Source organism: Bidens hawaiensis, unplaced genomic scaffold, assembly GCF_021521415.1.
Source record: "Bidens hawaiensis isolate Kalapana, Puna unplaced genomic scaffold, B.hawaiensis_p1.1 tig00011793_1, whole genome shotgun sequence".
NCBI lineage: Eukaryota > Viridiplantae > Streptophyta > Magnoliopsida > Asterales > Asteraceae > Bidens > Bidens hawaiensis.
In genome coordinates, this window is record NW_027491937.1 from 240,105 (window position 1) to 311,508 (window position 71,404).

At 35.9% G+C, this 71,404-nt stretch overlaps 7 protein-coding genes and 1 pseudogene across 8 annotated transcripts; 4 read left to right on the forward strand and 4 right to left on the reverse strand.

Moving 5' to 3' along the window:
* Window positions 1-2,489: 2,489 nt before the first annotated feature.
* LOC143539082 (uncharacterized protein At5g01610-like) lies at window positions 2,490-2,984 on the reverse strand. The gene has a single exon (XM_077032501.1). The coding sequence runs from the start codon at window positions 2,982-2,984 to the stop codon at window positions 2,490-2,492; it is 495 nt and encodes a 164-aa protein (XP_076888616.1).
* Window positions 2,985-6,913: 3,929 nt separating this feature from the next.
* Window positions 6,914-9,486, reverse strand: LOC143539057 (exocyst complex component SEC15B pseudogene; annotated as a pseudogene).
* Window positions 9,487-14,202: 4,716 nt separating this feature from the next.
* LOC143539043 (large ribosomal subunit protein eL18x) lies at window positions 14,203-17,318 on the forward strand. The gene is made up of 4 exons (XM_077032463.1): window positions 14,203-14,335; window positions 14,417-14,545; window positions 15,420-15,602; window positions 17,053-17,318. Exons 1-4 carry the CDS (start codon window positions 14,243-14,245, stop codon window positions 17,209-17,211), a joined length of 564 nt encoding a protein of 187 aa, XP_076888578.1. The 5' UTR covers window positions 14,203-14,242; the 3' UTR covers window positions 17,212-17,318.
* An 8,171-nt stretch (window positions 17,319-25,489) lies between these two features.
* LOC143539058 (pectinesterase-like) lies at window positions 25,490-30,781 on the forward strand. The gene is made up of 4 exons (XM_077032474.1): window positions 25,490-26,178; window positions 26,762-27,200; window positions 29,596-29,892; window positions 30,195-30,781. The coding sequence occupies exons 1-4, from the start codon at window positions 25,585-25,587 to the stop codon at window positions 30,611-30,613; spliced, it is 1,749 nt and encodes a 582-aa protein (XP_076888589.1). The 5' UTR covers window positions 25,490-25,584; the 3' UTR covers window positions 30,614-30,781.
* Window positions 30,782-31,006: 225 nt separating this feature from the next.
* On the reverse strand, window positions 31,007-37,394 carry LOC143539059 (sucrose synthase 2-like). The gene is made up of 15 exons (XM_077032475.1): window positions 37,179-37,394; window positions 36,955-37,087; window positions 34,617-34,765; window positions 34,336-34,528; window positions 34,140-34,258; window positions 33,837-34,053; window positions 33,665-33,760; window positions 33,358-33,531; window positions 33,168-33,284; window positions 32,924-33,090; window positions 32,619-32,843; window positions 32,199-32,520; window positions 31,869-32,113; window positions 31,655-31,793; window positions 31,007-31,262 (listed from the first exon to the last, which is right to left on the reverse strand). Exons 1-15 carry the CDS (start codon window positions 37,274-37,276, stop codon window positions 31,224-31,226), a joined length of 2,433 nt encoding a protein of 810 aa, XP_076888590.1. The 5' UTR covers window positions 37,277-37,394; the 3' UTR covers window positions 31,007-31,223.
* A 16,733-nt stretch (window positions 37,395-54,127) lies between these two features.
* LOC143539044 (ethylene-responsive transcription factor ERF071-like) lies at window positions 54,128-55,789 on the forward strand. The gene is made up of 2 exons (XM_077032464.1): window positions 54,128-54,522; window positions 55,197-55,789. Exons 1-2 carry the CDS (start codon window positions 54,351-54,353, stop codon window positions 55,724-55,726), a joined length of 702 nt encoding a protein of 233 aa, XP_076888579.1. The 5' UTR covers window positions 54,128-54,350; the 3' UTR covers window positions 55,727-55,789.
* A 5,027-nt stretch (window positions 55,790-60,816) lies between these two features.
* Window positions 60,817-62,827, forward strand: LOC143539045 (large ribosomal subunit protein eL19y-like). Of its 2 annotated transcripts, XM_077032466.1 has the most exons (6): window positions 60,817-60,972; window positions 61,868-61,990; window positions 62,071-62,384; window positions 62,467-62,525; window positions 62,628-62,654; window positions 62,699-62,827. In XM_077032466.1, the coding sequence occupies exons 1-5, from the start codon at window positions 60,861-60,863 to the stop codon at window positions 62,650-62,652; spliced, it is 633 nt and encodes a 210-aa protein (XP_076888581.1). In that variant the 5' UTR covers window positions 60,817-60,860; the 3' UTR covers window positions 62,653-62,654; window positions 62,699-62,827. The 2 variants fall into 2 exon arrangements, with proteins under 2 accessions (XP_076888581.1, XP_076888580.1); XM_077032465.1 differs by having other exon boundaries at window positions 62,628-62,827.
* A 2,156-nt stretch (window positions 62,828-64,983) lies between these two features.
* Window positions 64,984-67,711, reverse strand: LOC143539047 (fumarate hydratase 1, mitochondrial). The gene is made up of 13 exons (XM_077032467.1): window positions 67,403-67,711; window positions 66,976-67,125; window positions 66,783-66,893; window positions 66,605-66,688; window positions 66,410-66,508; window positions 66,252-66,302; window positions 66,113-66,162; window positions 65,952-66,033; window positions 65,768-65,862; window positions 65,622-65,688; window positions 65,468-65,518; window positions 65,187-65,282; window positions 64,984-65,082 (listed from the first exon to the last, which is right to left on the reverse strand). Exons 1-13 carry the CDS (start codon window positions 67,454-67,456, stop codon window positions 65,020-65,022), a joined length of 1,053 nt encoding a protein of 350 aa, XP_076888582.1. The 5' UTR covers window positions 67,457-67,711; the 3' UTR covers window positions 64,984-65,019.
* Between the last annotated feature and the right edge of the window lie 3,693 nt (window positions 67,712-71,404).

A 71,404-nucleotide genomic window follows, 5' to 3' on the forward strand; every position in this document is an offset into this window, starting at 1 on the left:
AGCCGCCTCGCGCGCAAGCTTCATTATTCTTATAGCTCGTAAGCCGCCTCACGCGCAAGCTTCATTATTCTTATAGCTCGTAAGCCGCAACTCGCGCAAGCTTCATTATTCTTATAGCTCGTAAGTCGCCTCGCGCGCAGGCTTTATTATTCTTATAACTCGTAAGTCGCCTCGCGCGCAATTTTTATTATTCTTATAGATCCGTAAGTCGCCTCGCGCACAGGCTTTATTATTCTCATAGATCCGTAAGTCGCCTCGCGCGCAGGCTTTATTATTCTCATAACTCGTAAGCTGCCTCGCGTGCAAGTTATGTTACATTATTATCGAGATGCGCGCTCTACCTTTTATCAGGCCTCGCGCCACTATTGTTATGATGCGTGCTATATCTTATTCATGCCAGGGCACCATCATTATCATAAAGACCACAACATGTCACCATCATGAAGAAAACCTCCCAAAACTCAAAGACAATAAAGACAAGGCCGAAGAAAAGGAAAAAAAACCGCCTCATGGCCTAACACACCTCATAAAGTCCAGCGCTCCACCTAGACGCTTGCGCGCCTAGGAGCAACGCTGGACTTGGGGGGCTTGTAGGGGTATGGTACTAAACCCGGTTTTACGACCCTAAATTTATTATGTTCGGCTTATTTTATTATATGGACTAATACAATGTTATTGGGCTGAGGGGGTTTTGTGGAGGTAACCCTAACTGGGCTAGGCCCATTAGGGTACCATGATGGTGGCCATGAGGCTCTCTATATAAGGAGGTCTCCACCTCCTTATTAGAGGGGTCATGCTCAATAAGAGCCACAACCACTTTTTTGTGTCTGTAAACAAGAGATCTTTGAGATTTCTTAGCAGTCACCTCCACACCCCCGAAAAACCATTGCAGGTCTCAAGCAACCGGAGAAGAAGATCAAGACGTGGTTCGTTCATCTCGAAAATCCGTGGAAACATCGTCATGGATCAGATCAGATTCATTTCATGCTTCGACACTTATATCATGTGTAAACTGTCATCCAAAATATCCATGAAAAAAATATAGGATTTATGTTATGAAATAATATGAAGACAAGCATTTAGGCCCATAGTCAGAGCCTGAACTAATATAAATGGGCTTTAGTTTACATGTATTCTAGAGTATAAACTTTTACAACGTCACTTAATTAAGTTAATAAAGAATTCAACTAGAAATAGGTTGTTATTAGAAACGACTTATATAGTTTTTCTGTGTAATGTTTCTATCTTTTAAAATTGTTACATCCACCGCTAAACAAAACGAGTGAATACACAATGGTAATTATCTTTATATAGTTGAGATTGTCTCGGTAAAATCTTGAAATAAGTAGAACTTAAACGAGCACAAACCAGAGTTGGAATCTAAGTTGTAGCTAATTTAATAAACAAGCTCCAACTCGAACTTTATGTATCGAAATTGACTAGAGTTGATGCTAAACATACCTATTATTTATATATGCACAATGATTTTTTTTATTTAAAAAATAAGTAATAACATAATAAACAATATCTATGTATACAAATAAAATAATCAAATTTTATGAAAGTAACCGAATCAATCCTGAACCGAGCTCGAGCTTTAAACAACATAAAGCTCAAAATGAGCCAGGCTTGAAAGTATCGTAAATCGAAAGAGTCGAGCTTATGCTCAACCGATCTCGGGCTCAGCTCGTTTACACTTGTATCCGGCAGTGTTGTAAAATTCGCTAGTCGGTAGTCGGGCAGTGGGGTGGGGACTAGCGATTAATTGGGATTAATCGGATAGGACTTTACTGTATATTTTTTAAGTTTATATATACACGCACACATTTTTATATGTAATTTTCAGTTTGATACATTCACAAACATATTTTGGCCGGAAATTGGCTAGAACCTCGCTGGAAACCGCTAGTTTTTTGCTGGAATATCGCCGAAAACTGCCGATTTTGGTCGTAATCACCGCTGATTTTGGTCAGAATCTCGACAGAAACAACCAATTTTAGCTGGATTTGACCGTTGACTGATTAATTAGCCGACTAGCCCAAATTTAATCAGTGAAGTGGGGACTAAAAATTAATCGGTGTCTAGTCGGGATTTTTACAACACTGCTTGTAGGAGTCACAAGGTATGAGACTCCGATGACCAAAACATGTTCATATTTGTCCCATAGTAATCAATCTGGTAAAGGTCATGTTGTCATTCCCTCTTTACCTAAGGTGAGTGTCCAACTTTCGACTTGACTCATTACTCTTCATATTAATTGAACACCATCTTTAACCATATCTTGTAGACTATACTACAAAAGGTGAAATGATGATGTTATATTTATGCCAACCAACTTAACCAGACCCAAGAAATAAACAAGACAAGAGCTTCAATAACTAATCATATATTTCTAAACCAAATTACAAAACCATCTTTATGAATCCAAAAATCAAATATACGAAACTTTATTCATGAATCATGATGTAAAAATAAGCTCAAACACAAAATCAATAAGCAGACATCAAAAACTCATCTGAAAATAATTCGTTACAATCAAATCCACAGCCACACTGCGGCGACTCAACAAAATTACTTATCCCGAATCCAGCCGACATGATCCCAACCGAGAAATCAATCTGATCGCCATGTCGACTCACCTCCACAATATTCAACCACACCACCAATATCTTAACATTAATCCCCTTCAAGTTCCTCAACCTTCCTTTCTCTATAACGCCACTAATCGTCGACTTATATCTAATATCATATCCTTGAATTTTGAACAAACATGTTTCTTTTAAATACGCCTTGAACTCGCCAGTGTTTTTGTTTAGCTCGTAGCCTGTGACACCCTTTGGAAGAAGGCCTACGGGAAAATCGTATTCCAGAAGCTCGTCGTAGGCTGTTGGAGTGTCGGATGCGGTCGAGGTGAATAGGTGAATAAGGAGGAAGAGTAACGGAAGAAGAGTTACGTGTGTTTGCCGGACATGATCGGATCTCATCTTGATTTAGTCAACTGGTTATGTCTCTTAACTCTTTATTTATTGGAGTCGCCAATAACATATGAGATCCTCCTGCTCCTGTTTTTTTATTTTATTTTATTTGATAAAAACTAAATCAAGTAGTTTTATCCAGGACTTATTTTAATTAATATTGTCTTGTGTGATAACATAACGTTTAATTTAATTATAACATGTGATTTTGGAATGTCACTTGATCAATGTTTTGAGCATTTTTACATGAACGTTTATTTTTAAACAAGTTTAAAATATTAATACAAGAAATATATGTTGACTTTTTTTTCATAAAAAAATAAAACTTTTTTGAACGGTTAAATAGGATAGTTGAAATTAAATAATATTGTATAATATATTTCTAAATATACACCATATTTCTATATAACTCACCATCTATATAAACATATCTCAATTATTGGTTGGCGGAAGGCATATTCCCTTGAGGCATCTTATTGTAGATGCCAAAATATTCTGATAAGCAATTTGTCCGATTTAAGGCACATAGATATATTTCTATTTCCAATAATAAGGGTGTTAACCAAAACTTCACTTTTATACACATTTGTTCATCCATATAGGGTGTTGTTATGGTTATCAGGGTGAAAAGTAGGTGAAATTAGGGGGCATAAACAAGCTAAACCGAGTCACACTGAGCTACTCGAGATCGGCTCATAAAAACTCGATTTCAGTAAGGCTAAATAATTGAAATATATAAATAAAATTATTAATAAATAATAGCAAACTAAGTTGGAGCTTTGAAAATAGAGCTAGCTCGGCTCATTTATGGCCCTAGGCGAAAGGCATGTGTCCTAGGAAGACCACTAATATTACCAAGCTAGATTTTAAGTCATTCCATTTGTTAGCAGTTATTAACAGGATCCCATAAGTTTCAGTTTCCCATGTCACATATAAAATCCTGAAGCAAATTAGAGACATCTTGTGTGCAAGTACCAAAAAGTTTGAGAATTTGTATAAGTTTCGATTTTGTCTAGTCGTAACAGAAAACTCATATTACTTGTTTGCTAATGGAGAGACATTTCATGCATACAAAAATAAAGAATTTGACACAAATGTACTTTTTTTTAACTTTATTTACAATCTCATACCAAAATTAATTACCAAGAATTGAACAAACACAACCACTATAAGAACTTGTTAATTGCTCCTGCATAGACTTCAAGTTGAACCACACACCACTTTGAGATCTACAATATCTTCAGCTCTTACCTGAGTTCATAAGCATCTAACAGTCAAAACCTGCAGTTCTGTTAGGTAAGCGAAACTCCTGACCAATGGTTGGTTGCAAGAGTTGCAACTATTCAAAAGCAAAAACAAAAACATGGAATGGTTGTTAAATGGACAAAAAAAACACATGTGGCCAACCCAAACAGATATGGACTATTTTAACTTGTACCAAGACGATCTGTTTTAAGTTTTAACCCATTACCCAACCCTGCAATCTTGTATGTGAAATGAAAAATTGTTTAAAGAAAAGCCCTTGGAAGAAATAAATTCATCTCCATTAAGGCCAGAGCAAAGTTATATAGTGCAGGTTATTACCTTAAAAATGTTTGGTTAAGTAATTCACCAGTCATAACGTATTCCGTATTACTATTCATCATTGGGATCTTGCTGACATGTTTCTAGCCTATATAGAAGTAGGTTTTGCTAACATGCATTTTTTATGTAATTGTATAATAGGTAGTTAGGGTAGGTAAGAGTAACATGCACCATTTTGTAATTGTATGTTAGTGGGTTAGGTAATTTAGAATACAATGTTTAATGTAGCTCAAATGTTAAGGTCTTTATCATGCATGTTGAAGGTCCAGGTTCGATTCCACGAAGGTCACTTGTGATGATGGTCTATATTATATTATATGGCTTATAGATAATTAACGAAATTTCTGGTAGCTTAAAGCCGGATAAGTCCAGGTTTGACTCCTGTTTCGGTTTTCTGCTACATATTTATTTGTATACATTCTAATCAACTAACTATTTTTTGGTCATGAAACTTGATACAGATTTGTGAAATATATTTTTTAAGAGTGAAAATAAAAAACGAAGTAGCATATGATGAGATATCAAACACCTCTGCCTTTATGTAAGTTTGCAACAAATGGTTTCACCATTTCTTCTCTAACTAGCAACTCCGTAATTCGTATAAATAAAAAGGGCAGGATACACAGGATCTTTCATGATATCTAATAATGTCAAGTCTCATGTCTATTATATTTTTTAACAGGCTTACTCTTTGTACTGATGTGAGTTTTCTGTTTTTACCTATATATTTACTTAAGTTGAGCCTGATGAATATGCTAATATGAGTCCTATCGCCTACTAGCACGCTACACGATTCTCTACTTATTATTTGAAGTATTGTTAATTTATTACTACATAATTATCATTCAAGAATTCAAGTTATTTAGGATTTTGAAAGTTTTATCTAAAAGGCAAAGAGACCCACTTAAAAGTATAGTTGTATCGTTTTAGACGGTCGGAAAAGGAAAAGCACCTTAACCAGAAATCAAACCAGTTACCTAGAAGTCTAGAACGGTTCCACCCGAACCTGTAAAACCTGAATTATGTGACCAAGCTTTTATTGGGTTCGTCAAGCTTTCGGTTGAACTAATTTATGCACACCCCTACACCCAATTGAGTGAACAAAGAGATGTGTACTCAACCTATTTTTCTGGGTAAATAAAATTAGAAGAAAAATCCGACATATATGAGAATTTCATACTGATGCTAAAATATGTATGTTCTTAGCATTCGAAGACAAACAAGCTCGTATGATACATGATGAAAATGAAGCTCCCATTGTGGATGTTGAGGCAGGGTTTTAGCGTGGATAGAGACTGACATTAGGCAGATGTTGTTATGAGGATACTGAGTGGAGACACCTGTCATAGGGGAAATTTGGGATATCAAAGAAGATAGAGGTGGCAATCTCGGCCCATTTATCAACAAGTGGTTAATGTGGTTGGGTTTTATCTCTAACAGGCTAAGTGATTTAAAGCCAGAAAATTTAAGTACAAAGGGAATGGCTCAGAAGTCATCAGAAAATGTTAATTTGCGTATTTTAATGAAGTTAAGTCAGGTTAAATTAACTTCATTAAAATACGCAAATTAACATTTTAATAATCTGGTTTTTGTAATCATATTAAACGCATTAATTATGTACAAGGACAGGTGATTTTTAAGTCTCAGTTTCATTGCTTTCACAAAAAGCAACCACCCAAGGAGCAAAATCAATGAAGTGAATGAACCAACTTTCACAGCTCTGTGATAACTTTATTCACCATCAGCTTATAATTTCCAACTCCGTTCTGTCCATTGTTTTACTAATTTGTTTTTTCAAAGGTTCCAACTGTAATAAACTCCCATCCAGAACAATAGTCCACTTCTAATACTAAAAGGTCAAAACTCCAAAGAGTATGTCCATTTATGACCTAACATTCACTTTTGTTATTTCAGTTGTTTCTATTCAAATACTAATTTAAGAGTTTGATGTAGTGACTATAAATCTTTCGCTTCATATAACTCCACTAAATCACCACAATGAAAGTATATATACGACTATAAATATATAGTTATCAATCTTGGGACTTATTTTCTGTGTTAAATGTTAACAAAGAGTTAGGATAAAAACCTTCATCACAAGACTTTTGTGATGATCATCAGCGTCATTATTAAATTACCTCCTAATGTGATTTGTATATTACTCTTGTCTGACCCATACATCACAAGCATATAATCCTTTCTAAGCATGCAGAATGAGACTAATACATCTAAGGGCATGTTAGCTAGTCAAAAGATTCAAGCAATTAAATATACAGTTACAGATCCAACAAACCGGAGACACATAATGGCAAATATGATCATATCTATTTCAAATAAGGTCAAGAAAAAAATACCTGAAAATTTCAGTTGACATCCTTGAGCCTCTTGATTAAAGAGTCTAGGGACTTCTTCTTTGAATTTTGCTTGTAACCTCTTGATCCAAAAGTTCCAAATAGTCGCTCGGAAGGATCCTTAAGTTTCTCTGAAATGATTGCTACCTTTCTGTAATCCAAAGCATTGTAGCTTCTCTCCCTGATCACAGGATTCAAAAAGTTTTCTGGGTTATTGCTGAGAAGCAAATTAACCAACTGCCTTGCCTCAACAAGTGCTTTCTTCAACTGTTGAGCCTCTTCTTCAGATACAAGAGAAGCTTGGTTTTCAGCAAATGATTCCAACACTTTGATATCAACATCAATACCCATCACAGCATTAAAACTAAACCTTTTCACAGATTCACCAGCTAAAAAGTTGACAATTGTTTCCGATATGTGAGAAAGAACATCTTGCAATACTCGTTTAAGAACTTGACCAGGCAATATCTGTTGTGCAGTAGAAAGAAGAGTTTCCAAAAATATAATAACCTCATTCACGTATTCATTCTCATTCTGAGGCTGTTCATCAATCATCCAATTAACATTCTCAATCAACGTCATAAAACCATCAACCTTCTTTTTAAGCAAGCTAGAAAGCATTTCTTCAGCTGCATCACGTGCTTTGGTCAGAGGAAACTGTCTCCTGCTTCTTTCCACCATCCTTAGCGGAAGCCCAGAAAGCTTTGCAGCATGGCGAAAGAAGAAATCACAGGCTCGTTCAAACACGGCCATATTAGCAGCAACAACCATTGCTTGATTAACACCACTAATTGAAGTGCTAATAAGCTTTAGCAGGGCATCATCCAAAACTTCAGTCAAAAGCCGGTCTAAGTACTTCTTCACAACATCATAGAAATCAAGCTGCCCACCATGAGACATGAAACTAACCGAATCCTCAACAAAAGACCTCACAATTCTACAACAATCAGGCACCGTGGATGAAAAGGGGGCAACATAAGGAAATGCAGGTACAATATCAGAAGTTTGTATCTGAAACGAAAGCACATTCATCGAATACTCATACTCCTTATTCATCCACATCTGCTCAAACTTATCAGCAGCAAGCGCTTCAGCAATCTGTATCCTACAATCCGATAACAACAACTCATGGTACTTATCCCTGTGCTTGTTCAACACATCAAGCAACGCATCAACCGAGTACCCATACCTCCGCAGCGTAACACCAAGCAAACTCACATAATCCTTAATCAACAACAAATGATTCGCTGTTCGCATCCTCAAGAACTGATCTTCCAACACCGAACACATCTTATTAACCGCAGTATCCCACAAACTTTCCACTTCCATCTTCGTTATCAACCCACCACCCGTCCTCAACACACGATCCTCAACTATGAAAAACCCCGCGATCTGCGCGAAAAACGTCTGATGCGACTCCAAAAACGGCGTCATCGACGACACCTGAAAATCCGAAGTCAACTGAAGCTTCCGATTCTCGAAATAATACTTCTTGAAACTGTCCTCAAGCCCTAACGTCTGGTGAATATGATACGATCTATACAACGGAGTCAAATCAAAACCTAGTGCCGCATTCGCACTCGCATTCCCACCACCGTTATCATACACATCACCACCATCACTTCCCGCAACATAACCGTCATCATCTTCTTCGTCCAACGCATAAACCGTATCTCTCACACTCAACCGACTCTGCTCCTCCGCTTGCCGTTGCCGAATCCTCAACTCCTCCTCTCGCTGCCTCCCAGCCGACGCCTGTCCAATCGCAACCTGCCCTAAATTCCGACTCACAGTCCGGATCTCAACGAGCCAATCTCCAAACTCCTTACTAATCCTCCTCTCAATTTGCGCACGGATCGCCGGTATATTCTTCTCCAACATCCGTCTAACAGTAGACGACGGCGTCTTATTAATAAAATCTCGTTCAACTGAGTCAACACATTTCAACGCCATGTAGAAATTATTATTAACTAAATGATAATTAGCACGTGAGCAAAGCTCCATTAACCGGATACAGATCCGAAGAGAGTCAATCGCTAAGGCTATATTCTGGCACTTATTTCTCGCTTCAATAAACGAATCGAGTGAGGTTAATAACGGACCTGCAACGGACTGTAACTGACGGTTGGAGTCTGAGATGGACGATTTAAGCGATTCGACGCCGGAGAGAAGTGAACGGAGGTCATCGACGGCCATGATGAAGTCCTGGTAATGGACTTTGCAGACGTCTTCGATCTCGGACTCTTTGGATCTGCAGAAGTGACGGAGGTGGTGGATTAGGGTTTCTGGTTTGCCGGAGGCGAAGGTTTTGCGGATGAATGGGGATAAGTCTTCGCCGTTGGAGATGGCGGAGGAGAGGAGGAGTTGGTCGAGTTTGTCGCCGGAGTCGCCGTTTTCGGCGGTGGTGGTGGCGGTGGGTTTACGGCGGGGTTTGGGTGGATTCATTGGTGGTGGTTGGATTGGATTGGGCTAACTAACGGAGTTAATGATTATTAACTGGAAACGTTAGACGGAAGAAGTGTGGGATATTTGGTAGACGGTGTGCTGTAGGTGACCAGCTCCAGATTAGGAAACTGAAAATAAGACTTTTCACTCATTACACGAATATAGTGTAGAATAATATTATCAATTTTTACAAAGACTTGATTTTCTACGATACCCAAATTCAATTACTACTTGTGTCATTATGGTGTCATTTTGATGATATGGCAATGGACGATTTAAACTAGGCTTTAAGAGGTTGTTAAATTGAATCTGGAACCCAGCTGAGTCTTTGTCTCATCGTGCTTTATGACAGAAAGTTATGCTCTTGTGGCGGCACAACGTCTGCCAAGTGGTAGCCGGCGATGTGGTTTCTCGGGAAAACGCCCAAGACAAACTTTGAAGCCAGCGTGAGCCGGGTCAGGACAATATAGTCTGGCCAAATTGGATAACGGGCTCTCCAATTTTAGGAGTGCAGTAGTCTAAACACAAAAAGTCATCGTTCTATTAAAAAAAACCTGCAAATTTTGGCACGTCTGGAAATTTTTCATATTTTAGTTTGACATAATTTGCCTGTCTAATTAAACTAGACATGCTTGGGTTGAAGTATTTAACTCATTTTGTTAAGCAAATTGACTTGCCGACCTGTTTAATTAAAAATGTAGACTCACTGACACGTTTATGACCTATTAACCAATTTTTTATAACTTACCAACCCGGTTAACCTGTTTACAACTTGGTTGTTATCTGTCAGCCAATTTGACACGTTTAGATAAATGAGTTAAACAGATCATGTGCGTATTACACAATTGACGGTTTTAAGTGTGTACAAGTATGATGGATGTTTTTACACGGATAATATGTGAGTCGTATTCATGTCAAACAATTCAATGTTAACCCGTTATAATTGGCACCCTTAGATTAAAAAAACTGTCTTTAGCTAAGATGTATCCAAAATGAAAGATTTACGGAAAAGCTAAGATGTATTTAGCGAAGATCTCTAAATGGATTATGGAAAACGAATAATCTTTCTCGGACACACATAGATTATGGAAAGTGATTTGACTTGCTTTTGATGCCAAGGAAGAATTCTGGTGATTGAGACAAGCTAGCATTATCCAGTTGTTGGGGGCATTTATTTTTAGATTAAAAAAATAATATATTTATCTTGAAAATGATAAATGAAAAAAGTGTGTGCAACAAATGCCAAGCATGAGTATGTAAATGATTTTACCTAGTTGTGTAGTGTTCTTCTGATTTGGGTGTCTATGGGTCACACAAGTACACAACTATGTGGTCAATCATGATGTAGTTGGGTAATTCAACACTTGTCTTACACTAAAGAAAGTTATGCGACTATGCAATCAGGATGACATACCGTGTGCTTATGTTCTTCATTATTCTGCATGATTTTATTTTGCACAAGCCTATGTGTTTTCAATATGGTCTCCTTATATGAAATTCATCGTAACATACTTAGATATCCTGGATTGCCTAGTCGTATGAAATACAACTCTTATTTATTTCTTTGCTTTCTTAGCTTATACTAATGGTTACATGTGTTGTGTGTGTGTTCATAGGTAAATGGCCCACAAAATGATGATTTGTTGCAAGTCGAATGTACGAAAACAAGAACGATCATTGACGTTGTGGTTGAAGATCCAACTGACTAGTTTAACATATTCATTACATCCATGATATTAAAGCTGCTTAAACATTGTTTAACTAATATTAATATCAGTGTTAATGTTGTCTTACCTTGGGTGAGGCACAGGGACGTACCTATGCTTCAGCTACCGGGATCGGCGTACCTTGTGAAAAAAAGGTTTGACATTGACCCCTGTGAAATACTGAAAAAATGAAGCAAGAAAGATGGCCTTAGAAAAGAGTGAAAAGTGTTCTAAAATGGCATGCAAAATTTTCCATTGATGAGTTAGTTTTGGAGAAGATGACCAGATTTTGACATATTTTATCATTTATAGTAGTATGGATAATTTTGTAATAAAAACAACTATTAGACAATCTTTTCTCAAATCAATAAATTGTCTTACACATACAACCATTTTTCAAATACTAACCTTAAATATTTTTTTAACTGATAAAACAAGCATTCTTATATTTTATTAACACCAAATTTAGTAGAACAAAGTCAAAATTACCATTACCATGAAATGCGTTTTCACCTACAATTTGCATACCACCCAGAATTATAGAGGCCATGTTCGACCTATTTAGACCACAAGCCACACTACTAATTTGCACTGGTTTCCGTTAAAGACCGCATCATACCTTAAATATTTACTAATGATAAAAAAGATAATTAAAATAACATTTTATTCTTTCTTTCTTTTCGAACGTCATCTTTTATTCTACTAGACTTTTTGCCTTTTACTGATTCTTTGTTAGGTTAGGTTAGCGGATGTGTGATGAAAAGTTAAATAACACTTGTATTTGTTTCATTGAAAAAAACTTGCTTAGGATGTCAAACTAGATGATGTTATGGCTATATATCAAAATTTGAAAACCCATAAATAGCAACTTTAGATATACTGTATTTTAAATATGCATTTTTAATGACATTTCACGTACTTTATTTCTTATTCGACCCGAACGTCCAACCAAACCGAAAAAATTATATATCGATAATTACCGAGTATCGACCAAAAAAATTTTCGACCCTGTAAGAAAATTTCCTGGATCCGCCACCGGTGAGGCACCAAATTACGCGGAACCACATTGTGGAAGCTTAAGCTCTCGGGATGGACATCAACATACAAGTTTTTAAGCCTAAATCACATTACTATGGAATGCCTTTAAGCTAAAGTTTTTAATGCGCTATAGAGGCATATAAAGTTGGTGGAAATTTGTCGTCTATACACAGATTATTAATGTTGTATGCGTAAGTCATCGTAGGAATCCAAAGAAATTCTTTTTTGGGACTGTTTTTTTGCACAAAAAAATACAATAAACAAACTTTCAAACTTAACTTAGGTGTTACATTTAGTGTTGTAAATATGCTCATTTGCCCCACCAAGTATCTACTTACTCCAATCCATGTATCATCACCTACAAAAACTAGATCATCACCATCTTGACCATTATCTTCCATTCTCCCTATCAACCATACATTAGTATTCATTAATATCTTCCAAAACGATTAGATCAACGGTTTTATGCCGAGGCTCCAAAGCAAAATCGAATTTCATACACACCACACCATTGAACTCGGATCAATATCATTTTCTTAGTTGGTGTAAGGTGTTGGAAAATGCCACAATTTCTGTCACAAGTTGTTGCACTACAAGTACAAACAAGGATAAAAACTCATATAGCAAATCGTCATAAAGTAGGAGTCATATATCCAAATAAGGTCCAAATTTTAAAATGAACATATAATGCATAATCTAATATGCTGGTGTAGTGGTGTTTGTAATTAACGGGAACTTTGGTCCTTCTACTTAATGGCCAAATATAAACAAACATTTTGATATCCAATAAGTTATGGGTGTGATTTTTTGTTATTATTCTCATCCTCTTTCATGAGAAAAACGTTCAAATGCATACAAATAATCCATCCATGACTTGTTCATTAGGGTTTCCACAACGCAAGTGTTATTAAACCTGCATGTCCACAATGGCAACCCCATTTTAGTTTTGAGGATGCACTTCACAAACTAGCCTCACGTCATTAAGGGCACATGAAATGCGGCTATTGTGGGCCACTTTAATAATTATTTATTTTTATTTTGTGTAGATATCAAGGGGTGTTTGTGGGAAGAATGATTATGGTAGCGTTAGGGCAACATGAGCTTACTAAACATATTTATAGGAAGAATGCCTTGTTAGCATTGCAAATAGTCAATAGTTTTTACATCATAAAAATGGATCGTTTTAAATAGCACCCCTAAATGGTTTAGGAAGTTAGCAATTCCGACTTCAATCCTTCTAATGAGGTATAATTTCTTTATTAAATGTTTGTAGCAATCATAAAAGTTTTTTTTATATAAAAGATAACACTATATATTTAAAAACAATAAATTAATACGAAGACACGGACCTAAAAACACACCTTATACAATAACTAGAGGTGCATAAAAAACTTGAACCCGGAACCGGACTCGAAAAAACTCAGAACCGGGTTTTTTTATACCCGTGATTTTAATACCCGAACCCGTACCCGACCCTACTCGTAGGGTACAGATAAAGTATGCATTTCAGTACCAAAACCCGTACCTGAGCCTGACCAGATTTGTACCCGGTAATATCCGAAAGTCAGAACCGGTTCCATAATCAAAACCGGCTTTTTCCAATACCTGAAACCGGGTTTTTTCAAATACTCGATATATGCCCGAAATTATCCGAAAAATACATGAAAAATACCTCTAAAAAGTGCAACCCCTTAAAAAATCCAATCCATACCCGAAAATACCCGGATAAAAACCAGAAAATAGTTTTTTTTTCAATACCTGAAAATATGGTATTCAAATACCCAGTTTTATAATATCCGGTTCTATACCAGACCCGAATCCATAGGGTATGATGTTTAGAGACAATATCCGGACCCGACTCATGTATTGTAAATACCCGATCTATTTATTCCCGGTAATACCTGGAACCAGGTATTTGAAAAACCCGATTTATGCACCTCTACGGCTCTTAGTCTCTAACTACTAGTTTTTGCAATGGGCTTAGTCGCTACCTAAAACAGGCTAAAACCAGCCCACCACTGGGCCTGTGCTCTGTTCACAGACGTACAAATTCTCCGTTAAAAGTCTTCATAAACCCTAACCATTATTATTATTATTATTATTATTATTATTTTCTTCACAGGTACCAGCGCCAGCCGTCGCCATGGGTATAGATCTTGTTGCAGGTGGAAAGAGCAAGCGGACCAAGAGAACCGCCCCTAGGTCTGATGATATTTACCTCAAGCTTCTCGTCAAGGTATTAATATTAATAATTATTGTTAGCTTTTAACTTTTGTTCAATTGAATGGAATTAATCATGCATTTTGTTTGTGTGTAGCTTTATAGGTTTTTAGTTAGGAGAACTGGAAGCAATTTCAATGCTGTGATTTTGAAGCGGTTGTTTATGAGCAAAGTTAATAAGCCCCCGATTTCTCTGTCTCGGTTGATTCGATACATGTCTGGCAAGGTATTTGACTATTTCAATTCAGTTACTCAATAATAACTACTTAAATGTGTTTAGTGTGTTGTTATTTGTTACAAGTTTTAGCATTAAAAGTAGTGAGAAGTAAGAAGCATATATTGTTATGATTAGGGCTGCAAACGAACCGAACGGAACACTATCGGATAAATGGACAGTTTCCGAACAACTAACCGAATGAAACTATTTGTTTGTGTTCGTTCGTTAAGGAATTGACACAAATGAACACAAACAATGTTTTAGTTGATTTGGCTAATTGAGAGTGGTCGGTGTCAACGCGTTGTTTTGGCTACCTAGTTTGTGTTGGTGTTCTATTTAATATATTCATATATTAATTTTACACATAAATTAATCACATAATATTCATATATATACATATATTTTATAATTTATGCGAGTTATAGTTTATAATATTGTTTATATCTGTATGGTAAGTACAAATAAGTCATTTCTAAAATTCTTTAATGAACAAACATAAATAAATGAACTAACATTAACGGGTAATCGGTAGGATGTTATCAAACATTTGCGAATACAATTTAACGAACATGACCTTTGTTTGTGTTCGTTTGTTTAGTTAATTGAATGAATACTTTGTTTGTCGTGTTTGTTCATTAAGTTCATTAAACGAATTCTTTGTTTGTTCGTGTTCGTTTATTCAGTTAATTGGACGAATTCTTTATTTGTTCATGTTTGTTCATCTAGTTAATTGAATGAATTTCTTGTTCATGTTCGTTCATTTATTAAACGAACAAACTTCTCGCCCACAGTTTACAAACAGTTCACAGAACGTTTCTTTTGATTACAGCTCTAGTTATGCTGTATAGTTTTTTAAAAGTTTGTTTGGTGTTTATGAAAATAGGATGACAAGATTGCTGTGGTGGTTGGAACGGTTACAGATGATGTTCGGGTTCATGAGATTCCTTGCATGAAGGTAACTGCTCTTAGGTTTACAGAGACTGCTAGGGCAAGGATTGAGAAAGCTGGTGGAGAATGTTTGACATTTGACCAGCTGGCTCTTAGAGCTCCACTTGGACAGAACACGGTATGCTGTTTTTTATATACGTAATTCTCATTTTTGTAGTTGATACCAGTTTACGTAAGTTTATTAGCATAGATACTCGCTTTGTTAGCTCAGATGCATGTATAAGGTTATGCCTTTCTGTTTTAGTGTCATATGTAACAAGTAATATGTAAGTTTTGTCAATAATTTTTGAATTTGATTTTTTTGAATCTATTTTATTTCTCATTTTATTTGGCTTTTCTCTAATAACTTCTGCTTGATAATCTTTTTAAAAACTTAAATACGCGGTTTTTTGCCAGCATTACGATATTAATTCTAATGAAAACTGAGTTGCATTCAAATTAAAATATTTTTTGGTCTGTGAGTGGATTTGCTTTGATTTGTCAAATATTCTCATCAGCTAAATAAATAATTATGTTTGCTTGTGACTCGGTTTGCATTTTACGTTTATATTGGAATGTTGAAAAGTTAAGTCCGTGTATATCTATCTATTTAAAACGTTTGACGGGCACTTAAGTTGCTGTTTTTAGGGTGTAAATGAGTCAGCATGAACCCAACTTGGCTCGTTTCGAGCTATGGTTGTGAGTTGTTTTTCAAGCTTTAGTTAAGCTAGTTTATTATTTAGTTTATATACAGTTTTAAAATTTTTTAATTTTTGATATAGTTTATATTATTTAATTAATTTTATTATACTTTTTTATATATTATATCTTAGTATTATATAAATACGGGTTAATGTAACAAACAATAGTTTTGTGAGAAAAATAAGAATATATCTAGGCCATTGGATCTAGGATCTGGTCGTTTCCAAAAACTTTATAGTGTTCTATTTACATGGTACATTGTTCTATTTTAGTGGTGTGCTTTCTCACAAAACAATTGTTTTTATTTGAATCATTTTCTATATATATTTATATATTTATAATATTAATACACTAAATTACAAATATTTAAATAACAGGCTTGTTTAGAGTTTGCTTAAGCTTGGCTCATTAATTATTAGCTTTTTAAAATAGCTCTGATCAATATGAGCTTTTAACGAGCCGATTTTGAGTAGCTCATCAGCCAGCTTGGATTATTTGCATCTTGACTAATTTCTGTTGTTTAGGAAATCTTTTGGTTTATAAAGCTTGAAACTTTTTATAGTATAATTTCCATTGATTGGCCGTATCACAACACCATGCGTACATATGTTGTTTATTATCTTGTTTTTCTGTTTTGCTGGAATCTGACCTAACATTAGAACTAGTGGCAGGCATGGTTCGCTTTTGATCTTTAGTTAAATTGGTTTGCATGTCGTGACAAGTTCATTTTTTCAGCTCAAGAAACTTAAGTTTGTGCCTCATTTTAATTCATTCTTTTTCGCCCAAAAGAGCCCACTCATGCTAGATTGGACATGTTTGTGAAAATTTTAGTTATTAAGCAATATCTTTAGAATTGAGATTATTAATTGGATTGATGGTTGATGCAGGTTTTGGTAAGAGGTCCAAAGAACTCACGTGAAGCCGTTAAGCACTTCGGACCAGGGCCAGGTGTGCCGCACAGTCACACCAAGCCATATGTGCGATCCAAGGGAAGGAAGTTTGAGAAGGCGAGAGGAAGAAGAAACAGCAGAGGCTTCAGAAACTAACTTCTTACTGAAGTGGTACCCCTTAAATTCATGTCAAACTTTTATACTTTTAATATTGTTATTTTTATGTTTTTAGGCATCTTATTTGGTACTGTTTGGTGTTTTGAATCCTTTAAATTTCCTTTTATCTTTTTGGATGTTGTTTTAAGATAATTATTTGTTTTCTTTTTCCAAAAACAAAACATACTAAAAAAACAGACAATATTAAAGAACAAATGTGGTAGGACCAAACTAAAATGTGAATGTGAATTTCCTATGCAAAATGTGATTGACGTGGTCGAGTTTGATGTATCATGAACATGTGTTGTTTTTACAAAGATTCCTTTGATCTTGTTTGACCCATTCTTGGGTATGACTTGTTCAAGAGTCGGATCTTTTTATTATAAAAGCTCTGCTACTTTAAAAAAATAATAAGTTTAAATATTTTCAATCGTTTTGAGTATTCTTTAGTAAGATCTAAGAGTATATAGTTTACTGATTTTACCGTTTAATAATCAATTTATTTCTTTTAATAAGAGTAAAATGGCTTTAACCTTTTATTAAATTAATAAGCAATAGAGCAGTATCGACTTTTAAACCATTTCTTTATGATAATACTTCACTATCTATTTGGTCAACCAATGGGTGTATTTTTGTTAAAAACCTGTGCATATTGTAAATCAAATCAAATTAAAAAAATAAGGTTAACTGGTTTTTGCAAACAAATATCATATACCTTGTTTCTATCTCACATGTACTTCTACATACGTGAGTGTTGTGGTTGGCGAGATGCACGCGAGCAATGTGTAACGATTGAGTGAGCGGTGGTTAGACGTGCAACAAAATCGGGTATTTAAAAAACCCGGAACCGGGTAGGAACCGGTTCCGGGTATGGTCAACAAAAGTCAAACCAGGTTCGGGTAGGAACCGGTTCCGGGTATAGTCGGGTATTTGATCGGGTTTTGACCGGTTCCCCCGGGTTTTTTTCGGGTTTTTGACCGGTTCCTCCGGGTTTTTTCCACCGGTTCCGGGTCGGTTCCGGTTCCGGAACCGGCTCCGAGGAGAAATACTATACCCGGTCAGGAACCGGTTCCGGGTATGGGTTAGAACCGGTTCCGGGTCGGTTCCGGAACGGGTTATTTTGTGCACGTCTAGCGGTGGTTAGCAGTGACGCAACGCTTGGCTGGGTGAAGTAGACTGTAAGGTTTGCTTGAGAGTTGTTTGTGAGTAAATTTGTTTAACTATCGTAATAATCTCCTTTTCACGTGATAACCCACTGCCATTCTTTACAAACAATTCAAACTTTTTCTACAAAATTTTCCGACTTGATCTATTGCAAGAATATTGCTTGCAATTCAATCCGTTATTTTCACTGCTCGATTGTCATTTGCCGGTTGTAATCTATACCTTCCGATACTCAACATCTGAGCCAGAGCCTTCTTCGAGAATTGTAAAATATTTATGGGCCAAAGACAAAAAATATTTTGGATCTTAAGTAAAAGGAGTATTTTGGTGGGTTTAAAAATTAATTTTTAAATAGGGAATATCTCATAGAATAGTACTTCGTAACAAACTTTTAAAAGTGTTCAATTATGTCACTCATGTATATTTTTCTCAAATCGGGTTACTAAATCTTCAATTCGAGTCACCGATTTTTTTGTGCGTCAAGAAAGAAATGGAGGATAGGATGTGGGGGTCGGAATTTGCAATATATGTCGTTATATTTAAAAAAAATTAAAAAACATTAATTATATTAAAATTCAAAAATAATATATATAATCCATGTCGCCACCAAACACCAACATATAAATAAAAGATAAAAAGATTCGTTATATGAAACAAAAAAAACACTAAAAAATCACGTTAAAACATTTAATTTAATAAAATATGAAAGTTGAGTGACTTAACTGGAACACTTTTTAAATTTGGGTGGCAAATTGAAACACTTTTGAAACTTGGTTATTATTTTATAAAATTGCCTCTTTTAAATAAGCTACTTGGTTATGATTGAGTTTAAACACTAAACATATATATTGTTTTTTCATAAAACTTAAATATATCTATATCTTTTTTTTTAAAACAAAAGTTTTGAGTCTAGCGGAGTGTCGGGCCGGAGGCCGTTGACCACCCAACCCCCCTAGGGACGGCCCTGATATGAACCTGTCATTAGTTTTGAAACCAAACCCAACCGAAAACTAGTATATAAAACACCATCTTATATCATCCTGAAAACCCAACCGGTACCACCTAGGAGTTCTAAAAAGAATATCATTGAAACTAGGAGTGGCAATCTTGACTCATGGATTGAATGTGTTGTATCAAAATGTATAAGATGGGTCAGAATGGGCCAAACTAAAAAAAGAAAATGATTGAAACGGGTCAGAACAGGTTGACATTTCTCGGGTTTTTTTATGTGGAACGAGAAAAACGGAGGAAACTTTTTGATATTTTTACTTTTTAAGTTTATGATTTATATTTTGAGTTATAAATTTTTAATTATTTTTTTTGAATTTTTTGGTGAGGGGTTTTGAAATCTCAACCCATTCTGACCCATCTTATACATTTTAATACAACACATTCAACCCATTGGTCAAGATTGCCACCCCTAATTGAAACCAATATACAATCCGGTAAGACCACATTACACCACCATGTACTACGACCGAGGTTTTCCTCTTATGTGTTAATACCAAATATTATTTTTAGTTAGTACCCAATCCTTTGTGTTATGGGTCTGCATTGTGAAACATGTTCAAGTGACAATGCGACGAGATTAACATCGTACCCAAAATACGTACTGCTCGAAGTGGAAGGGTATGTTCAAAGTAACAAAGTTTAACGCCATACACAAAAACCTTTACAACAGTCAGAAAAACGGTACTAGTGAAACTGATGTTATGAACTTGGCTACCTCCCAATACCATACCAAGCAAGGTGGATCATCTTGCTTTTTACCTGTTTAGGAAGTTGTAAGACGTTCTTTTTTAAGCATCGATGCACAAATGACTAAAATGCCCCTCATGTGATGGGTTGTGATCATACTTTATAATAAACGGAAACTGGGTAAGTATCGGGGAGTGAAATGGTTATAATTATTAATGACCAAATTTTTCTTTTTGAATTGAAATGGTAAGCATGCCTAATTGCATGAACCAAAATAGTAATTTACTCTTTTATACACAATGGTAAATTGTTATGATTATATAGGGTCATGCTAATTTTAGTATCCCCCAATTAAGTTACAAGTTACTTAAATCGCTTGTCTATTTATTGATGTGTACGGTTATCCAATCCATTTTTTATATCAACTATTTAGTGCAAGCTTTCAATATATTTCCTCTTTTAGTACTCTTTCTTCTGTCCACTCCCATCACCGTCATTAAATTCGACCCAACTATAATAAGTTATTTAATTTTACTATACCATAGCTTTTATAATAATTTAAAGCTTTTTATATGACAAGTCATAGATCAAAATAAAAGTATGAATGGAATATGGAGCTAAACAAGGAAACCCAACATACACATTTGCTACATCTTCAAAAGTCAAACAAAGCATGTTACATCTTTACAAATTATATACAACAATGTCTAACAATGATTTTGAGCTCAACTATTTTAATATTTTGTATGATTATCACACTTAACGTCCTGTTATTGATTATATATTAGTTTTATTTGTACAGGACCCGAGCATAATATATATATTATGCAGTTTCTATTTTTTATAAGTTATAAATGAATTCATCACAATCGAAGTTTTATATAATTTTCTATTTTTTATAAGTTATAAATGAACAACATAATGACCGTTTCTTTTGTTGCATAGGATGAGCAAACCACATCGACCATTAATGTATAACCATGAATATAAAACTATATTATATTTTTAATTTTCTAATGCAATTGTTTTTGTGTATATCAATAAAACTATTGAGAGTGATATCATATTTTCCGGGTCATTACTCGTTTCGAGATCCGAAAATCCAAGCTTAGCAAGACCCGTTCCACCCTCCCAGTTCTTGTGTTTTGAACTCGAATAATTTTCCTTTATTTTAATTTTATTATTGCTTTTATTATTTTACCGTTATTAGATAAAAAAAATGGTCAATGTGTACAGACTGACCCAATTAATTTCGGTACCTCGTAACATATTACAAGTAGTAATGGTGGTTATATACAAACACCAGCCTCATGGTGTGTGAATAAGGCTATACGGCTCGTATAGGGCCTATACGAGTCGTATAGCCATAATTTATTGACATGCGTAGGAAGGTGACAGTGTGACAGTTTTTTGCAGTCTATACGAGCCGTATAGACCCTATACGAGCTGTACAGATTTTTCTAGCCCACGTAACTCGTTTGACCTATACGAGCCATATAGGGTCTATACGACTCATATATACAGCATGTCAGCATGTACTTTGACCAAAGATTTATAATTATTTTCTGGTCTATACGGCTCGTATAGGTCTATACGACTCGTATAGGTGGTATACGACCCGTATAGACCAGATATCAACTTTTTTTTTCTCCAACCATATATGATTTGTGTGTTGCTTTGTAAGAAACATGGAGGTTCTTTTGCAAAATAGATTGCATTAACACATCTAAAAAGTCATTATCCCGAAACACTCATGTTGTACATAGGTTGTTATGTATGGAGCAAAATATTTACTTTCGAATTACGTGTTTCTAGTTTCTAACCAACTCGGATGTTATTTTTAATATTTGTAATTTTAAAGTTAAAAAAAACTATACGAGTCAAACAGACCCTATATGCGTCGTATAGCCCTATACGGCTCGTATAGGGGCTATACAACTCGTATAGCCCCTATACGAGCCGTATAGGATCTATACGATACAAAGGAATAAAAACCTGACACTTTCTGATTAAAAATGACTTGACGATGCACCTATACGAGTCGTATAGACCCTATACGACTCGTATAGGCTCTCTTGGTGTATGAATAACCTACCTGGTGTATGTATAACACAAGCCTTTGGAAAAACAACAAGTAGATATTATTATAATGAATAAAAATAGATGAAGTACACAAACTGTTAAGAATAAATTGAAGACATTCAAGTATGAAGTAAGTAGTAAGTTAACACCCTTCTGATAATAAAAAAATAAAAATAAAAATAAAAATAAAAAAGTTTATTTAATATTGTGTTTGACATTTAAATGTAACAAGTCTAACCTCCCTCAGAACTCAACTCAACGCAACGCGTTTTCAGTTTTGCATGTGCATGATCCCCTCAAGTCTTACACGCATACATAATTACCTTCATATATATTATTAATATAAAATTTTGAAATTACATTATGTCTTAAGTGTTCTTAACGGTATTATATTTCATGACAGCACAGCATTAATTTTGAAATTACATTAATATTGTGCTTTATTAAATAGATACTTGTTCTAGATGTAGACCCCCAAGTTAATATTAAATGAAATTGTTCACTAAAACGTTGTTATTAATTAAAACCAAAGGAGATACATATGGATTAAAAGGTAATAACTAGTAGGATTCTCCCCAGTGGTGTGGCGATAATTCTGTCATAATTAGTTGGTTGGTTATGATATGATACCCGCACTAGTTATACCATTCGTAACATAAAACCTAAAAAAGAATCAAGTGATGCATGTACAAAAGTTTTGGATTCCGACATGTGTTTTAAATGGATCGAAAGTCATAAAAAGAATACTAGTAGCAATTCAGATATTACGGATTCCTAGTACCGATATTATTGTTCAGTTGAAATCAGTTCGATTCATCAAGGTCTTGGTACAACAACACTCGTATAGTTTACGATACAAAAAGAATACTATAAATGAATACAAGTACGTTTTGTCTATGCATGTTTTGTAGCTAATGTGTCATACATTGAACTTAGGTATGATAAGAGTCTAAACGAGTCTATTTCTTATATTTTATGTAGTAGCATTTATATAATTTGATACATAATCATACAATAAAATTATTTACGAATAAATTTAGTTAAGTTTATATTATTTGTGAATTGAGCTTGAGTTTTAGATACGCAGCTCAAAACGTTAAACTATTGAGACTAATTTCCGGTTTGGGTTCAAGTTGTCTCATTTGTGTAACTACACTATAAGCCAAACCCCCCAAATTCATATCCATTCATTAACAAGTCTATTGATCACCATACTTTCAAGTTTTATTTAAATTATAAATTTCTAATTTGTAATGTAATGTTATGAACTAAATACCTACTAAAATGTGTGTGATTTCCAATCTCCAATTACACATGTTGCATATATAACTAACTACCTAGTATGATAGGAGTTTATGACACCCGAAAATTGCCAAGATAGACTAGGAGTTTAGGACGATTAAAAATTGCCAAGATAGACTAGGAGTTTAGGACGATTAAAAATTGCCGAGGTCGTCCATCTTTGACTTTGGATGCCTTTTTGTATTTTTTTTATGCTAACTTGTCACAAATTTATTGGTACAATTTCTTAAAACAACAATTCATTTTGATCTTTTATTTGTTTGCTAATAAAGTTATATTATTAAACATTTATATAAATATTCTAATATTATAAATATACAGTTTAAAAACGTAATTATTAAAGTATTATTAAAAAAAAATTAAAGTATTATTATAAATGAATAATCAATGTTTATTAATAAAAGTAGTTCTAATACAGGATAACTTCCGTGTCTTTGTCACTGCATGTAATATATTATTTTACTATTATATTACTTTTGTCTCTTAATATTAATTTGATATTTAGCCTATATATCAAATTAATATTAAGAGATAAAATAATATAAAAGTAAAATAATTTAGGTGTGTGTCAATTGCATCAGGTTCTTAGGTTAAGTAGCCGAATTTTATAACTTGAACATGATTCATATTTCTAATTGTGTTAAAAGACTTCAATTCAAATCCGGACGTATATACATGGCTTGTTTAACGCGAATGTAAACCGTTCATCTAAATCCAAGATAACTTACACTGGAATGAATATATATATATATATATATATATATATATATATAGGATCATGAGAGAACTTTTTTAAAATTGAGAACTATGAGAACCATTTTGGACTAAAAAGACCCAAAAATAAAAAAAATCATAAAATAAAAAAATACACAAAAATAAAAAATGTTAAAAAACCAAAATTCTTATTTTATCATCCCGGTTTCATAAAAAAATAAAAAAATACTCGGTTTAGCTAAATTATATACACATATGTATAATATATACATATATGTACATTTACATGTTTTTTTGTACACATGTGTATAATTTAAGATAAATGATATTGTACATATGTGTATATTATGTAACTAAAGATTATATAAAAAATTATACATATGTATATAATACGACGTTTTTTTATTTTCTTTTTATTTTTTTAATGAAACCGGAATGAAATATAAGAATTTTGGTTTTTTACTTTTCTAAAATTTTTATTATTTTTTGTTTTATGATTTTCTAAATATTTTTTTAAATGTGTTTTTAGTGGTCCAAAATGGTTCTCAAAGTTCTCAATTTGTAAAGGTTTCTCTTAGGATCCTTATATATATATCATCGTATTTAATTTTAATTATAGAGTTTGCTAAAATGAATTGATTTATTTCCAAAGTTGATGATAACATCACTTTTCCCATCCCTATTGCAAAACCGTACATGATTTTTATTTTTGAATTTACTCAACAAACTTTGGAAGGGAAAGAATAACAACTTTGATAATAATAATAATAAATAAATCCATTTATAGCAAACCGAAAACCAATTTAAATTAAATAAAACTATTTTATAGTAAATCAATTCGTTTATAGTAATTGGAAAAATAATTGAAGGGTTGTTTCCAGCAAGAAAAAAGAAAAAGAAAAAAAAAATTGAAAGTTAAAACCTAAAAAAGGAATAACGTGTCAACTCAAACCCGAAATGCATATGCTGACCAACAAAGGTTGATTATCTTTGTATCGTTTTCTCACATAGTCACATGTCAAAAATTGACGCCCATACTTAATACCTTCTAACCGGAATAAAAAGTTCATGATACATATTCTTTGGAACCCCAATTACACCTGACTAGTTTCGAATCATGGTTATAAAACTCAAACTAGTGTTGCTTAGTATATTACTAAACCATTTTGTTTGTACAAATCATTATTCGTATGTATATACTACTTTCTTATTTTATCATCATCATGCATATAAAAATATTTATTATGTAATTATATATTTATTTATCATACAAAATAATTGCATTTTAAATGCAACGGCGGAGTAGGGTGTGTGTAACAGTGTAAGTACATGTAATAACTCAACCCCTATATAAATAAACATCCAATCTCCATATTCTCTCACATTTCATTTACACCTCTCACATCTACCAACATGCACACCAATAATAATATTATCATCAATCTCACTTCTCAAACCCCAAAACGCCGTCGTATTATCTTTCTCATTATGCCACTTTCAGCCCTCCTCTTACTCACACTCTTCATTTCTTCATTCTCCATATTTCCACACCACACCCCTACACATTCACTTTCTCCAAAACACACCCCGCAACTTTTAACCCACCACAGACGCCTCCAAACCAAAGCAGCCGTGTCACAATGCACTGGTGCACTTTACCACGACTTGTGTGTGACCACACTAACCCGAATCGTACCCGATCTTACCTCAACATCGTTGTCGAATATTATTTCGGCTACGGTTAATGAGACAATTTCGGATGTCCGAACCACGGATTTTAATGTGACTAATATTCGGAGGAAGCTTCCCCACCTTACAATCCTCGAGATCCGTGCGCTCGAGGATTGTCACACGTTGTTTCTTGACACGGTCTCCCAGCTTAAATCCGCTGTCTCGGATTTGTCCACGTCACCCGCGAAGAAATATGATGATCTTCGAACGTTGCTTAGTGCCGCCATGACGAACCAAGACACGTGTCTTGATGGATTTGAAGGCAGCAAGTCTCAGGTGAGGTTAAACTCTTAAGTAGCGGTTCAGTTTGGTTCGGTTTTTGGCTTAAACTGAAACCAAAATCATCGGTTAATCTATAACTTACATTTATTTGGTTAATCTGTTAGTTTGTCGGTTTAAGTTTCAGTTTAATAACCAACCCAACCTTGGGCTAATTTTTGCTTAAACATAAATGAAATGTATAAATACGTGAAATGCACGTATAAATACATAAAGTGAAAGTATATATAAATATATTACATGAAGGCATAAAACGTGAAATATTTAAGTCATGAAATGGATGTATAAAGGTTTGAAATACATAAAAATATGAATGGTTATGTTCGGTTCTGTTTGGTTAACTGATTGTAAAAAAAAAGATATATGATCTCTGATTTATTTGTTTTTGGTTAATTTCAGTTTGGTTTCGTTGATTTTTGGTTAGTGTTTCGATTAATGTTCACCTCTACTAATGTTAAGTGTGTAAATATATATATTTTGTAATTATTGTTACATAATAAGTGTCTAAATATAAATATTTTGTAATTATTGTTACACAAAGCTACCTCTAACATTTATAAATTACATTTGTGTCTAATAGGTAAAAATAAGTCGGAGTTTCCGAAAGGCATTGAAAGGGATATCTAAACAGGTGAGCGTTTCACTCGCATTACTAAAAAAAATAAACGGAACGAAGTCAGATTCGTTCCTGGACACGTCCAACCGGTTCCCAAAATGGGTGAAAACTGGGGACCGGAGGTTGCAACAAACTCAAACAAACGAAACTAAGTACGATTTGGTTGTTGCCAAAGACGGAAGTGGCAATTTTACAACAATCAATGAAGCATTAAATGTGGCACCAAACTCAAGTGCGACAAGATTCGTGATTTATATTAAAGCGGGCGCGTATTATGAGTATGTGGAAGTGATTAACAAGAAGAAGAACTTGATGTTCGTAGGCGATGGGATCGGGAAAACGTTGATTAAAGGCAACCGGAATGTGATCGACGGGTGGACTACATTCCGATCCGCCACCGTGAGTAAGTAACACTAGTACTATTAGTACTATTTATTTTATGTGATTCGATATTAATTGGAAGTAACGTTTAGTGGGTAAAAAATTGTGATATGGATATGACACGTTATTATCGTTTCTATTTTTAGATAGGAACATAAGTATATCTAAAAAAGGAGTACAGTTGGAAACTAGGTAAGGAAATAAAATATATTTGTTATTTATTTTTTTATTAGGGTAAGTAAGTATTTAACAATACTTATTTTGGAAATTTTGTTGCTTTACGTTTATGAAAGTGATGAAAAAAGTTAATTTAATGTTGTTATGGGATATAAGAGTTTGTTAGTATTATTTGGAATGACTCAAATTTATAACCATTACACTAAATTGGCACATTATTATCTTTTTTTCTTATCATTTTTGTTTTTATATTTTAAGAAATTGTCTGGTTTGAAATATAAATATTCATGACTGACCTAATTTCTCACATTACTAAAAGTGTAGTAGTAAAATTACTATTAGGTTAAATAGAGATGAAGTGTAAGTATTTTAGTAAGTATTATCTATTTCTAATTTTTTGGGTTTGAAAATATAAAATTACATTTAATAAAGTTAGTAAATATGAATTTAAGACAGTATATTTAATATTAGTGTTCTTGGTTTGAGAAAAATGATATCATAAAACTATAATTATTCTTAAAGTGTGTGTGTCTTTATTTAATAAGTACTTTAGGGTAAAAATAGGGGTGAGCAAGATAAGGGTCGGACCCTTGAAACCCGGTTACCTGACTCGTAAAACTCTTAATTAGACCCGAATTATAATATGGGTCGGGTAATGGGTATTTAAAATTCACCTTAAAGGGTAAAAGGGTTTCAAGGGTCCGACCCTTTTCAAACCCTTTACCCGTTTATTAGTTTCTAGGTAGATATGTATGAGATTCGCGATTAATCTGAAATTTAGGAGAGATATATATTTCATATGAGGTTTATCCGAAATTTCCCAATTACTACGAAAAATAAAAATAAAGGGCCATACCTACTAATTAGAAACATATATATGGGAATCATTGAATTATTCTCTACATGAAATTTGTAAATGTTAATATTTCAGTTTAAATGGATGATTAACTTTCAAAGTTATACTTTACTATGTTATTAAATGAAAGTATAATTGTTCTAGGATTCATATTTTAAAGTCATATATGAGATATGCAACTAGTAAATGCAGCCTTAAAGGGTAAATGGTTGGACCCTTAAAACCTTTATTTATACCCGACCCTTTTATTGTTTAGAGGGTAGGGTCTAGGGTCCACGTTTCTTCCTAAAAGGGTAAAGGGTCCGAGTAGGGTATTAGGTAAAAGGGTAGGGTCTTACTCTTTGAACAGCCCTAGGTAAAAATATAAATTTAAATGATGGTTCTATTGAGAAGAAGACAAGAAGCTGATACTATTGATCTATGATCCATCAACATGTATATTATTTAACCAATAAATAACTTATTAAATAATATGATTCTTACAAGAAACGTGACGATTCGGAAGTGAAGCTACATGAACGAGCCCAATAAGGATTAATAAAACAAGTCAATCCGATGTTGGACTGACAAAAAATGTTTTTTTATTTAAAAAATATATATGTTGGATCCATAGGAAATGGCAGGTAGTTGGTCCGTAGGTCACGGAAAAAGGCATGCATGAGCATCATGTACTGTTAAACCTCTTTGTCGGTGTATTTGTTTTTAAACCTATGGTCCCTGTTTTCATCTAAATGCACTTACCTAACGTTACATAATTGTAAAGTAATCTTAAAAAACAATATTTTAAAAAAAGTATTAGATATGATTTATACGAACTTGTTTTGTATAATATTCAAAGTTAATTAGATTTACTCAATTTTTATTTATTTAAGTTGATCATAAGGTTATCTTATTCTGATTATTTTGTTACATAAATCTTCAAATCAGATTTTAGACACTCATAAATCTGATTATCTAATCATCAATATATTATATACTAAACAAAATGAAACCAATCCAAATACTATTCCTAAAATATATATGGTTACTCTAAAGAAACGAGTTATTTATTAGTATGTATCACTTATTTTATTGATCTACATGTATAGTTGAAATACATATGTAATTACAGTTTATACATGAGTATAATATATTATTAAAGTACCTTTTTGTATATATCTATTTAAATAATAGGGGCTCGTTTAAACTCACAAGACTAGTCAAGGTCATTATATAAAATTTCGCACGTTTATTAAACAGGCTTTAGCTTAGGATCGAGTTCCATTCACACTTTTAGCAAGACAATCTCTAGTGGTTCACGAAGAACCCGGGTTGTTTAGACCAGAATCTATGTTATAGCTCATTCCCAAACACTCATCTAATTAACTATGTTTACTGCTTACAGTTGTTTCAGGTCCAAATTTTATAATGAAAGGTATAACAATCGAAAACTACGCGGGCCCCAGTAAGCATCAAGCAGTTGCATTAAGGAGCAGCTCCGATTTCTCTGTGTTCTACCAATGCAGCTTCATTGGCTACCAAGACACTCTCTATGTTCACACTCTCCGCCAATTCTACCGTGAATGTGACATTTATGGCACCGTTGATTTCGTCTTTGGCAATGCAGCCGTCGTGTTTCAAAAATCTAACTTCTATGCCCGCCAGCCTGATGCAAACCAAAAGAACATGTTCACCGCTCAAGGTATTGTTGACTTTAATCCAGGGACGTCCCCGAAAATCCTAGAAAAATTTGACCCTTAATATAGTTTTTTATTTAAAACATATAGAAAAATCATAAAATATATTTTAAAAATATTATCTTTTGGGCCTGGGCCCACCTTGCGCCTCCTCCGAGCCGGCCCTGCAGTTAATCAAGTCAAAGATTGGTTTTTTTACTACTTTACCCTTAATGTATTTAGTTAGAAAGTCAAATAGTTGTTGGTTAGTTAACAGATTCTATTTTAGTTAGTTGATGAAATCATTTGAATCTTTCCCAAATCACAGGTAGAGACGATCCGAATCAAAACACCGGAATTTCGATACTAGAGTGCAAAATTGCAGCCGGATCAGAGCTTATACCTAACCAGTCCATGTTCAAGTCCTACCTCGGGAGGCCATGGAAGCAGTATTCAAGAACTGTGATTCTACGGTCGTATATCGGAGATTTGATTGAACCGGCTGGTTGGTTGGAGTGGGACGGTGACTTTGCGTTAAGTACGCTTTATTATGGGGAGTATATGAACAGAGGGCCGGGTTCAAACACAAGTGCTAGGGTCACGTGGCCGGGATACAAACCGGTTTTGAATGAGACAGAGGCGAGTCCGTTTACCGTTGGGAACTTTATTCAGGGTGGAGAATGGTTGAATGGGACTAGTGTTCCTTACTATCTTGATCTTCAACAAAATTTAACTGTTTCTAGCTGAAGTTTGTATGGTAGACTGGTAGTTGATGGTTATTTGTGGTTTAAGGTTTAGGATTTTAGATGAACAAAATTTATATTTTTTATATTTCCACATAATTGCTTTGATAATTTATTGTTGCAGAATTGCTGAAAAATTAATGATTCTTATTTATAAAAGTCAACTTCTGCTCTTTGTTCTAATTAAAGTCAACTTCTGCTCTTTGTTCTAATTATCATTTTATATACATTTAAATTGTTGCAAGTGTTCAAAGATTTATGATAATTGACTTTAACTGCATGTCATTATAGCATCAATGACACGATACATCTACATGTCATTATGGCATTGACGATTTGACGGTACATGCATCGGTTCTTTGTTGACATAAAGCATGACTTTGACATAATTCAAGAACCTTACAAGTAGCATTATGGGCAAGTATTTATTAATAAGTTGTGCTAAAAGTATACATGCAGAACATTTATATGACATTAAACAGCTACAACATCATCATCATTCTAGAAAGGCTGCTTCATATGCCTCACATTTATACAACCAGAAAGATCAGTTTGCAGTTATAACGAGTTTTGAATTTTATTTAAGCTAACCCAACTACATTGGAGAACAACATTTATGGGCTTTCATCAATTGCCACCGGAACGGATTTCACCTGATAAATACGTTAAAACTAAGTTTCTTTAATCGGATATAAGCATGCCAAAATTTGGAGTTCGAGTGTTGATGTGTAACGTTGTTGAATATTTGAAAACTTTTGTTGTTTAAATGGGTCATGTGAAAATTTCAAACAAGACTTTAAAATAACAAGTTAACCATCATTTGTTTACAATGTATTGAATACGATTATAAAAACTATAATTATATGATTATGTGTAAATAAAATTAGTCAGGCGGTTGAAAATCTTTGAATAACACCTTGGATAACTTTCAAACCTATTTGACCTGCCCAACCCGGCACTTTGACCCATTTCATTTTCAGGTAACCTTTTAAGACTTAACCCATATGAGTATATAATTAAACAATAAACATCCATTAATACTCACCAGATCACGGAACTTAAGAATATAGAACATCTCAAGATATCGTCTTGTTTCACGCCTCTCAAGTTTCGAGACATACTTCCAGAAGCTATAAACTCCAGCTAATGTCATTAAACGTTCCGAGTAAATCATCCACGTGTACCTATAACATTACAAAATTGACAAGTCAACTATCAGTCAACCGTCCAACAGACATCAGTTTTGAATTTTGATATACCTTTCATGTATTCTTTTAAGCCCTCCATCAGATATCTTCACCCAGTAACTCTTGTCCTCCTTACATTTCTGAAAAAAGTTAACCATTGTGGCTGCTGCAGTATCCGGATGATACGGATCAATATGGAAACCCGAAACACCATCTTCAATTATCTCTGCAGGCCCACCATGACAAGTTGCAAATGTTGGAAGCCCACAAGTCATGGCTTCTAGCACTGTTAGTCCAAAAGCTTCATAAAAAGCAGGCTGCAATAATCAAAAGAATAACGAGGAACATTTAAATCGAGTAAAACAATTAAACCAGAATATTATTATTAATTTATTATTATACCTGTACAAAGACTCCTCTTCCATCAGCAATATAGCGATAAAGTTCACCATTTTGTGCACGGTTTGTTTGTGCTGAAATCCATCTAACCTGACCATCTAATTTGTATGTTTTGAAAAGATCATGCATTTTTTCAATTTCGGCAATTTCTTCTCGGTCACTAGATCTTTTCACATTATTGTAACCAGCAACCACAACAAGGTTTGCTAGTTCCCGAAGCTTATTATTCTTAGCATACCACTCAACCAGACCCGTAATGTTCTTCACCTGATCAAGTCTTGCCATTGAAAAAACCATCGGTTTTGATTTATCCTTCAGATTTCCACTACACAAGTTCAAGAACATTGCTAATTGTCACATAAACTGTTGATAACATTATTATTTTACCAAAATGAAGATGAAATGACATGAAAAGTAACTCACACGTGCTCGTCATTCTGCTCAGGGTCAAACAATAACTTCTCAATTTTAGAGTGAAGAGATGTAAGTCGTTTTTCTTTCTCGGTATATGAGAAGTAAATGGTCATATCTGCCCCTGGAGACACAATGTTGAACTTAGGGTCAAAAACGTCAATACCCTGAACAACCCTGTAGAGTCCTGGAAGAGTGAAAGATGAATGACTCTCGTATTGTCCGACAGTATTTTTTCTGAAATCAATATATAAACAGAATAAGCTGAGAAAGTTGTAACATGGAGCAATTAAATCAAGCTAAAAATCATAACTTACGTTCCCGCAATCTCTTGGTATGTACTGGTGATGATAAAGTCTGCATTGTTCATGGCTAAAAGATCAGCAGTAAATTGACAAGAAAAGTGATATTTCTCATCAAATTTCTTCCAATATAAGTCAGAGTCTGGGTACTTTGTTTTCTCCAAAGCATGAGCAATGTTGCACTGTATTTGTTAAATACCTCATCAATGAATTTCACCACTTCTACAGAATTTAAAGTTTTCATCTTCTATTTAGTTACCTGGGTCACTCCCATTTTGTAAGATAATAAAGAGGCAACAAGATTTCCATCACTATAATTTCCAATTATAAGATCTGGAGTACCTTGTAACTCCGCAGCAATCTCACTTGCTGCATCCTAAATGAACCAAACACAATATTCATCACAAAAATGAAGTAATATGGAAATTTCAATTAAGTAAATGATTTACCTCGGCAAATTTCTCCAAAAAAGGCCATACATCAAACCTTGAGATCCATTTACGAAGAACCCCTTTCTCGGTCCTGAAAGGAACACGCAGTATATGGGTGTATTCAGTTCCACTGACTCTTTCCAGTCGCTGGTTACATGAAGTACCTTTTGCATCAGGGATCAACCGAGTCACCTTAAATAAGAAATTAAAACAGCTTTAGATAAATGCCAAAAACTGCTGATAAAAAACAAACCAGTATACGCATAAAAGTTGTGAAATGCATGAATCTGAAAAACAGTGACTTAAATAATCATACTTAACATACAATCAGAATCCTAGGTTTGATATCCAGTCCTTGTTGCTTTAATCTAAGAAGCATCTCTTTCTCCAAAGCACGAACTTGATCCAGTATATAGACAATCTGTGTCCAAAACATAGAAACAGATACTCATATGAAGTTCATGTATTAGGTTTCAGTTAATGGTAAAAGAATGTACCTGGCCACCAGTATCTGGCAAGCCCAAAACATTTGCTTGCCCAAAGTAACCATGAATTGATAATATGACAACATTAAACACCATAGGTATTCTAGCAAGAAAAGTTTCCAAAATGGAAGGATCTGGAGCTTGGAGGATGTCTGAGAGAAGATGCATCATCTCAATGACTCTTTCAGCATTGTTTCCCCACCCTCTTTCAAAGCCCATTCCTTGTAAACTGCAACCAAATAAAGTTATAAGTTAAAGCACATGAAAGTAAAAAACACTTAAATGTTGGTAGCTCTTTAAGAGATAGATGCTAACTCATATTGAAACTCAGAGTAGGCTGTATTAGATGGTAGCTTAGAAAGATAATCCTCTGCTTTAGCCAAAGAAGATTGAAGTCTAGTTGTGCTTTGTATGCGGTCATTCAACATCATTACCTGCATAACTCTAATGAAGGTTAAGGTGGTATCAAATAATATCCTAAACTCTAGAAGTATCCAAACATGAAACTAACATGTCCATCATGTCGGTGCGTGCGAAGGAAATCAACGAGCGGTTCCAGACAATCTTTGCTGCGAAACATGCTTGAAGACAGGTGGCGGTTAAGGAACTGAACTCCATTGCCAATGGATGAAGAGCGGCTTGGTCTAGGAAATGAAGCATTGAATGGCTCAAAATCCAGCTCCAGCACATAAGAGCTTTTTGGTCTGTTACATATTTGAAACAAGAAGATACAACCATCATATACGTGTCACGTATTATCATGAAGATAAATAGTGGAAGGAAGCAACTTACTGCCCGACAAGTTCTTCCTTGAAGACAAGATACTCTGAAACAGTAAGCTGTTCCACACTTAGCTGGTTTGCATCGACACGAACGTATTCCCAAACACCAGGTCTTGGACGAATTGCTAAAGCTACAAATGGAGGTAGAACTATGCATTCCTATCATCAGACAAAAGTAAAGTGCTCTTAGAGAAAAGAAAGCAAACAGAGAATGAAACAGGAAGAGACCTTTGCACATTCTCCTAATTACATGTGTCATAATGTCAAATCACATGCCTGGTGCAGCTTAAGCTCATATGAAACATGATAATAAGTACACTATAAATTTGCACAATAAACTTTTCTACTTATATTGTTAGAATTTATTAGGGCTATCATAGAATGTTAGACACGACACGATAAGGCACAATTGCCTATGAGATACACACGAACACGACACGATAACTAATCGTATCATTTTTTCCAGACATGAACACGAACCTACTTAGAAATAGGTTACACGACATGGCCTGTTTAGGGACACGATATATATCATATATGTAGTGAAACAAAAGTTGATAAAAATGTTAATTAATGCATAATACTGAACATATTTGAAACAGAAGTCCAACTACAAGGTGTAAACCTGTAAGTTAACTAAGGCATATGCCATATATTTTATTTTAATTACAAAATAAAAAATATAAACAGGTCATTAACAAGTTAACAGGTGTTTATAACCTGTTTGGACACGAATTTAACCGTGTCTTAATCGTGTCGGCCTACTTAAGACATTAAACCTGTTAAGCACAAAGTCTCAAACTTATTTAGAATTTGCAAGGCAACTAGTGCTCTTTGTAGACTTTAAGGGCATTGTGGCCTAATCATCAAGGTGAAGTCGGGAACTAAAAGATCGAATGAAACAGTAGGTTGGTGTGGTTGTTCCATCTGGTTTTTTTAATGAAACTTGTCTAACTCTGTATTGTTTTTAAGGTTGTAAATGAGCTGAACCTGAGCTCGACTAGACTCGAGCTTGCACTTGGCTCGTTCAAAGCTCTTTTTCTAAACCTCAAGCCCAGCTCGTGAGTTTTTTTTTCAAGCTCGGGCTTTTTACTCTTTTATTATTTATTAATTAAAACATATAAGTTTCTAATTATTGTTATATATTTTGATAAAAAAAAAATACCGTAAACTAGCCTAAGCTCGGCTCGAGCTCGTGTAGTACCTTAAACAAGCCAAAGCTTGGCTCAAGCTCAGCTGTGCAGTGTGAAACTAATACATATAAGTCCAAAGGAGGTAAAACTAAAAAATACACAAGGCTCGTTAGTTCTCGACGAGCTTCCCATACCAGTCTCAAGCTCGGGCTCGATAACTAAACGAGCTTTTTTTGAGGCTCGGGCTCGGCTCAAGCTTGAAAAAGCTCACAGCTCGTTTCAAGCTTTTTTTGAGCCAAGCTCGAGCAGCTCAGCTCGTTTGCACCCCTACTCGTTTCATATCATGTTCACATGTCTGTGTCAGATAAGGCGAAATAAAATACAAGCATGAGCATAAAATAGTTAAGACTATCGTGTCTATCGATCATCAAATTAGAACATAATAAACAACAATCAAGCAATTAAGATCTAAACTCCTAAAACCTAAATCCACATAATCTATTTGACCTGTTTGGGCACGAATCTAACCGTGTCTTAAACGTGTGTACCTATTTAAGACATGAAAGCTGTTAAGTTCAAAGCCTCAAACCCAAACTTGTTTAACTCTATGTCGCTTCTAAGTGTGTTAAAGAGCCGAGCCCAAGCTTGACATGCTTGAGCTCGCACTCAGTTCGCTCTTTTCGAAAGGTCGATCTCGGCTCGTGAGTTGTTTTTTTCAAGCTTGGACACGGCTGTTTTATAATTTATTAATTAAACTATATAAGTTTTTAATTATTTTTATATGTTTTGAGAAAAAACTTAAACGAGCCAAAGCTCAGCTTGAGCTAGTGTGAAATTAATACATAGAAGTCCAAAAGAAACACACAAGGCTCGACGAGCCTAAACAAGCTTCACATACAAGGCTTGAGCCCGGGCTCGATAACTAAACTAGCTTTATTTGAGGCTCAGGCTCAGCTCAAGCTTGAAAAAACTCATCTCACTTCAATCTTTTTATGGATGTGAGCTCGAGTAGCTCACGAGCAGCTCGCGTCATAACAAGTCCGTGTCAGAAATAGCGAAATAAAATACTAAGTATGAGCATAACAGTTAACAACACTTAACACTAACGTCTATCAATCATCAAACTACTAAACAGTAAACAATCAAACAATTAAGATCTAAACTCCTAAAACCTAAATAGTAGATCCACACGGTTAATTACTTAATAATTACTACCTGAGCAGTCTTCAATACATCTCCAAACGGACCATCAGTAAGCTTCTGGCGCGAAGCATCATCACCAATAACATTCTTAAGTTCATCAACTATCTGATGCGGCTGCAATATCGCCTTCCCCTGCGCCACATATCTACACACACATATCATCCATAATCAATCCGTAACCAAAACCTAAACGTAATAATCAGACTCATATTAATTATTAATCAATTATTAATCACCTGGAAAGAAGAGAAACGATCTCGTTACGATGAGCGGTTAGGGTTTCTTCAACACGCTCACGCGTACTGTGTGTTCTGTTCAATTTAGCCGTTGCCATTGATTGATTGATTAGTGTGTTGTGTTACGTACAGTTAGTTGATGATTATTAGGTCCATTATATACTATAAGTGTTAGGAATCAAAGATGATGATAAATGGTGGTATGGAATTTGTATGTCGCTATCGAACGTCGATCATAATTAATTTGGTAAAGCGGACATCTGTCACGCTCTCAGACGATTTCGTGTCCATGCATCCAATTGTTTATTGGTCACGTACCAAACTTGTTACGCCAATTGATGTACTTCCATTTCGTTTGTCTCAAAAGTTATTTGTCATTACTGGTTGAAGAAACACTAATCTACCCCGGGCAGATTACGGATAATCAAGGAGTTAAATAGATGTTTCCAACGAGGGGTTAGATCCGGCAAAGATGGTTCTTCTGATAACCTGCAAAACAGACACCGTGAGCTCGTCACTGAGAAGGGGGTACCTCCTTGTGACCACCCTCCGGCGTGAGAATCAGACTAGATTGCTCTTGAATATAAGTGTATATTAAGAGAATGACTAGAGCAGATATCAGGTAATATATCAAGATATAAGATATGAGATGAGATGATACCATTCCAAGGTGTTGGAGTATTTATAGCCGAAAGTAGGTTTCCAGGCAGGTACAGCCGGCTGAATAGTGTTCCTGTTCTGCCAATTGTGGGCTACGCACATGCCATGCTGGTAGTTGGTGGGTAGGCAGCGGCTGATAGTGACCAGGCCGGCTGTGTACTATTCCTGTTCCACCAACTGCAGGCTATGCACGTCCTCCGACAGGTTGGTGAGTAGGCAGCGGCTAGTAGTGACATACAGTACAAGAGCGTGCTGCTCGTCATAATGTTGTCAGTGAGCTGTCGTATCTTTGGTCAGATCTTTTGTCCATACCTCGTCAGGTACAGTACAAAAGATCCTCCCGTATCGTACGGACTGGCTCATTTGGGCGGGAGTATTCCCGGCTTTGCTCATTCCTTCTTCAGGTGACATTACTGAATTATTATGAGAGCTAAGTGCCTTGTGCGTGTAGCTTTGCTGCGCAGGTAGCCTTCCCTGATGGCTTGTATCCGCAGCTGCGGGAACAGGCAGAGTACTTCACCATTGGGAGGCTTTTCCTGCGGGAACAGCTTGCGTACTGCGCGTAAGGACGTCACGTCTCTGAGCATGGTGGGTCCTGCGGATCCAGTTGGTCTCTGCGCAGGCGTCCCTTTAAGTTAAGTCTTGCGGGTTCAACTGCGCAGACGTCCCTTTTCAAGGTGAGTCTTGCGGGTCCAACTGGGCTCTGCTGGGACCTACCTCTTCACTGGTATAAAAATATGTATACCTTTTTTACTTAATGTTAACAAAAAGAGTATTGTCTATCTTCTATGTAAAGGGTGACTACCGGTGATCTAATGGCAAAGTGTCACTATTAGCTGGTTCAATCTAATCCTACGGAACTTTTATGCGTCTCCAGTTATTTCCAGTTCCAGAGAAAACCACCCGTCTGAAGGCAAACTGATGTTAAAACATGGTCTTCTTTCAGTGAGTCACATATGTCCTCCTTAAAGTGTTGTATGTAAGAATTGAACATGGGTATTCATTGAGAAACTCAGGCTTCTTATCCTATAACACATTGAAATACATGATATAACTTGAGTAAAGTTTTTTAGTTGGTTGTTAAAAAAGGAGTATAAAATATTTATCAAGTTAAATAAATTATTTTTAACTTAGACCATCTTCAATGTGCATCCGTGAAACCCGACGTTGGTACATATAGCACCGCTTTAGGAAAAGACTACATTGGAACTCTCTATATTAGGAGACCCGCTTTAGATAAAGGCTACATTGGTACATATAGCCATCGAGCGAGATGGTTGGGGCAAGATAACTATAATATATTTTTTTTAATTTTTGAATTTAATTTGTTGTGTTTCGGTGATTTGTACGCCTTGTTAGGCAAACATCTTAAAAATGTGCATAATTAACATACATCTTCCAAAAAAAGCATAATGATGCCGACTACATATTCATATTATTTGTTTCAAGTTGGATGTAGTTAACACATGTGCTACAACTTGAGAGTGGGTGTAAATTGTATGTAACATGTTTATTAGGTTTATTTGTTTGTGTATTTAGGCCGAGATAAGCTTTACTTGAGTATCATCGATGTATATATTGAGAGGTCTCTTATATCAGAATAAATTTAAATATTTCTCATTTTGGTGTTCATTGGTTCGATTTTCAGTTTATTCTGTTTGATATTCTCTTCAATCGAAACGAACCCACCTTGATCAAGGTCGTTTTCAATCAAGAAAACCTAATACTTCTTTATTTTAATCTTTTTATACCGTTATATTTGTTACTCAACGGCCAAAGTTGTACGTATTTGAATTGAGATGAATGTAAACTCAAAAATAACCATAATTTTATAGTCGGCATATTTGATTCAAAGCGAATTCAAATATCTGAATCAAGAATCAGATTAAAAACAAAAACAAAATAAAAAACAAACGTGTAACTCGATTCAGTTTTCAACGGTTCAAGTTTCAACTAAAGGTGGTATGCGGCTATGGAAGCTTTTATTATTACTCGTGATAAAGTCCAACCAACTCTCAAGCAACACGTACCTAAGATCACATGGCAAATGGTGTCCACGTGGAGGCAAAAATGATAAAGTTATGAAACCAATAGAACCCACATTGGACCATTGACGTTACACATAGCGAATAAGTTGTGGACCAGTGGCTGCTGTGGCCTTCTATAAATTATATGGATTTTAACGTTTTATTATTAACTATATTTAGATAAATTTGAAAACTTATAATACTCTTGATATATTAATCATGAAAGGAGTTTAGATTATAAATTTTAAAAACTTATCTTCATACTTTCTGAAAATAACTGAAGGAAATACAACTCCAGCAAGTTTTTTTTTATCAATCTCATGGCTAAAATCAGTTGATCACCGTCATCGACTTGTAGAACGCACATAGGAATATAAAGTATATAGTATGACCGAGAGTCTAAGTAACTGAATGAGAATGCGTTACCAACTTATCATAGAATATTTACCAGATGAATTGAGTTGATATCACTATCACGTGATGGACATGAATAACAGTGGACATGAATACGTCTTTATTCATATTGTTGGAGATAAACATTTTTTTTTGTCATATGGTCTTTTTCTGCCGCGTAGACATAACATAATTCTTAGGTCGGTTCAACCCACTTATGGTTTTATGGGTTCAACTCATCAAATTGAAATTTCTAATTAATTATCTTTAGCTTCTTATATGAACACGTATTAAAATTTAATTTTTTTTTTCATATTATGTGTGCATAATATTAATTTCTCTAAATACTTATTTTATAATGTGAATCACTTTTTCTTTTACACTACTCATTTTTGATCCTGTATCGATCATCAATGTGAGTCTCTTTGAGATCTTATTGATTTCACAATTCACCTAAGAATGATTACAGATTGTGTTCATGGGCTTAGAATTGCTGGACTGGGCTATAATGACACTGGACCCCAAAAGTCTTCACCACATAACAATCACTCTTGTCCAATTTCAGAACAAACTGAACCTCGTCCATTTCGACAAGTATCGTACTATTGTTACATACTTACATGAATCAGTTTATACTTCCATGAATCAATTTGAATTTGAACTTTTTTCACTGTATTACATGAATCATAATTGTGTCTTTTTTTTTTTTTTTTTTTTCTAGTGAAAAGTATTAACTTTAATATTGTGGCTTTGGTAGTAGTATTTTGTATACTAACTTCAAAAGAAAGAGAAGTATCTACTTATGGGTTGGCACAAAATGATCCACATGGATGCTTTGCATTTTAATTGGTCATGTTATTACAAATCAATTTCCTTGAATCACAAATAATCCAAAACCGAGCTTGCAAATGTAAATCACTTACGGTTTGTAACACGGGTGTTTAATATAATTATAATTTAAAAAAGGATGGTTTGTTAATTGCATGATAATATTTCTATGGGCTTTTTAAGTTGTTGGATTAATAGATTACATGGCAAGCACTAGAATGGAATTGCCAACAACACAAACCTTCGAAGGTTCTTGGGGAAAAAGTAAAGGTTATATAAAAGAGATGGAAGAAGACCCTAAGTTGCCTCAAATCTCCTATTAGTTTCATAAAAACTAGGGCTAATTGTGTTGATTGTAGATTGTAGATTTAATTAGTAGATTAATGTTTTTTGAGGTGAATTATGAGTGAGAGATTAGTGTATTTGAATTTTTGGTTCATAATTCTTTTTAATTTTTTTTTTACTGTAACCAATCTTTGAAGCAACTTGTGAAAGGAAAACATGAATGAATTTGACAATGTGATAAAAGTATTGGAATAACTTTCTCCTTCTCTCTTTAATGTTCGTATATTGGATTTATCGTAGATGGCCCACGTACCACCCATTGCGAATGTGATAAGAAAAGTAAAAGAATGTTATAAAGTGAATATCAAATTATTAAAATATAAGTATATTTTATGTAAATCACCTTTATACATAAACAATGTTATATCTTTATTTTGCTAATAAGTTATATGGGGCCGTGGGGGTGGTGGAAGGAACGCGGGTATATTACCCTCATGAGCGTCTCTTGTGACCCTCAAATGAGGGTATCCAAAATCGGGAGTTATTACCCGACAAAATGAGAGATAGAGTAGTAGTGTTTAAGTGGTTTTGAGGTCAGAAATAGTATATAGTGTAAATAACATTAAATGTGAAATTGGTGGAAATTGGAATGCTTGAGACGAACACCCTCCCTCTCTAAGAGTGTGCGTAGTGGGCTCGATAAGTCGGTGATTTTTAATAATAATAAAAAATTAAAAACGAGGCGGCAGAGGGCAATAACACCACTATACCCTATAAATGAAAATTGCTCATTTATTAATGTGACGTCACGTGTCGAAAATTTCTCTATTTTATAGCCTTCAACTACGCGTAACCCGACCATATAAGTCTATAACTATGATATTTCATAAAGTGTATAAACTAATGCGAGAGAAAAGAGTATACATACTTGTAATTCAAAGGGAAGAACAAGAAAACTTAGAAAAGGACAAAAGATGATTGATTTCTAAAAACAACGCAAGGAAGTAAAATACGAGCGTACCCCTAGGCCCTAGCCCTACGGCTATGAGTCTAAAATAAGAAAGAGAAAAAGTCTGCATTTTGGTAAGTTTGACAAAGAACTCAAAACAAGTAATAATAAGATGACGTGTCACCCCCCTCACCAAACATTTCACTTGTTAACAGTTAATTTGGATTATTGACGGGATACCGACTCATTCTTTCATTTTCATTCTCAAAGTTAGAGATGAGTCTTGGATGACACCAGTATCGATTTTGAAAATTGGAAACATTTGGTACCAGCGCAGGTATCGAAATGTTCAGCTCGATACCGGTACGGTACCCGTATTTCGTGCAAAATTCAGGAAATACACGTATCATACCGATACCAGAATTTCAAAACTTGCTACCAACGATACCTAATCGATATTGAATTTGGTACGGTACCAGTACCAATACCGAAAATGTTCATCCCTAACAACGAGGAAACCCACCATACTATTTGTTGTCATATGTATGATTTGAACTTAGAACCCTGTACATTTTAGATTAAAGTATTTAAGTGTCTAAGTTTAATCACTTGAACATAAGATCAATAACCCAAAATTTTCATATTGTTTACGCAATAACATTTTCTGAAATTTGCAATAATCACTTAGTAATAAATAACAATAATAAAATGAATAAATGGGATAAATACTGAAAATATAAAAAAAATGTAAATTTGCTAAAAAAAGCCGTTAATAAAATGATGTTATTTATTAAAAAAAGGAAAAAATGAAAAGTATCACATTATTATTAACACTAATTTATAATGTTTACAAATGAAAAGAACGAAAAATATTAAGTACTAGAATGGTTGAAATTAACACTATTATTATTTTATTAAATTTTGACCATATCCATATATTTAGTTGGCATCAGTAATATTCAAATATTTTCCCTAACTAAATTGTAAATCTCGAAAATATCTTTAAACTCTTTTACATCATCAACTTTAAATATGATTTTGAAACTGATACCGATTCCACGGTTTTACTCAAATGGCTCAAGAACAATTGATCTTAATTAAAATAACCCAAACCAAAATACTCGATAAACAAGCTTAAAGCTTAGAAATTCCTTATTCAAAATAATCAACTGAGTAAACAAATGACCTAACAACCATATTTATAAATAACAATAAACCGTTGGGCCGGGCCAACTTAATGGACCGATGCTCCTGCATCATACTCCCGCTCTTGAAAAAAACTCGTCCTCGAGTTTTGTCTTCGGGCAAAGCCACCTGGGTCAAATGGAAAATCAACCCGATTCTGATTTATTTTTATCATCACGAATCGCATAACTAGTACAACTTCACGGGTCGTCTCGCTCCGTTGCAAATTAGTACCACATACTATTTCCTGCTTCATGATTTTCATGTATGCATTATTAGAAAATAATACTACCTTTCCAAGTGTAACGTCTCTAGGCATGGCTTCCATGCAAGCATGAATTTTAGGCAGGTCATCAATATGTTTGGAAACAATATTATTGTCACCAATTTGAGTAGGTAATTCCTTATTAACAAAGCCACTAAACTCATCCAATTTAAACACATGGAGGCCACGTGGGTTTTCATGACGCATATCACTAAGTTTGGAAACAATATTCTCTTCAATTTGAATCGGTAATTTGTTAATAAATTCCGAATATTGTGATTCAAAAGTCAAACTATCATCTTTTATTTTAAATTTCATATTTGGAGATCTCGTAATTTGCGATTCAATTTGACGTTTACGTATGTTCCATGGATGAATTATTTCCGACTCCATAATTTGTTCATCTTCCCCGTGCATTGAACCAATTTTAGCCATAGTCACACCGCTAGATATCGCGTTATCATCACCAAAAAAGCTGCTAAGAATGTTTTGCACAAACGAACATTCTTCTTCATCGCAATCAATCCCGTCTTCATCGAATCTGGGTTTGTGTGACACCCGGTAATTTCCCAATCCTATAAACTAAGTAATCAACCTAATAATTAGGTGATTGTGAATATTAGAATCAGCGCGGGCATGTGTTATGTGCGCCCTGCGCGAGCGCGCTATATTAGAATCAGCGCGGGCATGTGTTATGTGCGCCCTGCGCGAGCGCGCGATGTAAGAACCAGCGCGGTCAATTGTTATATGCGCCATGCGCGAATGTTTTGGCTTTATGTTTTCATGTAACTTAACTTTATGTTGTCTAATGGGTTGATCGCCCCGCATGATGCTAAGGCGGGTGCATCCCAAATCGTTTATGCGCGTGCGGAAGGGGAACTAACCTCCCCGCATGGCGGGAACATTGAGAGTTAGTTTGTCTGAAGCTCCAAGATGGAATTGACTTCAACATAACTGATCACTATGTTGAAATACCAAGACCACCTGGAGAATCTACAAATGAAACTCAATGTCCCTGACTGCGAGAAGGTTACGTACCTACCCGCAGCAAAGAAATGTCCTTCACGCAGAAAGCTATGCGCACAAAGCTATACGCGCAGAACACTTAGCCTAATCTCCAGATATAAGGGGATTATTCCCGCCCAAAAAGAAAACAGTTGCGTGTTTCAGAGATTTCTACTTTTTAACTGTACGCTGACAAAAGCACCTGAAAAAGCATACTGTAACATGAAAAGTCAACTGTCAGCCACCCTACTCTCACCAACCACAGACCTGCATGACCTGTCCAAATCAAATCAGAATCTTTTATCCACTCCCTAGGACCAATCACCTCCACTTTTAAATAAATAATAATAATTTCCATACTTTATCATCATTACACCTAGATATGAAAAGATTATAATCCCCTAAAGCAAGGGATTGTGTTCCCTAAATCTTGCATATAAATATGTAACCCAAATTATCACCCAAACACACTTCAAACTTCCCTCTTAAGAACTGCAAACTTGCACTAATCATCTCCCAAGCATCCGTTGTTTTCATTTCCGATCTTGTTACTAGACCTTCAATTCCGAGGCCAACACCAAGAAAACCCGAATCTCGATTAATCCCTTAACAAGAACCACAGGTGAGTCTCACAGCCCCTATTTTCACTGTTTTCACTATTTTTAAACTGTTTTCGGGGCGAGGGACACGTACTTAAATTATGTTTTATCATGGTACTTTTACAAGCAATGCAAGCAATTATGTGTTTAAATAATGTTTCATTATGGTATATTTACGAGCAATGCAAACGGTTATCTATGGTTTTCGATGAGAGTGCGATACGAGTAAGTGATCACTTTACCATTGGAACTCTAAGGGTAGGGACTGCTGGTTTGATCCACCCACTCGTAGGGGTCGCACCTCTTACACAGACGAGTGCCTAGCATGTCACGGGGCAGTACTATGGGATTGAGCCCGCTCGTAGAGGTCGCTCCTCTTACGCAGACGAGCGCCTTGTTTTCCGGCACAACGTCCGCGCGTAACCCGCGGGACGGTATTATTCGCTCGTAGTGGCAGCGCCACTCACACAGACGAGCACGGTTTTTCAGAAGTGTCCGCGCGTAACCCGCGGGACGGTATTACTTATTTCGCTCGTAGTGGCAGCGCCACTTACACAGACGAGCACGGTTCCCAGAAATGTTCGCGCGTAGCCGCGGAACGATTTTATCAGAATATGTTTTCAGAACTATGTTTTACTAAGCACGTGTTTTAATGATGCTAACAGAATTATGTTTCAGAATGATTTTATCAAGACTATGATGCAATACGAATTATCAAGTTACTAAAACTTGTGAACTCACTCAGTTTATACTGATTCAAATGTTTTACGTGTCTTTCAGGAGATAACTAGGTAGCGCATGGAGTCACACTTAGAGCACCTCACGCTGAACATCTAAAACTAGCTTTTTGGAAGATTTTAGTTCTATCCCTTCGATGCGCGCGGTTGTTCCCGCCACGCAAAGGGGATATGGCGTGGAAATCTTCAACAGTTTTTATACTTGGATGTTTTTATGTAATCTTTAAACAATGTAATGTATTTGTATTAAACATTTCATGCGCAATGAAAATCTTACTTTGAATGTTTGCAATGGCCCGTGCTTAATTATCAATCCCCACTCACGCGCGCCCGGCTGTTTCCGCCGTTTCAGGGCCGGGTGTGACAGATTGGTATCAGAGCACTGGTTATAGCGAACTAGGAAAAGAAGTTTTAACCTAGACTATAACCGTTGGGGAATCGCATGAAATATTTTTCAAAGAAAATATTTTCAAAAGAAACTATACACACACTTAGGAACACGGGTCACACAGTGTCTAGTGAATAAAGATAAGAACATTATGTGCTCAGAGTACATGCGCTAAGTTTGATATATTTTCACTCTTTTAAAGCGAGAATGCCTCCAACTAGAGCCAAGGGAATTACCATGACACCCGAGGAACTCGCGGAAATAATCGCGCAAGCGATCGCAACACATGAGGCCAGCAAGGCCGAATCTAGTCAGGGTCGTCAGGAGAACGAGACCCCAGAACCCGAATCAGGAGCCTTGGACAAAGGGTGCTCCTATAAGACATTTATGGCCTGTAGGCCTTGGCCATTCAAGGGTACCGAAGGGGCCATTGGGCTCTACAACTGGATTGACAAGATGGAGACAGTTCTCTCCATTAGCGGATGTAGTGAGAACCAGAAGGTCCTTTACGCGACCTGCATGTTCCAAGAAGCAGCTTCGTCTTGGTGGAAGCTTCAAGTGAAGACTTTGGGGCGAGAAGTTGCTCTTCACAAGACCTGGGAGGAGCTGAAGGAAATGTTGATGAGAAAGTTCTGCTCTCGCGCAGAAATTCAGAGTCTACAACAGGAATTCTGGAACCACACCATGGTAGGAACGGATATCGACGCCTACAACAACCGGTTCAACGAGCTTTGCCAGTTGGTGCCAGACATGGCAAACACGGAGGAAAAGAAGATCGAGAGGTATATCTTTGGGTTACCTCCTGTTGTTAGGTTTCCGCTCAACGCCGCAGCGCCTCCAACCTTTGATGAGGCGGTAGCGCGGGCCGTCACCCTTACAAGGGATACGGTCCGTGCGGGTATGTTGACTACGCGCGGAAACGAGCAGCGAACCTCTGACTCCAAGAGGAAATGGAACTCTCACCACCGAGGGTCCGACTCCAAGCAGCCACCGTTCAAGAAGCAGGAGAGCGCAAGGGTTTACGCGATCCAAGCCGCGGAGCCATCAAGGAAAGGATACAGTGGGCCTTACCCATGGTGCAACAAATGCAAGTTTCACCACGAGGGTGAATGCGCGAGCGTCATGTGCGCCAAATGTAACAGGCCAGGGCACAAGACGGTGAATTGCCGTGCTAAGGAAGCTGGAGCCAGTGACAACTGCTACGCATGCGGAAAGCCAGGGCATTTCAGTCGGGATTGCCCGCAAAGGGGAAACCAAGCTCGCGGGAGAGCTTTTGTGATCGGCGCGGGCGAAGCTAAAGAAGAGCCGAATGTGGTAACCGGTACGTTTTTGCTTAACGGCCATTTTGCATCTGTCTTATTTGATACTGGCGCTGACCTAAGTTTTATATCCGCTGAGTTTAAAGACTCCCTAGGCCTAGCAACCAGTAGGCTAGACACACCTTATACTATAGAACTAGCCAATGGTAGGCAGTTATGCGCGAACGAAAGAACTGAACAATGTGTAATAGTCATGGGAGGTCACGGGTTCAATATTAACTTGTTGCCAATAGACTTGGGAAGTTTTGACATTGTGGTAGGTATAGATTGGTTAGTCGAGAACCACGCGGAGGTTATTTGCCATGAGAAGCAGGTTCGGATCCCACTGTTGAACGGAGAAACCTTGGTGATTCAAGGGGAAAGAAGGGGAGTTGCGACGAAACTGATTTCATGCCTAAAGGCGCGCAAATGCCTAAGGAAAGGGTGCTACGCCTTCCTGGCGCATGTAGTAGAGAAGATAGGAGATGAGCGAAGAATTGAAGACTTACCAGTAGTGCGCGAATTTCCAGAAGTTTTTCCTGAAGATTTGCCCGGATTACCGCCGCCGCGACAAGTCGAATTTCGTATTGATTTAGTCCCAGGAGCTGCGCCAGTAGCTCGAGCGCCTTATCGACTAGCTCCATCTGAGATGCAAGAGCTATCCAATCAGTTACAGGAACTATTGGATAAGGGTTTCATACGCCCAAGCTTTTCACCTTGGGGAGCTCCAGTGCTGTTTGTTAAGAAGAAGGATGGTTCGTTCAGAATGTGTATTGACTATAGGGAGCTGAACAAGCTGACAGTCAAGAATCGGTACCCCTTACCGAGGATTGACGACTTATTTGACCAGTTGCAGGGATCCAGTTATTATTCGAAGATAGATCTACGGTCCGGATACCACCAACTTAGGGTCCATGAGGAAGATGTGCCGAAAACAGCCTTCCGAACTAGATACGGCCATTATGAGTTCTTAGTGATGCCTTTCGGGCTAACTAATGCGCCGGCTGTATTCATGGATCTGATGAACCGCGTGTGCAAACCATACTTGGACAAGTTTGTGATTGTGATTATAGATGATATTCTGATTTACTCTCGGACCAAGGCCGAGCATGAGCAACACCTGAGATTGATTTTGGAATTGTTGAGGAAAGAAAAGTTGTATGCGAAGTTTTCCAAGTGTGAGTTTTGGCTTAGAGAAGTTCACTTTCTCGGTCACGTTGTAAACGAGAAAGGAATACACGTTGATCCTTCCAAAGTCAAGGCCATCGAAAACTGGGAAGCGCCAAAAACCCCAACTGAGGTGAGGCAATTCCTAGGACTAGCTGGCTACTATCGACGCTTCATTGAGAACTTCTCCAAGATAGCTCTACCTCTGACCGCGCTAACTCAGAAAGACAAGAAGTTTGTTTGGGGCGAAAATCAGGAAGCGGCGTTTCAAATGTTGAAACAGAAGTTATGTAGTGCGCCAATTTTGTCTCTGCCTGAGGGGACGGATGACATCGTCGTTTACTGCGACGCTTCACATCAGGGACTCGGATGTGTCCTTATGCAGCGAGACAAAGTCATAGCGTACGCCTCGCGCCAACTCAAGACCAATGAAAAGAACTACTCAACGCATGATCTGGAACTTGGAGCGGTTGTCTTCGCGCTAAAGATTTGGCGCCATTACCTCTATGGTACAAAGTGTATAATCTTTACGGATCACAAGAGCCTTCAACATATATTTGATCAAAAGGATTTAAACATGAGGCAACGAAGATGGGTGGAGTTGTTGAATGATTATGATTGTGAAATTAAGTACCACCCTGGAAAGGCGAATGTGGTAGCAGACGCGCTAAGTAGGAAGGAGCGAATAAAAACGCTACGAGTCAAGGCTCTAAGGTTGACCATTTGCGCAGATCTCTCTACCCGCATCCGAGACGCTCAGCAAGAAGCCTTGAAACCAGAATTTGTTAAAAACGAATCCCTTGGGGGTATGATTAAGAGTTTGGAACTTAAAGAGAACAGCAATCTATATTTCGCTAACCGCATATGGGTCCCTCTCAAGGGAGGATTGCGCGAGCAAGTATTAAACGAAGCTCACAAGACGCGGTATTCCGTACATCCTGGCGCAGACAAGATGTACCAAGATGTTAAAGCGCTGTATTGGTGGCCCAATCTTAAAGGCGCCATCGCGACGTATGTCAGTAAGTGCCTGACGTGTTCGAAGGTGAAGGCTGAATACCAGAAGCCTTCGGGGTTACTTCAGCAGCCAGAAATTCCCATGTGGAAGTGGGAACAAATCTCTATGGACTTCATCACCAAACTGCCAAGGACACCTGGGGGTTACGACACGATCTGGGTTATTGTAGATCGGCTAACTAAGTCAGCGCACTTCCTGCCGATCAAGGAAACCGATAAGATGGAAAAGTTAGCCCGATTGTATATTCGAGAAGTAGTTTCAAAACATGGAGTCCCAGTGTCCATCATTTCTGATAGAGATAGTCGGTTCACATCAAGGTTTTGGAGATCGTTACAAGGGGCTTTAGGTACTCGTCTTGACATGAGTACGGCTTATCATCCCCAAACGGATGGGCAAAGCGAGCGAACAATCCAGACATTGGAAGATATGCTGAACGCGTGCGCAATCGATTTCGGAGGTAGCTGGGATACTCATCTCCCATTGGTTGAATTTTCTTACAACAACAGTTATCACACAAGCCTCAAGGCTGCGCCGTTTGAAGCTTTGTATGGGCGCAAGTGTAGATCCCCACTGTGCTGGGCTGAAGTGGGTGACAAGCAAATGACTGGTCCAGAATTGATCCAAGAAACAACAGACAAGATTTTTCAGATACGGGATCGCCTTAAGACAGCGCGCGACAGACAGAAGAGCTACGCAGATGTGCGAAGGAAACCGTTGGAGTTTCAAGTAGGGGATAGAGTACTTTTGAAAGTCTCTCCATGGAAAGGAGTCCCCCGTTTCGGCAAGAGAGGAAAGTTGAATCCGCGCTATATTGGACCATTTGAGATCCTGGAAAGGATCGGTCCGGTTGCTTATAAACTCCGTTTACCCGCCGAGCTCAGTGGAGTTCATGATACGTTTCATGTGTCCAACCTCAAAAAGTGTTTATCTGACGAAACGTTGATTCTACCGTGGGAAGAGATTCACATCGACAAACAACTGCACTTCGTAGAAGAACCTATAGCAGTAACCGATTGGAAAGAACAAAAGTTACGCAGAAGCAGAATCAAGTTAGTAAAGGTTCAATGGAACTCAAGGCGTGGGCCTGAATTCACTTGGGAAAGAGAAGATCAAATACGCAAGAAATACCCACACCTCTTTCAGAACATGGCTTCTGCCAGCGACGTCTCTTAAATTTCGGGACGAAATTCTCTTAACAGGGGGAAAATGTGACACCCGGTAATTTCCCAATCCTATAAACTAAGTAATCAACCTAATAATTAGGTGATTGTGAATATTAGAATCAGCGCGGGCATGTGTTATGTGCGCCCTGCGCGAGCGCGCTATATTAGAATCAGTGCGGGCATGTGTTATGTGCGCCCTGCGCGAGCGCGCGATGTAAGAACCAGCGCGGGCAATTGTTATATGCGCCATGCGCGAATGTTTTGGCTTTATGTTTTCATGTAACTTAACTTTATGTTGTCTAATGGGTTGACCGCCCCGCATGATGCTAAGGCGGGTGCATCCCAAATCGTTTATGCGCGTGCGGAAGGGGAACTAACCTCCCCGTATGACGGGAACATTGAGAGTTAGTTTGTCTGAAGCTCCAAGATGGAATTGACTTCAACATAACTGATCACTATGTTGAAATACCAAGACCACCTGGAGAATCTACAAATGAAACTCAATGTCCCTGACTGCGAGAAGGTTACGTACCTACCCGCAGCAAAGAAATGTCCTTCACGCAGAAAGCTATGCGCACAAAGCTATACGCGCAGAACACTTAGCCTAATCTCCAGATATAAGGGGATTATTCCCGCCCAAAAAGGAAACAGTTGCGTGTTTCAGAGATTTCTACTTTTTAACTGTACGCTGACAAAAGCACCTGAAAAAGCATACTGTAACATGAAAAGTCAACTGTCAGCCACCCTACTCTCACCAACCACAGACCTGCATGACCTGTCCAAATCAAATCAGAATCTTTTATCCACTCCCTAGGACCAATCACCTCCACTTTTAAATAAATAATAATAATTTCCATACTTTATCATCATTACACCTAGATATGAAAAGATTATAATCCCCTAAAGCAAGGGATTGTGTTCCCTAAATCTTGCATATAAATATGTAACCCAAATTATCACCCAAACACACTTCAAACTTCCCTCTTAAGAACTGCAAACTTGCACTAATCATCTCCCAAGCATCCGTTGTTTTCATTTCCGATCTTGTTACTAGACCTTCAATTCCGAGGCCAACACCAAGAAAACCCGAATCTCGATTAATCCCTTAACAAGAACCACAGGTGAGTCTCACAGCCCCTATTTTCACTGTTTTCACTATTTTTAAACTGTTTTCGGGGCGAGGGACACGTACTTAAATTATGTTTTATCATGGTACTTTTACAAGCAATGCAAGCAATTATGTGTTTAAATAATGTTTCATTATTGTATATTTACGAGCAATGCAAACGGTTATCTATGGTTTTCGATGAGAGTGCGATACGAGTAAGTGATCACTTTACCATTGGAACTCTAAGGGTAGGGACTGCTGGTTTGATCCACCCACTCGTAGGGGTCGCACCTCTTACACAGACGAGTGCCTAGCATGTCACGGGGCAGTACTATGGGATTGAGCCCGCTCGTAGAGGTCGCTCCTCTTACGCAGACGAGCGCCTTGTTTTCCGGCACAACGTCCGCGCGTAACCCGCGGGACGGTATTATTCGCTCGTAGTGGCAGCGCCACTCACACAGACGAGCACGGTTTTTCAGAAGTGTCCGCGCGTAACCCGCGGGACGGTATTACTTATTTCGCTCGTAGTGGCAGCGCCACTTACACAGACGAGCACGGTTCCCAGAAATGTTCGCGCGTAGCCGCGGAACGATTTTATCAGAATATGTTATCAGAACTATGTTTTACTAAGCACGTGTTTTAATGATGCTAACAGAATTATGTTTCAGAATGATTTTATCAAGACTATGATGCAATACGAATTATCAAGTTACTAAAACTTGTGAACTCACTCAGTTTATACTGATTCAAATGTTTTACGTGTCTTTCAGGAGATAACTAGGTAGCGCATGGAGTCACACTTAGAGCACCTCACGCTGAACATCTAAAACTAGCTTTTTGGAAGATTTTAGTTCTATCCCTTCGATGCGCGCGGTTGTTCCCGCCACGCAAAGGGGATATGGCGTGGAAATCTTCAACAGTTTTTATACTTGGATGTTTTTATGTAATCTTTAAACAATGTAATGTATTTGTATTAAACATTTCATGCGCAATGAAAATCTTACTTTGAATGTTTGCAATGGCCCGTGCTTAATTATCAATCCCCACTCGCGCGCGCCCGGCTGTTTCCGCCGTTTCAGGGCCGGGTGTGACAGTTTGTCTTCCAATAAACACTTTTCTTGATAGATCGGCTCGTCGAACCGGGGGTTGGGATGGTCGAAAGGATGCTCCTCTTCCTCGTTCACATCGTCCCAGACGATAGTTCCCGATTCGGTTTCCTTCACACGCATCTCCTGTTGTAACTCAAGATCTCGGACTCGTTGGCGGGGCCGTTCGATCTCCTCAAGATCTCAGACTCGTTGTCGGAGTCGTTTGATCTCTTCAAGATCCCGTGGGTCAGAACAAACTCCATCGCTGCCTCGGGCGGCGAATCTGCAAGTAGGTAGTCAATCTTCTCCACGGGCACGTGAACCACCAATGTTTTTGTCGATGCCTCGGCCGGAGACTCTTCGAACAAGAAAATACTCGCCTTCACGCAGAGCCATTTAAACAAACCAAAGCTCTGATACCAAATGATACCGATTCCACGTTTTTACTCAAATGGCTCAAGAACAATTGATCATTATCAAAATAACCCAAACCGAAATACTCGGTAAACAAGCTTAAAACTTACAAATTCCTTAATCAAAATAATCAACTGAGTAAACAAATGACCTAACAACCATATTTATAAATAACAATAAACCGTTGGGCCGGGCCAACTTAATGGACCGATGCTCCTGCATAAGAAACTCTAAGCTTAATATGTACGTTTTATAAACCTTAATTATTAAATTTGTACAACACACACTAAGCAATATATACACGAAAGCAATGAAACGTAGATAAAACTTCAAACAAAACTAAAAAAAGTTTATTTTATAAAATAAACTTCTAGAACTTCCTCCGCAAACATAAACATTTGTTTTTTAAGGTCATCCTAATCTTAATCAACAGTAAGGCAATATTAATCTAAATGCGACAACCCCACGAAGGTTCATTATTATCCACTGTCAAGCACCATTGTCCCAGCTACTTAAACCCCTTACTTGCTCAATACTTCCACTCACATCTCTCATTCCTATTCTACAACCTTAAATTAATCATTTGCAACAAGTGGCCATGTGTGGTGGTGCTATTCTAGCCGATCTCATCCCTCGTTCCCGACGTCCTAACCCGAACAACGTCTGGCCCGACTCCACCTTTTACCCGAAACTCAACCCGTTCGAAGCTGAATTTAATATGTTTGCTCAACAAACTAATTATTCTCATAAGCGAGATATTTCATTTTCAGGTAACCACTTCATTTGTTTCTTTTGTTTCTCGTATTTTATTTACAAGAAAATTAACGTGTTCAGTTTTGACCGTTTATGGTCAGAACGGCCGTAATATCAGACAGACAACGGTTCTGATCAATAATTTTGTAATTTGAATCCTTTTGGTTAGAACGGCCGTTGAGATTTTATTCAAACGGGCGTTCTGGCCAGTAATTTTCAAATTTTGAATATTTTTTTAATCTTTTAATTTTGTCAAAATGGTCATCTAGTGTTTTGTTGATAGCATTTGATAGAGCATTTGATTGTAAGAAATAACATGCATAAATTTTAAAGTTTGATTTTTATTTTATTTTTCTCAAAATGGTCATTGGTAGACAGCCATTTGATGCTATGAAATCATTATTTTTTAATAACGAAGATTTCTCACTAAACTTAAAATAATTACAATAATACAATAGAGTGACAGGTAAACGGACAACAAGTTGCGCCACAACATCTTTTGAAATCTAACGAAAAATATTCGAAGTTAGATTTTCTTGACCAGAAACTGTCATTTGCGTGTTTCGTAAACGACTGTTTGATGGTGTGAAATCAAACAAGAGTTCCATGGATATGTCATGAGTCATGACACTTTATTTTGGCCTTTTGGGGCATTAAGTTTCATTTCTGATAGTGGCTTTTTATCAAACAGAAAATAACAACAATAACAAGAGTCGTAACAAAAGACAACGAAAGAACTTATACCGCGGAATCCGCCAGCGTCCATGGGGCAAATGGGCAGCCGAGATACGCGATCCAAGTAAAGGCGTTCGCGTGTGGCTAGGCACATTCAACACAGCCGAAGAAGCAGCCAGAGCATACGACAAAGCAGCTCGCAAAATCCGTGGCAGAAAAGCCAAAGTCAACTTCCCAAACGAAGTAGAATACTCTTACGACCAATCGCATATTAATCTAAACAACAACAGTTGCGAACCTCACACCGGTTATGTTACCGGGCTTTCTGATGAAGAAGTAACGTTTGTTCCTGAACCGGTGAAGAAAGTTGAGCCGGTTCAAGAAGATATTATAGTGCATAAGCTGTCAGAGGAGCTTATGGCGTTTGAGACGTGTATGAAGTTTTATGAGATTCCGTATCTTGACGGGCCGTCAGCAGTGGCTCCAGTGAGTGTTCAGGAGGGTGATTTGATCGAGCTATGGAGTTTCGATGATGGTGTTATGTAATTAGGAAATTGTTAACCTTTAAATGTGTTGGTGTTAAGGTGTTTTGTTTAAGGCTTTAATTTCAAGTAATTTGTGATTTAAGTATTTAAGTTTCTTTGGATATGAATATGAAATTGTGATTAAGTAATTTAAGTTTCTTTTCAAGTAATCTGTGATTAAGTATTTAATCTGTGATTAAGTGATGAAAATGAACTAGATTTAATTATTTAACCTTCTGATTAAGACATCAGCCATACAACAAAACTAACCAAAGGTACACTCTTTTAACACAATTTACAACATAATAAGTATAAGGTACAACCTCTAATGCATCCATTTCGTATAGATAGTTGCAATTTATATATATATATATATATATATATATATATATATATATATATATATTATATAATTTGTTGTAAAAATCGTTAATGACAATTAAAAGTACATATTTAAAGAAATGGAGTTTGTTCATCACGGAATCGTTTTTAAGGTTGGTAAGATGTGGTTTTGGCAAACAAAATATATGTATATTTTATTGTCTGCTTAATCAGAAAAGATTTTCTAATACAAGTTTGAAGGTGATGATTAAAATCACTTAAGACAATGATTATGCCACATTGTCATGATTATTTAAATACACATATTTAAGTATATTTTTTTTATCATATTCTGATATATACTTTTATTGAAATCAAGTTTGTTCAAAATAAAGTATCTCTTATTCTCTTAAACTACTTTTGTATAAGAGACACTAAACTGCTAAAGCACGAGTATAACTGAACAAGAGAACGGTCATATGCTAACAAGGCTACCCAAGTCTGAAAATACACAATAATGAAAATATTCTCAATTTAGTAACAACATTTTCCGTCTATGTTTTAGCTTAATAAAAGAAGAAACAAGATAAAATTTTCTCCGATGCCTCCTTCGGCATAATGTTTCTCTCGTTGAATAGTTTAACATTTATTGCTTTCCAGATGCTCCACAAGCAGAAGATGAACTATAACACACATAATTGTTCGGCATTGACCCTCTAGGTTGCAAGGGAGTCTTTTGTGTGTATTTTTGTTGATGGCAACTCTTAATGTGAAGAAATTCACTTAAATTGGAAGTAATCTTTATGCACAGATAGTTTTCTTTCAGTCATAGTTCTTAAGGCCTTTGTCGATCAAAGCTTCCTGATACATCGCCAAGCGACTCCCACTTGTCTTTTAACTTCAACAACTGTGTACTTGACAAAGCCCCTTCATAGTGGAATCCAACGGGATTTTAGGCTTGTTTGGGAATTTTGGTTGGTCTTGGGCTATTTCTATAAATTCTTAGTTAAAGTATGCTAGTTTGGGTATTTTCCCTTTTAAAAAACGAGTTTGTTAAGTACAGACTCGTTTTTAAGGTTGGTAAAAGTACATATTTAAAAAGTAAGTATATGTATATTTTATGAGATTTTCTAATACAAGTTTTAAGGTGTTGATTAAACACCCTTTATAATGAATATAAGTGTCATGGTTATTTAAATGCACATACTTTAGTTTTTTTTTTAATTAACATTTACTTTTCCTGGAATTGACCCTAAGGCCGAAGGATTGGTGGGAGGAAAGAAGAATTTGGGCAGCATTTGGCTACATTCGACTGAGTCAAACTTATTCATACTTGTAAAATTAAGGATAGTTTATTTTTGTAACTTAGTTTTGACCAACAACAATGTGTTTAACAATTGACAAAAGTCAATGAGATGTCGGTCAACTAATGGATTTCTTAACATGATTATTAAATGCATAACGATTTTTTTTCTTAATCTTGTGACTAAAAGAATACTTCTCTTTTAAATAATATATTGATTTGAAAACCTTTAAAATAGTAAAACAAAAAAGAGAGTAGGATGTAACAATGTTTTAGTAATCGCTAGTTGTTAGTCAGATGGTTGGTGAGACTAGCGCACAATAGGAATCAATCTAAATTAATCAGGATTAACTGATATTAACTAGGATTAATTGGGATTACTTGGCCATAGTCGGTATCTTTACAACGTAAGAGAAGTTATTAAAAAAAATAACCATATACAGTGATTATGGTGAATGTCTACAAATTTATAATTCAATGTTTGGTTTACAATCAACAAATGTATTTTTCAGGGTGAGGATAAACGTACTTAATTTTTACTTTAAAAACCCAATAAATTGTAATCGGTGACATATCATCAAACAAACTTGTATGTAAAATTGTAATATTTTAGACTTGTTTACATGAAAGAGTGAGTTTTGAGGTAAATGTTCTACTATACGTAAACTTCAATACATTTTTATGGAGTAAATCATAATTTCACTAATAGCTTTTCGTATCTATATGAAATCGGAACGGCGTTAGGATGATTATAATTATCATGCTTATCTGTTTTTTTACAGTTAAATGAACGAGTCTAATTTGTTGAAGGGAAATCTTAATAATGTTTAAGAACATGTAATAAGTAAGCTAGGAAAAAAATCACAGATACGATTAAATTCAAAATTACTGAAGAACCATTTTACACTTTCATACTGATTCTTGACATAATTATGTTTATTGAAAGAAAAAATAATTGGAGATCTGACAAGTGATTATGATTTATGATGATGTTGTAATATTGATATTATTGTAAGTGATAAATTTACTAATTGAATTACAATAATATTGGTATGACGGTTTAGGGTTCAAATCCTTATAAGTACAAGATAAATATGAAATTTTGTTGTTAAAAAAATTAGAAGCAAAAGAGCTTGCTCGCACAATAGTGCCACAATTATCTATATTAACACTTTTATAATATCTTGTCCAAATTTCAAATAGCGAGCTTAAGTTATTATAAAGTATAAACGAATTTGAAGTTTTTGTCATGTTTAGCAAACCAAATATGACATCCTTTAGAATTGCATGACTTGAACTTGTCAATCAAACTAATATTCTAGCCAGTGGCGGAGCAAAAAATTTTTTTATATGGGTTCGGAATTTTTCGATCTTTGACTTTTTTCCAACGTCAAAGTTTTCAGGCCTGGATGGGTCGGGTCGGTCATTCGGCCAAATAAATAAAACGCAATATCACAACCATAAGAAAAGTGCATTGTCACCATTAAAATAAAATACATAGTCATATAAATAAAAAAAATTTAAATGGATTCTCTAAAATTAAACAGCATGTAGTCAAAATATCACAAAAACGACAACATGCTAGCTGAAGAAAACGACATCGTTGTCTCTCTCTAAAATTCAAGCTTTTGTTTTTTTTCCGGAAAACGGTGAAATATTTGCGGAGATTTTGTGACACTGGGTTCGCTCGCTGAAAAAAAATGGGTTCGCTCGTTAAATCGTACCTGTAAGTTATATGTAAAACCGGAAATGAACCGGGTTCGGCCGAACCCGGTGAGTTGTATGTGGCTCCGCCACTGATTCTAGCTGCTTTGATTTCAAACGAATATTCTTGTTTTGTTCTTTAGTTCATGCAAGTAGACATTTATTAAACAAAAATTTGAACAGCAAGTATATTAAAATAAATAAAAAAAACACTCGGCATAACGTGTTCCAATGGGTGGAGGATATTAAGACGGCGCCGCTGGTTTTTAGGGTGTGTCAACTTTTACATCTGGACGACATCATGTGCACAATGAGCCCTACCAGAGGAGTTTTGTTTTGTTGACTACTTGACTTTCAAAACTAAATAGAATCTACAGTTTACTTTTAACTGTTTTAAGTTTAAAAATTATCATTTGTTATACTTTTTCCTATAATTTTCACTATGGTGTAAGCTTGTTAAACATGAAAATATGACACTATATAACACGTAATATATGGTTTGAGTTTTATTTAAACATGCATCTTCGGGTCGGTTCCATGCAGATCGCAGGTTAACTCGTGCAAACAATTTATTTACTTTTTTTATTTTATCAACAAGTTTTATGTATTAAATTAAACTATGCGAATACATGTACTTTTATGTCAAAATTTTTAAGTTTATAAATAAGTTACCATTGTTTAAATAATTTCTCTATAAAAATGAAAATTTAAGATTTTAAAGTATAGTATGGGAAACGGAAATTAGGCAAATAATCTTTTTTCAATTTGAACGAGCCAAGTTCTTCAACCAGCAAATACACGTGTTGTGTTTATGTGTGTTACACGATTTTTTAGTTCCTATAAAATTGTTTTGTAGTGGGCATCTCAAAGTCTCAAACCATTAACCTATGTAGATGGCCGGTTCAAGTATTCAACACTAACTCTCACGACAAAACTTATTAATCAACAAAACAACACATGTAAATGGCCAAAAGACAAAAGCAACACATGCACTTGCATGGAACAAAAAATAACCTTGTCAAAGACCATATATTAAGTTATTAACTAACTATAATCAACACAAATAACAAAACAATATACATTTATCAACAAAGTATCACATGTATTTTTCTTTTATTTTTCTTTTTAACAATTAACTCTTCTAATTCTGTGAAAGTTATAGAACAAAAATTCCATTTTCAAGACTCAAAGCAGTCAAACCCATGACCCCCAGCCCCCCATGGAGAAAACCTTTTTGGAACTTAAATATGATTTTGTTATGTTCTAGACAATTACTCTAACGAATGGGTTGATTTTGTCTTTTGGTGATTAGCACATGTTAGTTAATCGCTTAAAAGTCGGTTGGGTCAGGCCATCTTAAAAGTCGTTTCATGCAAAGTGATCAAACGTGTAAAAGCGGTATTGACAACCAACACATGTTTATTCCTTTTGGGTTCCTCGTACTCAACATGTTATGCATAACAATGTTATGACTCCTCGATCAACCAATGTATTTTATTAAAGGGTTGGTTTCCCAAACCAAACCGGTTTGGTCAAAGCCTAGTCAAAACCGGTTTGACCCAAATCGTTAGGTTTAGAACCGGTTTAGTAGTTCAAAAGAGGAACCGGTACCAAAACCAGTGATTAGGGCCGGTTTTGCCATGAACCAGTCTCAAACCGGTTATTTTTACACCTCTACTTCCATAAACATAAATGGGTCTCTTAACGAGCCCAGCCCAGTTTCCAATTACCAAATCGTAAACCCTAAAAAAGATAATAGATAGATATTAGCACAAACCCTAGGTTGGTTTCTTATTTGCAGCAGTCAGTGGTGATTGAGTGATCGGAGATGGTGTCGTTGAAGCTACAGAAGAGGCTGTCCGCCAGCGTCCTCAAATGCGGCAAAGGCAAAGTCTGGCTTGATCCTAATGAAGTCAACGAGATCTCCATGGCTAATTCTCGTATGCACCTCTTATTATATTTGTATATATCTTGTTAATTGTTAGGTGTTTGCGGATTAGCTACGAGCTTTGAGCTTATGTTATGTGTTACGAAATTAGGTTTGATAGATGGTTAATAAGAGATTTAATTGATTCATTTGATTGTTATGATTTGGCATGTTATATAAGAAAAATCTGTAACTTGATATTATTGATTTTTGTTATTATTTTTAGCATATGATTGTTTATGATTATTATTATTATTTTATATAAGCAAAATGTAGGATGTTTATACTGAAGTTGTAAAAACAAACAATTTGATTTTAACTTTCTAAACTGATTTTATTTTACTTGCTGTTCTTTGATGGATAACTGACTGCCGGTTACCAGGAAACATAATCTGTTAGTTAGGCTATATGTAGTGGGCGACAAATTTGGGAGGTTTGGGGCGATAAGTTCGTGGAACACCACCCCCGGGCTACAAAGGGGCCATTTGGGGTTGGGGGGGGGGGGGCGAGAAATAGTTGTAGCCCTTCCATCCTCTGCTTTTATTATTATTATTATTATTATTATTATTATTATTATATTCAATGTGTGTGATATATATATATATACATATATTTATGGGGGCTCCAACATCACTACATCTCTAAAACAAAAACCCATTTTTTGCTGACTAGGCGCCACATGACACAAAACGCCTTATTTTGTAGCTCCTCTACTGCACATAGCCTTATTGATACTTAACTTTATATCACTGATCGATTTGATTGTTTGAAGCATTTGAGTGTTTATGTTTGCTATTATATACAAGCAAAATGTAGGTTTATATTGAAGTAAAATGAACAAACTATTTGATTAAATATTCTGAACACTGTTTTTATTTTACTTGCTGTTCGTTGATGGTTAATTAAAGGTCAAAACATACGAAAGTTGGTCAAGGATGGATTCATCATCAGGAAGCCAACCAAGATTCATTCAAGATCACGTGCCCGTCGCATGAAGGAAGCAAAGAGGAAGGGTCGTCACTCTGGATACGGTATTTGTTTCTAACTTTTTTTTAAAATAATTCCAAGATTTTAGGTGTTTGATAACTAAAACTATGATTATAAACTTTAGGTAAGCGTAAGGGTACAAGGGAGGCTAGGTTGCCAACAAAGATTCTCTGGATGAGGAGGATGCGAGTGCTTAGGCGTTTACTTCGCAAGTACCGTGAGGCTAAGAAGATTGACAAACACATGTACCATGACATGTACATGAAGGTGAAGGGTAATGTTTTCAAGAATAAGCGTGTGTTGATGGAAAGTATTCACAAGTCAAAGGCTGAGAAGGCTAGAGAGAAGACATTGTCTGACCAGTTCGAGGCTAAGCGTGCCAAGAACAAGGCTAGTCGTGAAAGGAAGTTGGCTCGCAGGGAGGAACGTTTAGCTCAGGTAGTTTATCTATTTGGTGTTATAATTGCATTAAGGGTAAAATTGACATTTAATTAACTAAGTGTTAACTTATTTTGTACAGGGCCCACAGGAGAAGGTGCCAGCTCCAGCCGCAGCTGCTCCTGCCGCACAACCTGCACAGTAAGTGAACACATTTGCTGCTTACTTATTTATGAATTTTGTCGGACTGTATGATATTCTTTTATATGATATTTGATGAATATTGTCTTGTTCTTTTTTCAGGGCAACAAAGAAATCCAAGAAGTGAGTTTCGAATTTTTTTTGTCAATGTTAGAGGTGAAGAAAGCGGGTGCTTTAATTAATCTTCAAGTTTTGTTCTTCGACTTTTTGCACTTCTTAAAACAGTTTTTGTTGAGCTGATTTAAAAATCATGATGACATGAAATTTTTATTTGAAGTTCGGTTTGTTACTTGCACTTGGCATTTTTTTTGACAATCTTTTGGTGTGAGATTCAATAGAAATTCAGTAATGACACAAGATTAAAATGTGGGCGATTGCTCTGTACGTATTGCTATCCATATCATCTCCATGACAACCCGAAAGGCCAAAACAGTTTCCTTGTTGGTATCGGTTCTATTATGAGTTAAACTTAAGCTACTACATACACGAACTGTTTAGCTAAACATGTACTATTCTAAACCAAACATGGAAACGCTCGACCTACGTAACCCTGACACGAAGTCATGTAACCCTGACCTATGTTCATAACATGTTCATGGAAACGCTCGACCTAAGCAACCAACTTTCAAAACATACCTTTTGAGGTTGGTTCCAACATTGAAAAGTTTCTTCATGAAAGTATATCAATATTTTACACATTTTTTCACATCAAAAGGTAGTTCTGAAAGTTGGTTACATCACAACAATACAATAACAATAGGCTAAGATTGTACACATCATTTCAGAAATAATCTACTTTCAATAATAACGATATAAGAGGGTTTACATTTGAAAATATAAAACCAATTTAAAAGTAAATGGCTCGAAACTATCACCTCTGCTTGAGTGTTTGGAGCTTAAACTCTTTCAACTGACAAATCATATAAAATGTGAAAAACACATCCATTACATTGAATTATGATCTCGCAAGCTTATGGAATCGGTGATGACAATCACCTTATGCAAATAATCTTGATTGTTGCTCCCAACGCAGTCAGCAACAGAGTGTTTTCATGAGTTGTTGAGTCTAAAAGGCTCTAGGTCGTAAAGTGATTGACCCATCTAACCCGTTGGATGAATGGCTCGTGTTTAGTTGGGTTGTGATCCTTGTACGTAAACCACTTGCCAATGGTTCAAAGCTGTAACACGAAGTCTTATATCGTTATTATTGAAAGTAGATTATTTCTGAAATGATGTATACAATCTTAGCCTATTGTTATTGTATTGTTGTGATGTAACCAACTTTCAGAACTACCTTTTGATGTGAAAAAATGTGTAAAATATTGATATACTTTCATGAAGAAACTTTTCAGTGTTGGAAACCAACCTCAAAAGGTATGTTCTAAAAGTTGGTTGCATTAAAAGGCAAGTTTTTTTGTTTGGTCATCTAAAAGGAAAGTTTTAAAGTAATAATATAAATATATATTTACATACAAACACATAAGACCTTTCTTATATGGGATTGTAGCATTTCAGTTGAGGTCATAGCTCATAACAATCAACGGTTAAACAGTTATATTAGTAGAAAACCTTAAGCAAAAAAACTTATTAGTGGCAACTTAGTTACCATTAATAGTTCAGTTGCTGTTGACACTCGATTACTACCGATTGACCAAATTGCAACTAATCAATAGTGACTTGCTATTGATGATTACCACTGAAGAATTTTCTTATTTAAATCTTGCTGCTGGAACAATTACATATTTACATGCCATTTAACTAATTTTTATTTCGTCTGATATAAGCAACAAGATTAAGAAACCTTATCAGGCAAAATATCTCCGGTGACTTGTAGTTTCCTCTATATCTAACATCCATGAACAAATGATGCTGCTCGCTCTGGAACGACAAAATACTTGAATGAATTTCTGAAATATGATACGCCAGTGATCATTTATTTCCTATCTCACAAAAATGGCTTCAACTTCATAAAAGTTCAATAACATGTTGCTTCAATCGGTGGGGCCAGTCATCTTTTCTGGCACTACAAGCTGATTGAATTCTTCACTATTCAAGACTCCTAATTGGAGAGCAGCTTCCTGCACACATTAGAAATGTAATCTCAAGCGGGTTGAAAGTCAGTCAATGTCTATTGTTTATACGTACAGCCTTTTTGATTGTTTATACCTTGAGTGTGCATCCCTGCTTATGGGAAGCCTTCGCAACCGCTGCAGCATTGTCATAGCCAATTTTCTGTATCAACAAATTCCAAATGACAGTTTATTCGGTTAATATTCAGAAATGAACATATGTAAAAGAAGTATAGTTTTAATATAAAAAAGAAGCTTACAGGATTCAAGGATGTCACAAGCATAAGTGAATGCAAGAATCAAGAAAGATAATAATATTAGGAATCACATTGTACTTAAATCACTAAATCATAGTAACTTTTAAAACTTTCTTTTTACTGTTAGGTTACCTCGTGTAATAACTTTGATATCCTTTCCCTATTTGCTTAAATATCTCTTACACAGTTCTTTTCAAAAGAAGCAGATGCATCGGCTAGAAGTCTGATTGACTGTAAGAACAATATCAACACTCAATGCCACTCAAGATTATTATATAATGAAATGACTTTAGTGATAAATATATACATTTGAGTTTGAAGTTGAGACCACTTACGTGTAGAAGAGTACTAGCAATCATTGGCTTGAAAACATTGAGCTCAAAATGTCCATTTGAACCACCAACTGTAAGGGCGACATGGTTTCCAATTGCCTGCATAAGAACAGACATTAATGTCATTTACATTATCAATGTAATAATACTGTTTTGAGTTGTAATCGTTTTGAGTTTAATGAGAAATATAATTTTAACTTTCAAAAAAAAATTAAACAAATAAATAATAATAATAATAATACTGTTTTCTTACTCATAAATTATAAATTTACAAAGATTCATACCTGAGCACAAACCATAGTCAGAACTTCACACTGTGTAGGATTCACTTTCCCCTAAAATAGACAACACGGTCAATAATCAATAAAGTTGCTAGATTTAGTATCCAAATTGTAAGAAATAAGATTTTTGCAAGCGTATATAAGATGGTGACTTTACAGGCATGATGCTGCTACCAGGTTCATTCTCAGGAAGAATAAGCTCCCCAAGACCACAACGTGGACCGCTACATGCATAAAGTGGAAGATAAAATGAGTACAAAACATCTTATTAAGTAAAATGGATATAAATCTGCAACTTCATACCTTCCTAAGAATCGTATATCATTTGCAATCTTCATAAGAGAAGTGGCAATTGTGTTTAGGGCTCCACTAGCTTCAACAAAGGCGTCATGTGCAGCCTGATAATATAATGTGAGGTAATATAACAAACATTTCTTCCATATTGAACTATATTAAAACAAGTATCAGTTAGAAAAATAAAACCAACCAGCGCCTCAAACTTATTTTCAGCTGTTATAAATGGCAACCTTGTTTCGTCAGCTACAGCTGCAGCAATCTTTACATCAAACCTGTACCAGCATTATATGTCATCATATCAAAAGAAAAGGTTAACGAAGGATAGTAAACTGTGAAATAATATATAAGTACCCTTTCTTTGTGTTCAATCCTGTCCCAACAGCAGTGCCACCTTGTGCAAGCTGAAAACATGAAGACCTAAAGCGGTCATGATTCACTCACACGTACAGACACAGAGATATATGTTAACATAAAAGATATGATTGGCAACCTGATACAAGCGAGGGAGCGTGCATATGACCCTATCGATTCCATACTTCACCTGCAACAACAAAATACTTATTCCTAACCAGAAAACATTTGATTTATCCATCTAAAAGTTAAAATATTAGCCAGATTAATTTCAAAGAATGAGATGAGAAAACATACTTGTGTTGTGTAGCCACTGAACACTTGCCCGAGAGTCAAGGGTGTCGCATCTTGCGTATGAGTCCGCCCAATTTTAACTATATCAGAAAACTCATTTGTCTGTCAAAAGTAAAAGCACTCGGTAAGCATCACACTGGTACCAAAAAAGAAAAGTATGGCTATGAAGTTAAACCATACAATTAAATACTTAATTACCTTTGCTTGTAGGGCTGTATGCAACTGCTTAAGTTTCGGGATAAGTCTAGAGTTGATTTCGGTTGCAGCTGCAATATGCATAACCTATGAACAAGTCAAACATTGGTCAACACCTGGAGAGTCAACAAGTAACAAAAAAAGAAGAATGAATTGAAAATGATTTTTTCAAAAAACTTACAGTTGGGAATGTATCGTTTGAGGACTGTGATCTGTTTACATGGTCATTTGGATGCACAAACTTGTCACCACGCTTATGGCCAAGTATTTCAGCTGCTCTATTTGCAATGACCTATCATGCATGTTTTGAAAAGAGTAGCATAATTAAAAGAATATGATAAGTATTGTTGAAAAATGAAAAGTACTATAGTTACCTCGTAGGCATTCATATTGCTTTGAGTGCCACTTCCGGTCTGCCATATAACAAGTGGAAAGTGATCATTTAACTTTCCCTCAGCCACTTCTTGCGCAGCTTCCATTATTGCTTTACCAATGGATGGATCAAGACCGTATTCCATGTTTACCTGTAATGAACATAATCTCATTAACCATATAATATAGCATCTAAAGTACCACAGTGTTTGATAGACAGTAAAACAAAATATAAGCAAGTGTTGTAAAATCTTAGAGTTTACATAACTTTTGCCATTTAAATGAAGAGTCTAAAACCATATTCAATTATTTCTGATGAACTGAAGATAATTTACAGTGTCGAACATGTTTTATTTGATTGTTAATAAAAAAAATGTTAATGCTTCTTAACTTATGTATAAAGAAAAACTGTTGTGAGTTTGCAAGAACCTTAGCAGCGCACTTTTTGAGGATTCCGAAAGAACGAACGATTGGTTCCGGCATTCTTTCACGGTCACCTCCGATTTCAAAATTCTGTAAAGATCTTTGCGTTTGAGCTCCCCATAACCTAAAAAATGGGGTTTATAATTAGTGAAAAGAAACAAATGCAAGTCCATTACCACCAATCAAATTTATGTTTTGTGGTAAAAACAAGTATTGCAGGCTTGCAGCCAAGGTGTTATATTGCATATCAAATAGTACATCAAGTAGGAAATATAAGCTTTGTTTAGGCTTCCTATCACAAAATGGGTGACCGTACCCGGCCCGATCACTCTGCTAGACCCGAATTTTATTTTTATTTTTTTAAAATTTATATACATTTTGTTTTGAAAAAAAAATGTATTTTTAATGTTTAAACCTAATTACTCAATTCATTTAAGCTCATTTTTCTAAAAAATTAAATAAAATTGCACAACCCAAATGATAACCATCAAGCCCATTTAAAAAGGTAATTGTTTAAGCCCAATAAGAAAAGCCTTTTTACTATAGACACAAGTTTTCTCTCGTCTTTGGCCCAAAATTTTTTAACGATTCTCGGGGACGGCTCTGCAAGGGGCATAAGACTGAAGCATAGTAGTGGTTAGATTAGATACTTGGATTACCGTGCAGAGTATGAAATTGTAAAAAAGAATGAATTACATAATGCTTAATGTTTTATATGAACTCATGGAACAACCCTTTATCATAAATCATAATAACATACATGTTCTCTAATATTCAGCTATACTGAAGCATAGTATTAAGGTGTTTATTTTCAATTAACTGGCACGTGATTTAGGGGAAAAAAAGATCCTAAAACTATCAAATAAACGAGTAATTAAACGAAACGAAAAGACGAACTTATGAGTTGGGACTTGAATGGGTCCAAAGGTATCTCCTTCTTCTCTAAAACCCGTAGACAAATGTCTCCAGCACGTAGCTGCAACAATGGTCGACCCACCAGGTGTTCGACGAAATGCTTGAACCACCGTCATCGCCATTTGATTTTGCTGTGATTCATCGAAAGGAAATAGTGACACGACGTCATTGAAATCCAAAATAATAATTGAAAAGATTGAATAAAAGCACTAGTACCAGAATGAATGTAATCAATTGCAGGTGGGTAAGTGAGTGAGTTAAAGCACGCTTGGTTTGGTTTGATGCTGACTTTTGTTGGGCGGCAGACAAGACACAACTGGTTTTCTTCGATCTTTTGCTTCTACTTTTCTGGTCACCATCCTATGTTTCCTTTTTTCATTAAAAGTGACTCTACACTCCTTCAAACACGATATATGAATTGTTTATACTGATTTTGATATTACGGGTATAATTGAGACTATAAAATCCTAAACCTTAATCATCACTCAATGTCGGTGGACTAGGCAGTCACAATCCTATGTGTGTAATTGTTTTACGGAATAATATTAACAAAAAGGCTTTACCATGTCAATGAGCTGGTGGTGGACAATGGTAAGAGAGACTTGGTGTAACAGTTTCCATGTGACCCGGGTTGATTTATGTCCTCATCATTTAGTTTCGGCGCAACAGCTGATGATGGGAGCACAGGCACTAGTTGGCGTTCACTAGTTGGATCCTTGAGCTAAACATGTTTTATCTCACCGGACCATCATGCATTTGGACGAGTGTTCACAGGCCCATTTGTTATCTCACTGTACTATCGTGTCCTCGGACGAGTGTTCACGACCCCATTTGTTATCTCACTACACCATCGTGCCTTCGAACGAGTGTTCACGACCCTATTTTGTTACTTCACTACAGTATTGTCATGCTTTCAAACAAGTGTTCACGTGCTCATTTGAATGATTCATTGGCAGTTAAAGAAAAGGTTTTACCACACTTTGTTCTAGTTAACTAATGTCCTAATTTGTCGTAACAAAAAAAAATACTTTTTCTATATAACGTGACATTAGTTATGTCTGGCCGTCTTGAAATGTGTAAGGTTGGTTCAACTGGTTTTGATATGACTTTTGGATCTAACAAGTAATCTCAGTTGGTTGAGTCGAGACAACCAAACTGGAAAGAACGGTTTCCCAATGTATAAATCATAAATATTTCTGAACTTTGTGAATCATTGTCATTATTTTAGTTTATAAAATTACATATTATGTATCTTCATCTTGTTTATGAAAAAAAGAAGCTAACATGTTGTATTTAACTAGAAATAATGAACTTTTACAAAAAAGGGTAATCACAATTTATAGAATGAGAATTGCTTGTCTATCTGCCCTAGAAGAGATCAAAGAGTCAAAGACCAACTATAAATTATTACATGTGTTATACTAGTATTGCACTGTTCTAGTTTTCTTTTAGGTTTATGTTTAAGAAAATGTTGAATTAATATTAGTTTTTTTCATAATTTATAGACAATCTTCCATGGGTCATGACACCCGTGGCAAATCACTGCTTTTATTAGTGAACACTCACACTTTCCCACATCCACCACAAAGATAACATGCAAATTAAAAAACTAACATTTATTTTTATTCTTTTGAATTCTTATGTTAAGCACACAAGAACGCAAGATATCTCCATAATTTCATCTCTTTAAACACATCTCCATAGTTTGAGCTCAAACTTTACTCATTTACAGCTTGACGTGTAGATTTGTTAGCCTTCAATGAATTTGTGCTACCTTACTATTTTATTTGTTATTACTATAGTTACACATAATTTTTTGTTATCAATGTAGACTGCTATTTTTTTAGTACCCTTTTGTTTTGTTGGTGTTTTAATCCTCAATGATGCACTTCATCATCATGTTATCTGGATACTAGAACTTACATGTTATGAAAAAGTATTTGAAGTTGGAGGTCTCAACAACAGTGACCCCTCTATCTTTCAGAACAAGTTTTCCGTATCCTACACTCCCACTCTTCTCAAACACCGGTAGTAGGTAATAGTTTTTCATAAGTGAGATTTTACTCGATACGTTTTTTTCTATTATTCCAGTTAGTTACACCAAGGAGGTGTTTGGGTTTGCTTGCTAAACCACGTATTTGCTTATTGGGTTTTGAATTTAGGTGCATTAATAAGATGTGTCAAGGGTGTTTTGTTGTTTATTTATCTTGTTTATCTGATTATTTGTGCGGGAAATAATGTGTTGAATAATTAGTTTAGTTCAAAACCACTTCTTTATCACAATATCTATTTAGTTAACTCTATTTACAGACTCCACTGGTGTTTGATACAGAGAAAAAAAATGAGAAGAAATGGAAATGGAAATGGAAATAGGAGAGAAATGGAATTGGAAAGAAATGGAAATAGGTGGAGAATTAAAAATCATTTTCTTTGTTTGGTAGAATAGAGAAAAGAAGTGAAAATCATTCTCCTTCTCTCAACCTAACTCTTCCAGCTGCCACCAACTCCACCTTCTCCTCTCTCTCTCTCCGGCGACCGTTCTTCCTCCTCTATCTTCTTCTAATCCACCACGGCCACCAACCACTAAAACCACAGCTGCCGCCAACCACTCCGCCGCGATTTAGGTGTGACATCTGCCCAATCCGACCCGACCCAGGTTAACTTGTGCTTGTTTAAAATTTGGATTCTTGCATTATCTTTCAACACACCTTTTTCAGGTGAGTAATCTCGTACTTAATCCCCTTTTATTTTTAATGTTTTGGGATGTTCATGTGTTCGTACAACTTGAGTCTTAACTTGTTTATGAAATTTATGTGCGCAAAACCCCATGTGTTATGGACGTTTACTTGGCTGTTTATTTGTATGTGTGACTCATTAACCGCTTTGACGGCCTATTCCGAAGTTTTCATGGATCCATTAGATGAACACGGGAGACCTATCGTTTACGGTTTTCTTGTTTTGTTACACATGCACGTATGATTTCTTGTTTTTGTGCTCAATTGGGAGCACGGATTGAACTATGAGCTATGATCTAAGGCTTGATCACAATCTGATTACACCCTATGTTAAACCCCAGTTATGCACATGTTGCGC

Bases quoted from the DNA above. Each gene is read 5' to 3' on its own strand.
- LOC143539082 (XM_077032501.1), bottom strand. From the start codon at position 2,984: ATGAGATCCGATCATGTCCGGCAAACACACGTAACTCTTCTTCCGTTA.
- LOC143539043 (XM_077032463.1), top strand. From the start codon at position 14,243: ATGGGTATAGATCTTGTTGCAGGTGGAAAGAGCAAGCGGACCAAGAGA. The intron at 14,546-15,419 runs GTATTTGACTAT...TTATGAAAATAG, and splicing joins TTCGATACATGTCTGGCAAG to GATGACAAGATTGCTGTGGT. The intron at 15,603-17,052 runs GTATGCTGTTTT...TGGTTGATGCAG, and splicing joins CTCCACTTGGACAGAACACG to GTTTTGGTAAGAGGTCCAAA.
- LOC143539058 (XM_077032474.1), top strand. From the start codon at position 25,585: ATGCACACCAATAATAATATTATCATCAATCTCACTTCTCAAACCCCA. The intron at 27,201-29,595 runs GTAAGTAACACT...TACTGCTTACAG, and splicing joins ATTCCGATCCGCCACCGTGA to TTGTTTCAGGTCCAAATTTT. The intron at 29,893-30,194 runs GTATTGTTGACT...CCCAAATCACAG, and splicing joins GAACATGTTCACCGCTCAAG to GTAGAGACGATCCGAATCAA.
- LOC143539059 (XM_077032475.1), bottom strand. From the start codon at position 37,276: ATGGCAACGGCTAAATTGAACAGAACACACAGTACGCGTGAGCGTGTT. The intron at 34,766-36,954 runs GTAGTAATTATT...GTCTGATGATAG, and splicing joins ATGTATTGAAGACTGCTCAG to GAATGCATAGTTCTACCTCC. The intron at 34,259-34,335 runs GTTAGTTTCATG...AGAGTTATGCAG, and splicing joins CGCACCGACATGATGGACAT to GTAATGATGTTGAATGACCG.
- LOC143539044 (XM_077032464.1), top strand. From the start codon at position 54,351: ATGTGTGGTGGTGCTATTCTAGCCGATCTCATCCCTCGTTCCCGACGT. The intron at 54,523-55,196 runs GTAACCACTTCA...TTTATCAAACAG, and splicing joins GCGAGATATTTCATTTTCAG to AAAATAACAACAATAACAAG.
- LOC143539045 (XM_077032465.1), top strand. From the start codon at position 60,861: ATGGTGTCGTTGAAGCTACAGAAGAGGCTGTCCGCCAGCGTCCTCAAA. The intron at 62,385-62,466 runs GTAGTTTATCTA...TATTTTGTACAG, and splicing joins GGGAGGAACGTTTAGCTCAG to GGCCCACAGGAGAAGGTGCC. The intron at 62,526-62,627 runs GTAAGTGAACAC...TTCTTTTTTCAG, and splicing joins CCTGCCGCACAACCTGCACA to GGCAACAAAGAAATCCAAGA.
- LOC143539047 (XM_077032467.1), bottom strand. From the start codon at position 67,456: ATGCCGGAACCAATCGTTCGTTCTTTCGGAATCCTCAAAAAGTGCGCT. The intron at 65,519-65,621 runs GTAAAGTCACCA...TGTCTATTTTAG, and splicing joins CTGGTAGCAGCATCATGCCT to GGGAAAGTGAATCCTACACA. The intron at 65,283-65,467 runs GTATGAATCTTT...GTTCTTATGCAG, and splicing joins TGACTATGGTTTGTGCTCAG to GCAATTGGAAACCATGTCGC.